The 71,724-nt window shown below is 45.3% G+C and overlaps 3 protein-coding genes across 5 annotated transcripts in view; 2 read left to right on the top strand and 1 right to left on the bottom strand.

The window, feature by feature from the left end:
* Positions 1 to 30,471: 30,471 nt before the first annotated feature.
* xpnpep2 (X-prolyl aminopeptidase (aminopeptidase P) 2, membrane-bound) lies at positions 30,472 to 44,931 on the top strand. 3 transcript variants are annotated; one of them, XM_056286603.1, is made up of 21 exons: positions 30,482 to 30,676; positions 31,528 to 31,589; positions 31,958 to 32,068; positions 32,250 to 32,313; positions 33,166 to 33,270; positions 33,745 to 33,831; positions 34,005 to 34,148; positions 34,552 to 34,653; positions 35,329 to 35,434; positions 35,669 to 35,870; positions 37,177 to 37,266; positions 39,260 to 39,369; positions 39,778 to 39,855; positions 39,996 to 40,067; positions 40,162 to 40,222; positions 40,484 to 40,553; positions 40,864 to 40,968; positions 42,636 to 42,695; positions 42,873 to 42,949; positions 43,112 to 43,201; positions 44,385 to 44,931. In XM_056286603.1, exons 1-21 carry the CDS (start codon positions 30,628 to 30,630, stop codon positions 44,583 to 44,585), a joined length of 2,046 nt encoding a protein of 681 aa, XP_056142578.1. In that variant the 5' UTR covers positions 30,482 to 30,627; the 3' UTR covers positions 44,586 to 44,931. The 3 variants fall into 3 exon arrangements, 2 of the variants coding, with proteins under 2 accessions (XP_056142578.1, XP_056142585.1); XM_056286610.1 differs by having other exon boundaries at positions 30,484 to 30,676; positions 35,353 to 35,434; XR_008810749.1 differs by lacking the exons at positions 42,873 to 42,949; positions 43,112 to 43,201; positions 44,385 to 44,931 and having other exon boundaries at positions 30,472 to 30,676; positions 40,864 to 41,045; positions 42,636 to 42,666.
* A 2,994-nt stretch (positions 44,932 to 47,925) lies between these two features.
* On the top strand, positions 47,926 to 59,191 carry sash3 (SAM and SH3 domain containing 3). Its single transcript, XM_056274833.1, has 8 exons — positions 47,926 to 48,116; positions 51,294 to 51,389; positions 54,017 to 54,151; positions 55,206 to 55,344; positions 55,565 to 55,722; positions 56,171 to 56,383; positions 56,633 to 56,777; positions 58,157 to 59,191. The coding sequence occupies exons 1-8, from the start codon at positions 48,060 to 48,062 to the stop codon at positions 58,393 to 58,395; spliced, it is 1,182 nt and encodes a 393-aa protein (XP_056130808.1). The 5' UTR covers positions 47,926 to 48,059; the 3' UTR covers positions 58,396 to 59,191.
* Positions 59,192 to 62,071: 2,880 nt separating this feature from the next.
* zdhhc9 (zinc finger DHHC-type palmitoyltransferase 9) overlaps positions 62,072 to 71,724 on the bottom strand; it is a 35,605-nt gene continuing 25,952 nt past the window's right edge. The window contains exons 7-9 of the mRNA XM_056290534.1: positions 63,387 to 63,490; positions 63,019 to 63,118; positions 62,072 to 62,314 (exon numbers count right to left, since the gene is read on the bottom strand). Coding sequence (XP_056146509.1) covers positions 62,111 to 62,314; positions 63,019 to 63,118; positions 63,387 to 63,490 — 408 coding nt within the window. The 3' untranslated portion in view covers positions 62,072 to 62,110. The remainder of the gene's footprint in view (positions 62,315 to 63,018; positions 63,119 to 63,386; positions 63,491 to 71,724) is intronic.

Genomic DNA, 71,724 nt, shown 5'->3' with positions numbered 1-71,724 from the left:
AATATTTATAGATCTAAAAAAAGCTTTTGATACCATTGATCCCAATATATTACTTGATAAATTGGAACGGTATGATATCAGAAAGGTTTTGCTGAATTGGTTGAGAAGCCATTCAAGAAACAGGCAACAATTTGTAAAGATAGGTGAACATCAATCAATATGAATAGATAATAATTGTGGAGTCCCTCAGGGGTCAATATTAGGCCCCTTTTGTATATAAATGCAGAACCGTCGCTGGGCTGTGCAAAATGTGCGACCGCACAGGGCCTCACACCTCTAGGGCCTCCACTCCTGCAAGGTTTATATATATATATATATATGTGTGTGTGTGTGTGTGTTTATGAATATATATATATATATATATATATATATATATATATATATATATATATAATTTGTTTATGAATTATGTCAAGATGGAGCTGAAGATGGAGCTGCCAGGTAAGAGGAAAAAAGGAAGGCCAAAGAAAAGGTTTATCGATGTGATGAGGGAGGACATGTAGGTGGTTGGTGTGACAGGGGAAGATGCAGAGGACAGGAAGAGATGGAAATGAGTGATCTACTGACCCCTAACGGAATGGGGACAGTCGTAAGTAGTACTAGTAGTAGTAGATCGTTTTTGTTTTTGCTTTTTTATAAATGTTCTTGGCCCAACATGCTTCTAAAATGGAATTCCTATGTGTTAATTCCATTATTCATTGTCAAGATCACATGTCAAAAAAATCTAACAAATTTTTCAGTTTTTTTTTTCATTTTCCACACAGAGGACGACCCAGGACAGCCCCCAAGGTTGAACTACCCTGGGGTTCAAACCCAGGACCTTTTTGCTGTGAGACGACCGCGCTAACCATTGTGCCTGGCTGTCCTTCCTTGATCCTTTAATGAAGGATAAAGGGTGCCATTTATTGTCTTCCAATTATACATAAGGCAAAGCAAGACAGGTTTACTCGTATAATAGCACATTTCATATTCAAAGGAAATGCAAAGTGCGTCACATAAGGCATAAACTTGACATTGGGTGATATAGACCTGAAATATTGAATTGTAAAATACTGTCATACTTCAACTGCTGAAATAAAGTGACCGCTTAGCTGACTTGATAATGTAAAGCCAATAGTTTTACAGTTGACTTTTGAAGACTTAGGCTCAATTTATACTCCAAATGTTGGCTAGCCGACATTTAGAGCATAAATTGGGCTTTAGCCTTTGAAAGACTATCTACTTATACTATTTTCGGCTGCTCCCGTTAGGGGTCGCCACAGCGGATCATTCGTTTCCATTTCTTACAGCCTTTGAAAGACTATAATAACAAAAAGTCACAGCTGAGATTATGTACTGTTCTCATTCAATGTTAGCTTGAGTGTTGAAGTAAACAGCCAGCTAAATTCTCCTCAACGACAAGTCCTCCAAGGAACAGGCTGGTGTTGTATTTGGCAGGAAGTTAATGATGAAAAGTATAGTGAAATGATAACACCACGTTAAGGGCTATGAAAAGAGGAATGAAGAAGATTCTGTTGAACTTGAAACTGTTTTAATCTTATGCTGTCATACACATTGACCACAGGAACTTACATTGTGGTAAGTTTCAGTAGACACACTCGTTTTCTGCACTTTTGATGATGTGCTCTGCTTTTATGACTGGTCAAACCTCTCTTGCAGATGTGCCACCCTGTGCAACTATGTCTGGCTGGTGACTTACTGTGCATGATGATGCTGTATTATTCCATCCATCCATCCATCTATTATTCAATTGGGGGCGCGGGGATGCTGGAGCCTATCCCCACAGTCACTGGGCGGCAGTCGGGAGCCACCCTGGACAGGCCCGTCACGGGACCGACACATTCACATCAATTTAGTATGGCCGATTCACCTGACCTACATGTCCTTGGACTGTGGGAGGAAACCGGCGCACACCACGCAGACAGGGGGAGAATATGCAAACTCCACACAGTAGACGCCCCGAGATGACCCCCAAGGTTGGACAACCCCGGGGTTCGAACCCAGAACCTTCTTGCTGTGAGGGGATCGCGCTAACCACTGCGCCATCATACCGCCGCTTATTGTTCTATTTGTTAAAAAATGTATTACGCCGAGATTAACCGCGAAGTAGCACTAGAATAGCTATATGCGTGTGACTATGATTCATGCGCATACATGTCAACGAGCAGGGCTTCACCCTCCTCTGCGACGACCTTGCATAAACGATATATGCAGAGTTTCAAAATGTTGATATTTGTCTTATTCGCGGACGACACCAATATTTTCTGTTCTGGGGGAGAACATTTGGAAGCGATCACAACAGAAATTATTCAATTAAAAAGGTGGTTTGATATAAACAAAGTATTATGAAATTTGAGCAAAACAAAGATTATGTTGTTTGGAAATTGTAAAATAAACATTCAAGTACAAAATATGATAGACCATGTCAACATAGAAAGTGTATACAAAAGTACATTTCTAGGTTGCATAACAGACCACAAAATCAGCCGGAAACCTCATATAAAATACTATGTGTAGCAAAGCTGGCAGGGAGCATTGCAGTCCTGGGAAAAACAAGGCACATTCTGGATCATAAAGCATTGTACACACTATATTGTTCACTTGTATTGCCATATCTGAATGACTGTGGATGTATGTGGTAACGCCTACAAAAGCAAACTACGTCTATTATGCATGCTGCAAAAAAAAGGTCATAAGGACAATTAACACTGTAGGATTTCGCGAACACACTAACACGCTGTTTTAAAAGTCACGTACCTTAAAGTTCACGGGTCTCGTAGAATTTAACACAGCCCAAATAATGTATTGTAACGTGCATGGATTAGTAGACACGCTGGCCGCTGGCTGGCGGGTAGGATCCTTTGGTCGAGCGGTTAGCGATGCCTCCTGCGGTGCGGGCGAAACGGTTTCGCTTCCCGGCCGCGGCAGTTCCTGTGGTTACGTTGTCCCCCGAATTCGCTACATTGGTGTCAGAAGTGGGATGGAGCCATCGGAGGCGTATGCGCCCAGAGGCGTGAAGGAGCTGATATGCTTAAGCGCGGGGACGCGCTTCCCGAAGGAGGGGGGATAGTGTAACGTCCATGGATTAGTAAACCTGCAGGCGGGTCGGACCGTTTAGTCGAGCGGTTAGCGATGCCTCCTGCGGTGCGGGCGACACAGGTTCGCTTCCCGGCCACGGCTGTTCCTATAGTTGCGTTGTCCCCCGAATTCGCTACAGTATAAAGCAAGAAATAATTTACCACCGGGTAATATACAGCAATGCTCTTTGACAGAGAGGGGGGTGATAATTTGAGAAGAAAGTTCAATTTAAAGAAATGAACCGTATGTGTATTTCGATCTGTGGGGTGAATTTGTGGAATAGTTTGAATGTGAAACTCAAGCTGTACAAACAATATTCAGTTCAAGAAGAGGCACAATATATATATTGTAACGTGCATGGATAAGTAGAGATGTTGGCTGCCAGCTGATGAGTCGGACTCTTTGGTCGAGCGGTTAGCGATGATTCCCGCGGTGCAGACAATAAGTGTTCGCTTCCCAGCCGCGGCAGTTCCTCTGGTTGCCCCTCGAATTCGCTACAATATGTGTATATATAATATTTTTAAGAGGTATAGGGATGAGGAAGGGCTGTGATATCTGTTTAGTTTTATATTATTGACACCGTGTGATATTTTGGTTGTACGTAGAGTCGGGATAATTTCTTTATAAATTGTATACAAGATAAAGATTACGGGTTAATTTATGAGTAGTGGAGAAGGGGTAGGAATGTAGGAATAGATAAGCGTATACTTCCTCCTGCACAGTAAAAAAAACTGGGTGTTAAGATCCATTTGTACACTCTCGGAGTTAAACACTCGGGAAGTTAAATTAACACTCAGGATTTTACTGTGTACTCCTTTTTGAACATGTACTTGTGTCGTTCATGAGAAATTGCTTTTTGAGTTTGTTGTATAGGTTTATCGTTCATTTCGTTTTATTATTATCCTTGTTTTGTGTTTATATGGTTTTTTTTACATGTTCAAAATAAAAATATATCATCATCATCATCATCATCATCACAACCACCATCCTTGTGAATATTCGCCTCAGGGTTGTCGTAATTTGAGTGCTCCATGGAGCAGCCAGCTAACAGGGATGGAGCAAACACACCATCGTCTGGTGGAATGCTGGTACTGACTGGTGTGCTGACAGCCCTGAACACCCATCCATCCACCCATTATTCGAACCGATTATCCTGCTCTCAGGTGTAGTGAGCAGGTTTTGATATGTAATGAGCGCGCATGCGCGAGTGTTGAGACTTGAAGATATGCCCAGTAAAAGGTCAACGTTATGTCTTGGTCTCCTGTCCATTCATTTACTAATATAAGTACTATAAAGTACAAGACATGGTGTCAGAAGTGGGATGTGAAATGTGTGTCTAGATATGAGATGTGAAATGTGAAGTTCATTTGACCAGTTTACATATGCTCATGTTTACAGAGATGTTTAAGGTGCCAGCTGTTCCCCTGCCTTGTTGGTAAAATCAGCATTAGGCTTTATTAACTTATGATTTAATTTTTCTGTAAAGATCCTGAAAGTATCAGTTTAAAAGGGGGAGATGTAGTGAGCAGGTTTTGATATGTAATGAGCGTGCATGCGCAAGTGTTGAGATGTGACGATATGGCCAGTAAAAGGTCAACGTTATGCCTTGGTCTCCAGTCCATTCATTACTAATATAAGTACTATAAAGTACAAGACATCAGGGTCGCGGGGATGCTGGAGCCTATTCCAGCAGTCATTGGGCGGCAGGTGGGGAGACACCCTGGACAGGCCGCCAGGCCATTACACACACACACACACACACACACACACACACACACACACACACACACACACACACACACACACACACACACACACACACACACACACACACACACACACACACATACATACATTCATACCTATGGACAATTCAGTACGGGCGATTCATCTGACCTACACGTGTTTGTGGCTGTGGGAGGAAACCGGACCTCTGGATGAAACCAACACAGACACGGGGAGAGCATGCAAACTCCAACCCTGAACATGTTCATCGCCATTTTGAAAGAACTGGCCAAAAGTAAACATGAAAAGCTGGGTCTATAAACCCTGAATAAATTAAGTTATCATCATAAGGTTATGTAATCATTCTTTTTTATCACCGTGCCCTCGTAATCTTTCTGTTTGACTGTGGATATATGCAAACAAAAAGCTCAAAGGCCCATAATGTGCTTTTATTGACCCATACGGACCTCCCCATGCAACACATGGCAAAACATTAACAGCTGCATATCACAACTTCCTCTTCTGTATGCAATAAAGACCACTTAGGTCCAAGGTTAAAGTACAACCAATGTTAATGTTGCCAATTAAAAATTAAAAAATCAATTAAAAAATCCTCTCTCAGCTATAATTTATCTTGATCATGTCCAAGGAGTATAAGGGCACAATGGGCTATGGCCTTTGGGTTTCTTACTACTAGTTGCATGCAATAAGAGCTGATTTTGAATTTAAGTGTGTTATACTGCTTTGTCCTCGTTACTTATACAGGACAAAAACATTAGCTGCACATGGGGAAGAATTAAATGCAGAACCCAGCCTGTTGAACACATGAGTGATGCTTCTGATATTTTGCTTTACCTTTGTCATTGAGGAGGGAGTATAAATTGTATTGTAAATTCAAGAACAATTCTGTGAGTCCTCTTAAACATTAGCTGTGTCCAGCTCGACACTATACCCTCATTTGACAAAGTAAAGCGCTGAGGCAACACATGGACATGTTTGCCGCCCTGTAGGTAGTGCTACCTAACCGAAGTCCTTGGGCAATATTTGACAAGTCTTGTCACTATTCACAGGATTATTTGGGTTTTCCCTTAAAAAGAAATGTAGACACATGCGCCCTTGATTTAACTTTATAGGGCATTACTAAAAGGGTTGTGGATGCAAGACGTACTCTCCAACCAGTCCTATCGTGAAATAAAGACAGGGCTCGAATGGGGGGGGGGGGTCTGGACCTCCCATAACAAACAAGGGACCTCCCATAAGAAAGGAAAAATTAAGCTTGGGGGTTCCCCCATAGTATTGGAGAAAATTCGGGGGGCAACCACAGAACCTGCCGCGGCCGGGACGCGAACCCGTGTTGCCCGCACCGCGGGAGACATCCCTGACCGCACGCCTAAAGGGTCAGAAGCGTCAGCCGGCGGCCAACGTGTCTACTGATCCATGCACGTTACACTATTCCCCTACTTCGGGAAGCGCGTCCCCGCGCTTAAGCATATCAGCGCCTTCACGTCTCTGTGCGCATACGCTTGCGATGGCCAGCATCCCACTTCTGACACCAATGTAACGAATTCGGGGGGCAACCACAGGAACTGCCGCGGCGCGAACCCGTATCGCCCGCACCGCGGGAGACATCGCTGACCGCTCGACTAAAGGGTCAAATCCCTAGACAATACACAGAGTAAACACAATACAATTACATAAATTGAACAAGTCAGTGTGTTAAAAGAAGGCAGCTATACCAGTGGTCCCATAGCCGGGATTGGTAGCGTGTGGCACTGAATCTTATATTAGTCAAACTGTTGATAATTACATTATCAGAGTCATTAAGCCGGCAAATAAATTTATACATAAGATTTCTTAGAAGAGCCTGAAAGGTACTGACTCCTGCAGCCACAAACATTTCACTTACACTACACCATCTAGGTCTTTTTAGCTGTATTCTCATAGCATCATTATAAGCCACTCGCAGCCTCTGTGAGCTTGCTTTTTTATAGTTTGACCACAGGTGTGCAGTATAGAGTGTTGTACAATATGCTCTGAACAGAGAGATCTTCACTAACTGAACACATACCAAACTTGCGTGACAGAGTGTTTGCTTGTGCATACATCATGCAGCATTGCCTATAAATATCATCATCGTCTGTCATTTGTTCAGTAATATAGTGCCCAAGATATTTCACCTTATTACATACCACACGATTATTATCAGACAATTTAAAATCAGGAAATTTTAGATGATTGACCTCTTTGGTTCTGCAGATCATGACAACACTCTTACTAGCATTGTATTTGATATCATGCTCCACACCATACACAGAACATATATCAAGGAGCTGCTGAAGACCAGCGCTACAGGGACTAAGAATGACAAGGTCATCTGCATACATAATATGGTTCACCAAGGTATTGCCAGTCATGCACCCAGTGTTACAGGCTTTCAGCTGCTTGGACAAATCATCAATATATAAATTGTAGAGAACCGGAGACAGAATTCCCCCTTGTCTGACACCATTGCTAACCCCAAATGGGGCTGAAACACTATTACCCCATTTCACTGGCATAGTCTGGTGGGCATACCAATAAGCCAGAATTCTCACAATGTATTTAGGGACCCCTCTTTGACTCAATTTAACAAACAACTTTCTATGATTAACACTATCAAAAGCTTTAGAAGCATCAATAAAACACATAAGAACTGATGAGTTTTGGCCTCTGTATTTGTTTACAATTTCCTTTAAGGCATATATACATAAGTCAGTGCCATGTCTAGCTTTAAAACCAAACTGGTTATCTGTGGAGTTGATAAATTCATGTACTCTATCCAGCAGTATTCGTTCTAGGACTTTTGACAGTATGCTGGCTAGAGCTATAGGCCTGTAGTTCTCTAGGCCAGTGGTTCTCAACCTTTTTGGGGTCCTGGACCCCCTGCGTATTTTTGATCTACCCTGAGGACCTCTCCACCTGATCTTGGGGGAGGGGGGTTGCAATTTGATAGAAACAGTAGAAACTGCATTTTAAATTGCATTATAGCATTTATTCACTCTTTGGGGCAAAAATAAGAGCTTTCAGTTGTAACTTAGATATAGTTAACAAAACAGAATTCTTATGCAGTAACTTTCAGATATATGTAACAAAACAGAATATGTATTCAGTAACTTTCAGATATATGTAACAACAGAATTTTTATGCAGTAACTTTTAACAATGCAAACGGGAGTGAGATCTCTTATTAAATTACAATAAATTACACTTGTGAAACAGATGTAATTAGAGAAAAAAGTCCTGTTACCCTTTATAGTTTAGGTAGATAAAGGTCTCAGTCACATATGAGTAAAATAATCCTATTTCTATAAATGTCATAGGATATTTTTTTAAAGATATTTTATTTTCACGGACCCCTTGCAATTACACCACGGACCACTAGGGGTCCGCGGACCCCCGGTTGAGAAACACTGCTCAAGGCTGCATACTTTACCAACTTTGTCCTTAATGACTGGTACTAACAGTACAGACAACACTGAGTCTGGTAACAAGCCATGGACCATAAAGTCAGTAAAACAGATAGCAAGGAGAGGAGCTAACCTCGGACTGGCATATTTAAGGTGTTCAGCAGTAATGTGATCTAAGCCACTTGCCTTGTTAACAGACAGCTTGTTTGTAGCTTGGTACACCTCGTGTGACATGATCACTATTGAATCATCACTCTCAATCAGGCACGGCGTTATGGGTGGGCCTGATGGTCCTAGGCTCGCCCACTTTTCACCAGGCCCACCCTACAATTTTCCTACCCCAAAAAAATATATTATATTATTTTTTACAAATTTTCATTTAGTCATAAATGATTCGAAATCAGCCAATAATCGCATGATTTTGTGCTAAAAATAGTTTTTATAAACATAATTTTATATGTTGATGTTCATGCGCAAGCAAGTTCACGGGACACGCATGTCTTTACATGACAGATAACGTTATGAGCGAGTTCTGAATACTGGCTCGCTGCTCTGCTCGCGTTACTCAGGCGTTCCAATTCAATTCATTTAAACCTCCTTCCCAAAGGGGACTTTGCATGCCCCACGCAACGCTGTAATACCAAACTGCACCACTCTAGGTAGCGCGTAGGATGGGTATTGGGACAGGGCCTTTGATTGGGCTGTGGTTGCTTGGTCACAGACCTGTTGTGTTGCGCCCTCTATTGGTCGGTCAGTGATAGAATTATAGTTCAAAATGGTCACTCACTGGCTTTCAACGTTGGCAAGTGATGGTACTGCTGCTGTTCAAGCAATATATATTTTGCACTGAGTAATTTTTAACATTTTGGCTCATTTTGTCAATGTTGCATGAATTATGAGGGTTTTTTGTGATTACATTTGTTATTCTATCTAGCTCGATTTTGGTCTCAAAATGCACCAAATTGATGCATTTAAAATATCAATATTGAAAAATGTTCTTCTGGGGGAGCATGCCCCCGGACCCCCCTAGGGAATTCCAGGCCCATCCATAACTGGCCTGGCCCACCCAAAACTGAAATCCTGGAGCCGTGCCTGCTCTCAATATTGCCCACCTTGTACAGATCGCTGTGGACACAATTGAATAAGGTTACAGTATTATGGTTGTAATAAGAATAATGAAAATAAATTATCAATTTTTTTAGGGCATATTGTAGCGGTTCTTATTTGGCATGTAGCAGTAAATCTGTGAACCATGCCTGTCTTTATGTTGCACCGGTACCTCTGTTCTACCTGCGTGGTCACAGTCAGATCGGGCCCTCTGGACCGCAAAATATGCTGACCAATCAGAATCCTTCTAGGCAGCACAGTCACGTCACGAGCGGGTACAGATACAGCTCTCTGCTCTGTCTCCCGCTCCACAGTTACAGGTAATGACTAAAGTTAGCTAATAAAACATGTGAATTGTGAAAATAGCTCTGGTAAATTGATGTCACATATTGTAAAAATAATTATTTCTCCCCAATATTGCTGCCACGTTAACTACGATGAACAGAGTTGTGATCTTAGTCAATGGTTTTTTCCCTTTGGGGGGGGCTCTGTTATGTATGCACACATCGACAGTGCTGTATTTGATTTGGTGCTGTTCTATTGTGCTGGCATCATTGAACCGGTGGACGCGTCACCTTGGGTCTCAAACCTCGTGGTGGCTAAGAAGAAGTCGGGGGGCCTGCGTGTCTGCGTCGATCTACGTGCAGTAAATAAGGCAGTGGTCCCTGATAAGTATCCACTGCCCACCTCAGAAGAACTCACTGCTCAGTTCTATGGCTCTGAGGTGTTCTCCAAGCTCGACCTCAGACAGGGGTACTTACAGGTGCCCCTCCACCCCAGCAGCCGAAACCTCACAGCCTTTGTGACACATGCAGGAGTGTTTCGCTACACCAGGATGCCTTTCGGTCTCAGCTCCGCCCCTAGCTGCTTCCAGAAAATCATGGTCTCCGTGCTGGCTGGCATACTGGGCGTGGCCATTTATCTGGACGATATAGTGGTGCACGGGCCCACCAGTGAAATCCACGACAAGCGCCTTAACATGGTCTTCGCAGCCCTGTCCAAGCACAAGCTAACTCTCAATGCTGAGAAATGTGTCCTCTCTGTGCCAGCCATCGACTTCGTGGGGTTCCGGCTGTCAGCGAGCGGTGTAACTCCACTACAATCCAACGTGGACGCCATTCAGGCCATCCCTGAGCCCAGCTCGGCCGCCCATGTCGCCTCCTTCCTGGGTATGACAAGTTACTACCTGAGGTTTCTTCCCCAGTACTCTGCGACCACAGCCCCCCTGCGCCAGCTGCTGCGTAAGGACGAGCCATGGGTGTGGTCAAAGGCATGCAGTGATGCTGTGCGTGATCTCAAGACTCAACTGACTTCACCACCAGTGTTGGCTCACTTCGACATCTCCAGCTCCACCTTTGTGACCTGTGACGCATCAGCCACAGCGATAGGGGCCGTGCTGTCTCAAACCCAGAACGGTGTGGAGAAGCCCATCGCCTTCGCCTCCCATGCCCTCAACCTGACCGAGCAGTGGTACTCCGTGGGTGAGCGTGAGGCGTTAGCCTGTATCTGGGCTTGTGAAAGGTGGCACCTCTACCTCTATGGCCGCTCCTTCACCCTCAGGACAGATCACCAGGCCCTGACAGCGCTGCTGTCCACATCTGGGGCAGGCCACAAACCCCTGAGGCTGCACCGCTGGTCTGACCGCCTCCGCCAGTACAACTTCAGCCTGCAGTTCACCCCAGGCAGAGACAATGTTGTCGCCGACCTGCTCTCTCGCTCTGTCTCCACCCCAGCTCCACAGACGGACTCTGACTGTGTGGAAAAGGACATTGTCCAAATGCTACACACACCCCTCCAGGCCACTGTCTCTCTGCAGGAGCTGAGGGAAGCCTCCGAACAGGACCCTGTCCTCTCCCAGCTCTGCACCTACATCCAGAACGGCTGGCCTCACAAGGTCCCAGAGGAGCTGGCTGCGTTCGCCCGAGTCAGACAGGAGCTCTCCTGCTGGAACGACACCTGCGTGGCACGTGGGTTTTGCACAGTGGTCCCAGCTGCTCTCCGTGCACGTGTTTTGAATACGGCGCATGAAGGCCACCTGGGCATTGTGAAACTGAAACAGCGCTGCCGAGACCTGGTGTGGTGGCCGGGGATAGACAGAGATATTGAGGCTCTGGTGAAGGACTGTTCTGCCTGCCTTGTGAGTGGCAAGACTGGCCACCAGGCTCCCCCACCCCTGCAACCTCTCGCCTGGCCCTCTCAGCCCTGGGAACACCTGCAGTTGGACATTTGTGGTGAGATCCATGGAGTTCCCCACCACCAACGCTTCATGGTGGTCACCTACGATCTACACTCAAAATGGCCTGAACTCACCACTTCCGGCACTGTGACCTCACAGATCATCATCGACTTCCTGGACTCTCTTTTCTCTCGCTGGGGCCTCCCAAAGGCCATCACCACTGACAACGGCCCTCAGCTGGTCTCTGCTGAGTTCACTGCTTATCTCGAAAGCAAGGGCATCCGTCATATACGCACTGCGTACTACCACCCCCAGGCCAATGGCGGCGTTGAACGTTTTCACCAGTCACTGAAGAACGGCCTCAGAGCACACATGGCCCAAGGGTGCTCTTTCACGCAGGCCATCCGTCACACTCTGCTGCACTATCGGGCCACACAGCACTCGACCACAGGCGTCTCCCCAGCCTCTCTCATGCTAGGCCGGGAACTGTGCATGCCCCTTGACAGGCTCCGCCCCTCCACACCTCAGGCACCTCCCTCTGGGGTCAGAGCCTCAGTCACTCGTCAGCAGACGCGGATGAAGCAACGGTTTGACCAGTCAAAACGAACCAGGGTGCCAGACATCAATGTGTCAGACTGGGTCAGGGTCCGCAGGCCCCACAGGGACAATAAAATGGCTTCATACTGGTCCTCTCCTCTCCAAGTCACCCATCGGCTGGGCCCAGCCACTTACCTCCTCAGCGATGGCACTCGGTGGCACTCCAGTCGTCTACGGAAGGTGTCAGCTCCGCCACACACAGCTGGTGACACAACCATAGCCATTCCCTCAGCATGGCGAGACGCCCCGGGGCTTCATGCAGCTCCTACAAGGGCCCCAGACATTTCTGGGCCTCAGCTTCCCCTGCCATCTCCCTCCCCACCTCGGCCTGCCCAGCCTCAGGCCGCCCCGCGACCTGTTCGCACACGTTTACGCCCTGGCCACCTAGAGGACTTTGTGTCAACCTTTCAAGTTTGAAATCCTGCCGGGGGGGGGAAATGTTATGTATGCACACATCGACAGTGCTGCATTTGATTTGGTGCTGTTCTATTGTGCTGGGATCGATTGGTGATGCCTGCGGGCTCTGGGTTGTTTGATCGGGTCTGCCTTTGATGCTGTGTCAGTCTAAATAAAGAATGCCACGGAGAGGTTGTGTCGAGCGACAGCGCTGTGTCCTGACGTGATTTAAAAATACAATAGGCTCTAAACTAGCTAAAGTTATCTAGCTAGCTGATGCTGTTTGACAGTGGCTATATCATTATGCGAACGTTACTTGTCATACAATGTTCAGAAACCTCCAGAACCGCGTTAGCTAGCTAGCTAATGCTGCTAGTGTCGTGTGTGCCTAACATCATCATAGACATTCTATTTACTAATGATACAAGAAACAATTGAGAAACTAATGATCTATTGCAGCTAGCTAGCTGTGCATCTGTGTGATCAGAAATTAGAGGTATCTATCGATAATTTTAACTAGTTAACTAGCCAGGTAACGTTAACTAGCACAGTCACGTCACGTCACGAGCGGGTACCGATACAGCCCTCTGTCTCCCGCTCCACAATTAATGTTACAGGTAACGTTAGCTAACAAACCATGTGAATTGTAAAAGAAGCTCCGGTAAATAGCGTAACCGGTTATTTTCTTGCCCGGTGCGGGATTCGACACGGGGTGTACTGCACCACAAGGCGACATCACTAACCGCTCGGCTAAAGGGTCAGACCCGTTAGCTAGAAACTAATGTGTCTCATTTATAGTTTACACAAGCATGACACAAAATTAAAGAATTCAACGAAAACTGCAAATGGCTATTACTGTATGTCAACTGACACCTTGTGAGTTGCTCCACATTTATATAAACCATCTAAAAAATATAAAATACAACTGTTGATCCAGAGTCATTATTTATGGACTTCTTCCCCTGATTGTGATCTTAGGTATGTAGATAATCTCATGCAAACATTCTTAGATACTGTCTGTTTTGTTCGTCCTATAGGTTCCTTTATAAAGTCCCTCATTTGTGCAAACTTTCTGAGGTGAAAACTTGAAAATGAAACCAGAGATGATAATGCTGCACCTTTTTTTGTAATGTGGATCTTTCTGTTGGTAAAATAAACAATGCACACTGTATATGCTAATGCCTGAAAGGAAAAATGCGGAAAAAAAGCACTACTACTACTACTACTACTTTCAGCTGCTCCCATTAGGGGTCGCCCCAGCGGATCATCCGTTTCCATTTCTTCCCGTCCTCTGCATCTTCCTCTGTCACACCAGCCACCTGCATGTTCTCCCTCACCACATCCATAAACCTCCTCTTTGGCCTTCCTCTTTTCCTCTTCCCTGGCAGCTCCATATTCATCATCCTTCTCCCAATATACCCAGCATCTCTCCTCCACACATGTCCAAGCCATCTCAATCTTACCTCTCTTGCTTTGTCTCCAAACCATCCAACTTGAGCATTCCCTCTATTATAATCATTCCTAATCCTGTCCATCACTCTCAGCACAAATCTTAGCATCTTCAACTCTGCCACCTCCAGCTCCGCCTCCTGTCTTTTCATCAGTGCCACTGTCTCCAAACCATAGCTGGTCTCACAACCATCTTGTAAACCTTCCCTTTAACTCTCGCTGGTACCCTTCTGTCGCAAATCACTCCTGACACTCTTCTCCACCCACTCCACCCTGCCTGCACCCTCTTCTTCACCTCTCTCCTGCACTCCCCGTTACTTTAGACAGTTGACCCCAAGTATTTAAACTCATATGCCTTCGTCACCTCCACTCCTTGCATCCTAACCATTCCGCTGTCCTCCCTCTCATTCACACATAGGTATTCCGTCTTGCTCCTACTGACTTTCATTCCTCTTCTCTCCAGTGCATACCTCTACCTCTCCAGGCTCTCAACCTGCACCCTACTCTCGCTACAGATCACAATGTCATCTGCGAACATCTTCGTCCATGGAGACTTCTGCCTGATCTTGTCCGTCAACCTGTCCATCACCATTGCAAACAAGAAAGGGCTCAGGGCCGATCCTTGATGTAAGCCCACCTCGAACCCATCTGTCATTCCTCACCATTGTCACACTGCCCTCATACATATCCTACATACTTCTCTGCAACTCCCGACATCCTCATACAATACCACACCTCCATTCTTGGCACCCTGTCATATGCCTTCTCTAAATCTACAGACACAATGTAACTCCTTCTGGCCTTCTCTATAGTTCTCGATCAACATTCTCAAAGCAAACGTCGCATCTGTGGTGCTCTTTCGTGGCATGAAACCATACTGCTGCTCGCTAATCGTCACCTCTCCTCTTAACCTAGCTTCTATTACTCTTTCCCATATCTTCATGTGTCGCGACCGAGGGCTACTACCCACACCACAATAACCAGATCCACAGGCAACACGCAAAAACACTAATAAATTATTACAAAGAGTTTATTCACAAGGCACAAATAACACAGGGCACATCTTACATCAATCTGGAATCGCCGCTTTTAGAGCAGCGACTACAACATTAAGTAGATGGGAATGCAGCGCCAACGTTCCTGAATTAAATACTTAGCTCGCGTTGCAATCGCTCTCTCAGCGCCGGTCCCACTGTTATGTATGCACACATCGACAGTGCTGCATTTGATTTGGTGCTGTTCTATTGTGCTGGGATCGATTGGTGATGCCTGCGGGCTCTGGGTTGTTTGATCGGGGTCTGCCTTTGATGTTGTGTCAGTCTAAATAAAGAATGCCACGGAGAGGTTGTGTCGAGCGACAGTGCTGTGTCCTGACGTGATTTCAAAATACAATATTGGCGACGAGGATGGCTGATATCTCTCTCCCACCACCTGCCCCCTTCCTGGCATTACCTGGCGAGCCTCCGGTACCATGGACTCGCTGGCTACATAGTTTTGAAAATTACATCATCGCCTCAGGGCTCGACGACGTGAGCCAGACTAGGAAGACGGCTCTGTTGCTTCACTGCTTGGGAGCAGAGGGTCATCGTGTGCTCGGGACTCTGGGGAACGTCACAAGCTTTGCCGAAGCTGTGGGACTTATGAGCACCCATTTCGCTGCTCCACAGAGTGCCCTCCTTCGGCGATTTATATTCCGTCAGCGACACCAACTGCCTGGTGAGTCTGTGCGGCAGTACGTAGCTAATTTGCGAGGGCTAGCTAGCTCATGCAAGTTTGGCCCGCTTCAGGACGAGATGGTTCGCGACCAGCTAATCGAACACACCAACAACGCAAAGGTGCGTGAGACTCTCCTGCTGGAAAAAGATGATCTGCTGCTGTCCAGAGCAATTACCATCGCACTACAGGTTGAGGGAGCAGCTGAGTATGCTGCTATGCTAAATACACAGCAAGTGGCCACCTCCAGTCAAGCTGCCAACGACTCCTCCCTCTACTCACGGCTGCCCCTCGGGACGCAACCCAGCCAGAGCGAGGCGGGCGCCGACTCCACTGGGGACGTCTTGCAACTGCAACGACGGCGTTCTCGGCCCCGCCCTCAACAGTCCTGTGGTAACTGTGGGTCTCGGTCTCATGTTTCAAGGGCTCAGAACTGCCCTGCCCGTGGCCAGACATGCCGTAGCTGCGGTAAGCACAATCACTTTGCCAACGTCTGTCGATCTTCCCCGGCTGGGTCAGAGGGCCACATCCCCCAGTCTTCAACCGCCGTCATTCACAAGGTGAGCTCTGCGCCAGTGTCATTCAAATCACGCACAGTCAACAAAAATGATGTGTGCATTCCCCTGCTGTTGGACACCGGTGCAAGTGTGTCGCTCCTGAATGTTGATACCTACAGTCAATTTTTCGGTTCACTGCCACTGTCCGCACCCTCAGCTGTCCTCTGTGGGTATGGTGACTCCAAAATCGATCTGGTTGGCTCTCTCCAACTGACTGTCCGCTATGGAACCAAGCTGGTGCCTAATGCAGTTTTTCATGTGGCACGCCGTGGGGCCAACCTGATGGGCCTGGACCTGTTCTCCGCTCTGGGGTTCTCCCTCTTAGACACAAGGGGGGCAGCAATCCTGACTGTCGCCACACCTTGGCAGCAGAAGTGGCCATCGCTGTTTATGGGGCTGGGCTGCCTCTCCGCCTTCACCCATCAACCTCTCCTCAACCCTGCTGTGAAATCTGTCATCCAACCACTGCGCCGCATCCCGTTGGCTCTCCGTGATGGGGTCTCCGCCGAGCTGCAACAACTGCTGGAAGCTGGCATCATTGAACCGGTGGACGCGTCACCTTGGGTCTCAAACCTCGTGGTGGCTAAGAAGAAGTCGGGGGGCCTGCGTGTCTGCGTCGATCTACGTGCAGTAAATAAGGCAGTGGTCCCTGATAAGTATCCACTGCCCACCTCAGAAGAACTCACTGCTCAGTTCTATGGCTCTGAGGTGTTCTCCAAGCTCGACCTCAGACAGGGGTACTTACAGGTGCCCCTCCACCCCAGCAGCCGAAACCTCACAGCCTTTGTGACACATGCAGGAGTGTTTCGCTACACCAGTATGCCTTCCGGTCTCAGCTCCGCCCCTAGCTGCTTCCAGAAAATCATGGTCTCCGTGCTGGCTGGCATACTGGGCGTGGCCATTTATCTGGACGATATAGTGGTACACGGGCCCACCAGTGAAATCCACGACAAGCGCCTTAACATGGTCTTCGCAGCCCTGTCCAAGCACAAGCTAACTCTCAATGCTGAGAAATGTGTCCTCTCTGTGCCAGCCATCGACTTCGTGGGGTTCCGGCTGTCAGCGAGCGGTGTAACTCCACTACAATCCAACGTGGACACCATTCAGGCCATCCCTGAGCCCAGCTCGGCCGCCCAGGTCGCCTCCTTCCTGGGTATGACAAGTTACTACCTGAGGTTTCTTCCCCAGTACTCTGCGACCACAGCTCCCCTGCGCCAGCTGCTGCGTAAGGACGAGCCATGGGTGTGGTCAAAGGCATGCAGTGACGCTGTGCGTGATCTCAAGACTCAACTGACTTCACCACCAGTGTTGGCTCACTTCAACATCTCCAGCTCCACCTTTGTGACCTGTGACGCATCAGCCACAGCGATAGGGGCCGTGCTGTCTCAAACCCAGAACGGTGTGGAGAAGCCCATTGCCTTCGCCTCCCGTGCCCTCAACCTGACCGAGCAGCGGTACTCCGTGGGTGAGCGTGAGGCATTAGCCTGTATCTGGGCTTGTGAAAGGTGGCACCTCTACCTCTATGGCCGCTCCTTCACCCTCAGGACAGATCACCAGGCCCTGACAGCGCTGCTGTCCACATCTGGGACAGGCCACAAACCCCTGAGGCTGCACCGCTGGTCTGACCGCCTCCGCCAGTACAACTTCAGCCTGCAGTTCACCCCAGGCAGAGACAATGTTGTCGCCGACCTGCTCTCTCGCTGTCTCCACCCCAGCTCCACAGACGGACACTGACTGTGTGGAAAAGGACATTGTCCAAATGCTACACACACCCCTCCAGGCCACTGTCTCTCTGCAGGAGCTGAGGGAAGCCTCCGAACAGGACCCTGTCCTCTCCCAGCTCCGCACCTACATCCAGAACGGCTGGCCTCACAAGGTCCCAGAGGAGCTGGCTGCGTTCGCCCGAGTCAGACAGGAGCTCTCCTGCTGGAACGACACCTGCGTGGCACGTGGGTTTTGCACAGTGGTCCCAGCTGCTCTCCGTGCACGTGTTTTGAATACGGCGCATGAAGGCCACCTGGGCATTGTGAAACTGAAACAGCGCTGCCGAGACCTGGTGTGGTGGCCGGGGATAGACAGAGATATTGAGGCTCTGGTGAAGGACTGTTCTGCCTGCCTTGTGAGTGGCAAGACTGGCCACCAGGCTCCCCCACCCCTGCAACCTCTCGCCTGGCCCTCTCAGCCCTGGGAACACCTGCAGTTGGACATTTGTGGTGAGATCCATGGAGTTCCCCACCACCAACGCTTCATGGTGGTCGCCTACGATCTACACTCAAAATGGCCTGAACTCACCACTTCCGGCACTGTGACCTCACAGATCATCATCGACTTCCTGGACTCTCTTTTCTCTCGCTGGGGCCTCCCAAAGGCCATCACCACTGACAACGGCCCTCAGCTGGTCTCTGCTGAGTTCACTGCTTATCTCGAAAGCAAGGGCATCCGTCATATACGCACTGCGTACTACCACCCCCAGGCCAATGGCGGCGTTGAACGTTTTCACCAGTCACTGAAGAACGGCCTCAGAGCACACATGGCCCAAGGGTGCTCTTTCACGCAGGCCATCCGTCACACTCTGCTACACTATCGGGCCACACAGCACTCGACCACAGGCGTCTCCCCAGCCTCTCTCATGCTAGGCCGGGAACTGTGCATGCCCCTTGACAGGCTCCGCCCCTCCACACCTCAGGCACCTCCCTCTGGGGTCAGAGCCTCAGTCACTCGTCAGCAGACGCGGATGAAGCAACGGTTTGACCAGTCAAAACGAACCAGGGTGCCAGACATCAATGTGTCAGACTGGGTCAGGGTCCGCAGGCCCCACAGGGACAATAAAATGGCTTCATACTGGTCCTCTCCTCTCCAAGTGACCCGTCAGCTGGGCCCAGCCACTTACCTCCTCAGCGATGGCACTCGGTGGCACTCCAGTCGTCTACGGAAGGTGTCAGCTCCGCCACACACAGCTGGTGACACAACCATAGCCATTCCCTCAGCATGGCGAGACGCCCCGGGGCTTCATGCAGCTCCTACACGGGCCCCAGACATTTCTGGGCCTCAGCTCCCCCTGCCATCTCCCTCCCCACCTCGGCCTGCCCAGCCTCAGGCCGCCCCGCGACCTGTTCGCACACGTTTACGCCCTGGCCACCTAGAGGACTTGGTGTCAACCTTTCGTGTTTGAAATCCTGCCGGGGGGGGGGGGAATGTTATGTATGCACACATCGACAGTGCTGCATTTGATTTGGTGCTGTTCTATTGTGCTGGGATCGATTGGTGATGCCTGCGGGCTCTGGGTTGTTTGATCGGGTCTGCCTTTGATGCTGTGTCAGTCTAAATAAAGAATGCCACGGAGAGGTTGTGTCGAGCGACAGCGCTGTGTCCTGACGTGATTTCTAAATACAATACCCACCACTGTCGGCCGTCCGGCTTCCGCATCACAGCTCCCCGCCGGTATGCTCCTCCCCCTCGTTCATCATACTGCTCCTTTTATGAAGGGAAGCAACCTATCCCGGTCCAGTGTTCACTCTCAGTTACAAGAAAGTCTCTCACAGCGAATCCACATACAGTCCATAAGCACAGATAGACCCCGCAACATATAAAACCTACTCTTAAGAGTCACATTACAATAATAACTTATATTCACATAATTGACTATGAGCCAGGACACTTGACATTTCCCTCCCCCCTTTAACAATGGTCGTCCCGACCCTCATACTAGTGCCCAAACCTTACAGAAAGCACCCCGAAGGTTACTCTTTGAGCGCCTGGGTCCCAGTACAAAACCCTCAACTTCTGCCTCATCTGCGGATTCTGCTAAAGACTCTTCTCCTCCCCGCCCCACTAGGTCAGTTTCAGGTCCACCTGGTCTTGGAGATTTTGGGTGCCTTGGGCTACATTGGAGATTGACAGGCCAAAACCCCACCTCCCCCTGTCGAGTCTTCCTCCCCTGGTCTTCCTTTTCCCAGCTCATGGTCCAGACCCCTGGACATGGATGCAAATTGTTGCGGTGGATTGTACATGTGGGCCCGTCCTTGCCTTCAGGGCGAATCACATAAACAGGCTGCTCTGGGAGACCACCACGAAAGGCTTTGGCACCCAGTAAGGCCCCAACTTCCCCCTGGCCCTCCGCCTAAAGTTCTTGCAGAGCACCCTTTCCCGAGGGGACAGGGGAAGGGCCTTGGCCCTCCGGTTGTAGCGACGCTGATCCCACTCCTGCTGCTCATCTGGTATGTCCTTGTACCTGTCGGTAGGCTGCCACTAGCTGCTTCTGGTGATGAGTCACCCAATCCCCCACAGGGCCCTGTCATTGAGGTGGGGAGATACCCAGGGCCATGTCAACCTGGCATGCCTCCCATAGAGGACATAGAAGGGGGCGAGGCCTGTCGAGCTGTGTTGTTGTATGCCTGCAACAAATATGGCAGCTGGTCAACCCAATGCGCTTGGCCCTCCTGGTCTAAAAGGTATTCAACAGCCCCAGGAGGGTCTAACTAAACCGTTCACAGGCCCCGTTGCCCGGTGGGTGGTATGGGGGTCATGCGGCTCTTGGTGCATCCATACACTTGGCAGAGTTCTTTCATGAGCTCAGATTCAAACGCACCCCCACCCCGATCTGTCAGGATGTGTTCAGGGCAGCCAAACAGTTGGATGACATGCCGCCAAAGTGCCTTCACGGTGGTCTGGGCTGTCTGGTCCCTTGTGGGGATGGCCACTGCGTATCTCGAAAACAGGTCTGTTACTACCAGTACATATGGATATGCATCATTGCCCTACCCCAATGACAGATAGTCCAAAGTCAACATTTCAAAAGGGTATTGACTCACCACCGGTTGTAGGGGGGCCCCAACCTCCTGTCCTGCACGTCCCAGCACGCAGTGCTGGCACTCGGCTGACCATTTCCCAGAGTCTGCAGCCATGCCATCCCAGACCCGTCCTCTGAGAGCCTGCACCATTCTCTGGCCCCGTGCATGGCCAAAGGCCCGGTGGTAGGACACCCACACCTTCTGCTGTTCTCTTGCTGGCACCACAGGTGGCATCCAGAGTTGTCCAGTTATGGGGTTCCGGCTTGCCCGGACAAGGATGCCCTCACGCAGTTGTAGGCGCTCCCGCAGTAGCTTCCGCCCACCTGCTGAAAGGGACTGCGGGTCCACCTGTTGCTGCCGCTTGCCTTCCACTGATGTATCAATCCCAGGTCTGCGTCGCCTTCCTGAAGGGTCAACCAATCAGCCTGAGGATCGTGTCCCTCTGAGGGAACCCTGGAGCCATCTGTGCCTGAGGGTTGTGGTAGGCCACCTGCTCCCACCAGGTTGCTAGCCACCTCTACGGATATCCGAGACAAGGCATCAGCATTTTGGTTGGAGGACCCCGGCCTATAGCAGATTTCAAAATTGAAATTAGCCAACTGGGCAACCCAACGCTGCTCGGTTGCCCCCAGATTCGCCGTCTGAAGATGGGTTAGTGGGCGGTTATTGGTGAATACCTTGAAGGACGCCCCCCATAGGTAGTCTTTGAATTTCTCTGTGACCACCCATTTTAATGCCAGCAGCTCCAGCTTGAAAGAACTATAGTTCCGGTCATTCCTTTCTGCCGGATGGAGGCTGCGGCTTGCATAGGCAATCACCCGCTCCTTTCCCTCTGTACCTGTGCCAACACTGCACCCAAGCCTTGGAAGCTAGCATCCGTGTAGAGGCGAAAAGGGGCTTTGAAATCGGCATACGCTAGGACTGGTGCCTGGAGGAGAGCCTATTATGGCCCTCGGTCTGGAGAGGGTGCAACAATTAGTGTACTGAGGTGAGGGGGCAACACAGTGGGACATAAACGTTTAAATATAATAAAATATCAATATTTATTAACACAATGACAGGACAAAGGAACCGAACGGTTGCCAAAACAAACTATTAACAAAAGTAACCCACCCTTGACAGTGCTAAAAAGCACCAAACCTAAAGACAAAAAGTGGCAACCGCCGCTAACCTAGTGTCTAACAAAGATAAGCTACGTGATGAGGTGTTTGCCCATGGGCATCTTACCTTGATCCCCTTACCCAAAAGAGCTAAACAACTGAACATAACTCAAAATAGTCAAAATGCAAACTTAACCAAAAACGGGCCAGACATTACAAAGTAGCTATAACACACAAACTAAACTAGCTGGCCCTGAACTGAACACATGTGGGGGTTTAAATGGGAGACTGCACAGCTGATGAAGATTGGATTCGTTGACCGGTTGATTAGGTGATGAGGAGCACCTGGCGGATACCTGAATGTAGAGTCAGAGTTAAATACAGGAGGCAACAACAGAGCCCCTTTGAGTCTTTCAAAAGCAGCTTGGCAGGCTGGTGTCCAGGTGATGGCTGCCATCTTCTTGCCCCCGGTCCCCTGGAGCATGTTGTTCAGTGGCAGCGCAATCTTGGAGAACCCTGGGATGAAGCGCCTATAATATCCTGCAAAGCCTAAGAAAGCGCGTGTGTCTCTTACGGTGGTGGGGACAGGCCACTCCCGCAATGCTGATGTCTTCTCTGGATCCACTGCCACTCCCTCCTGACTCACGACATGGCCAAGATACGTCACCTGCCGTCGAAAGAGCCAGCACTTCTGGGGCTGCAATTTAAGGCCATGGTGGTGGAGCCGTTCAAACACTTGTTCAAGGTGAGCCAGGTGGCTATTGAAATCAGGGGAGTAGATAATTACATCGTCTAAATGGATTAAAAGAAAGTCAGGGACCTGCCCCCCCAGACACCTCTGCATAAGGCGCTGGAAGGTAGCAGATGCATTACAAAGTCTGAATGGCATCCGCTCCCACTGGTAAAGGCCCATAGGTGTTACAAAGGCAGGCTTCTCTTTATCCAGTGGGTCGACCTCAACCTGCCAATAGCCACTGGCCAGGTCAAGGGTCGAATACCACATGGCTCTCGTTAATCCAGTGAGCGATTCCCCAATACGAGGGAGGGGAAACGCGTCTTTGTGAGTTACAGCATTAAGTTTTCTGTAATCAACACAAAACTGCCAAGCACCATCTTTCTTCTTCACCAGAACCACGGGGGGCAGCCCAGGGGCTGGAACTCGCAATGACAACTCCGCTTGCCAACATCCCCTGAAGCAGGATGCGCAGTTCTGCATACAGGTTAGGGGGGATTGGCCTGTAGCGTTCCCGTATTGGGTGAGCGTCACCTGTCGGGATCTGATGCATCACCACGCTGGTCTGTCCATAGTCCTCCTCATGGGTGGCAAAGACGCAGGTCCATCTCTGGAGCAGCTTGGTCAGTTGTTCTTGCTGGTCCGTGGTCAGTCCCTCTCCCTGGAGGGAAACAGCAGGGTGGCCGCAATCACTCTCAGTGCCCACTGGACGTACGTCAACCTCAACTTCGGAGCCACTTATAGGCCGCAATACCAGATGCTTCTGGTCCTGGACATCGGAGGGATTTATCTTTGTAACTTGGGCCAGTGGCTTGCGGGAGGGCAATTCCACAGGATAGGGGTGTGGGTTGCAAACACGGAGAGGCAGCTTACCTGCTTTCATCTGCACTACAGCCCGACCTACCCTCCACTCTCTTGTCTCGCTCCCCAGGTCTTCCACCACCACACAGTAGTTAGGGTGGCCAGCGGCTTGTGGTACGGGTGCCCACAACATCATCTCTGTCTGGGGGGGTAGCAGGATGGACTCTGGTGGGTACAGCCGGGCAGTCCTCTGGAACTCCATTATAGGACTGACCACTTGCACACCTGGAAGGCCTTCTCCCATGCCAGGCCGGCTCGTTGTGGGATGGTGGATTTGAATGCCACCAGACCAGGGTGGCCATCCTGGAAGAGGGCCTCCCAGCAATGGTTGATCACGTTCATGCCGAGGATGTCATAATCTGACTGGAGACAGCCATCCTCCACTACAATGACCCCCTTTGCAGGCACCATGACTCCCCCTATCTGAAAGCCCAAAATGGCATAACCAATGTAGGGTAGGCTCAACCCATTGGCAGCTTTTAAGGTCAGCCAGGGTATCTCCCCGGCTTCATGGACTGGCTCTTTCTGCACATAGTGGCGATACAAAAACTGGCTAAATAAGGTCACCTGTGAGCCTGTGTCGAGGATGCAGGGGATGTTTTTCCCTTGCACCGTGACTTCAACTTTGGGGCACGGTCCAATCAATGCAGGTTTAAGGGGGGCTTCTGTCTGGGTTCCCTCCTCGGCCACCTGCCCGACAGTGGCCGAGGGGTCAAAAATCCTGGGGTGGGGCCTGCCGTTGTGAGCACTCTCATTGCATGTGTCCCAGACGGTTGCAACACAGGCATATGGGTCGCCCCTGGTCATCCCATCTCGGTGCGCGCTGTCGCCGTCGTTGGGATGGCAGGTCCCTGGCCTCCCACTGGCCACGATTCCTTGCACCGCACGGCTCCATCTGCAATTGGGAAGGCTGGTGTTCCTGAAACTGTTGCCGGATTTCCCCTAGGATGCTCTCCTTGAGTGTAGACATCTGTTCCTTCACCTCAGACAGTACCTCCGCCTTCAGAGTCTCTCGGATCTGTTGCCATTCCTCTGTGGTTTTGGCTGGTGGGGGCGCTGGGGGATGCACATAAGTCCGTCTTGAGCTGGCCTCCTCGGCTGGGTGACACTGCTCTTGTTCCACAGCCTCGGCCTCCTTGCAAACCTCTGCAAACGTCATGGTGGCACTCCTTCGCAATAACTTCTGGAGCTCAGTCTGCAGGGGCCCTGGACGAAGCCCTGCCACCAACTGGAACTGCAACATCTCGTCGTCGTAATCACCTTGCTCCTTACTACACCACCTGGAAAGACACTCACGAAGTCGCAAGATAAATGCCCCCACCTCCTCCCCAGCCTGTTGCCTACAGGTGAAAAAACGGGCCCGCAGCTGAGCCACAGAGACTTGTTCCCCATAAACACCATCTAAGGCCTTAAATATCTTTGATGGGCTGTCGCGGTCTCCAGCAGTGAACAATAAGATCTCCCTCCTGGCTTCTCCTTCAAGAGCACTCAGCACAAAATCTACTTGTTGGGCTTGGTTGAGATTTTGGGCATGGATGAATGTTTCCATTTGGTTTCGCCAATCTGTTAAGCCTGTTTGTTTGTCTTTGTCTCCAAATTTAGGCACCCAAGGCCCACCCAAAAACCACGGCATCATAAGTACATTATGGGCTTCTCTAGCGCCCGCATCACCCCGTGGTGCCTCACCTTCCATGTTGTCTGTGTTAAGGTAGATCCTGCCGACAACGCCAAAATAATGTCGCGACCGAGGGCTACTTCCCACACCACAATAACCAGATCCACCCAATACACGTGCAACACGCAAGAACACTAATAAATTATTACAAAGAGTTTATTCACACAAGGCACAAATAACACAGGGCACATCTTAAGTTAAAACACATCAATCTGGAAACCGCAAATTCATCCCACTTATACAGCAGTGCATCTACTCCACACCACAAGGGGTGGGGGGGGGGTAATCAGTCCAATGTACTGGCCACAACAAAAAGGAGGAGAGTCAACCCACTGTCCAGAAGACTAATAGCAGCCACAGAGTCCACAGTCACCCAATCTAGACTGGGGACGTCACGTTCCAGGGCGTAAAAGGAATGGTGCCGTCTCGATCAGGCCGAACGCACCCAGTCGCCACTTCAGTGTGAGTGTAGTCGCTCGAGTCTCCGCCCCCAGCTACAGAGGAAGCACAACAACAGGGCCCAGTTTCACGGCCTCACCGAGCTGAGGATGAAAACTAGCAATGGGACAACACCAACAGAATGGAAATACAACTTCCCTTCATCTGGACGATTTGAGAGCGTTGTTCACAGAAAGGTCACCCGTCGCTCGTCTCCTCGTTCCACTTCCCGGATGTAGCGCACGTCTGAGGAACACCGGTCTCCTCGGCAGTAGGCTACGGTCAACACACAGCAATCAGGACGACAATCGGCCGCTTTTAGAGCAGCGATTACAACATTAAGTAGATGGGAATGCAGCACCAACGTACCTGACCGGCGCTCTCTCGGTGCCGGTCCCACCACTGTCGTCCGTCCGGCTTCCGCATTACAGCCCCCCGCCGGTATGCTCCTCCCCCTCGTTCATCATACTGCTCCTTTTATAAAGGGAAGCAACCTATCCCGGTCCAGTGTTCACTCTCAGTTACAAGAAAGTCTCTCACAGCGAATCCACATACAGTCCATAAGCACAGATAGACCCCCCGCAACATATGAAACCCACTCTTAAGAGTCACATTACAATAATAACCACAACTTATATTCACATAATTGACTATGAGCCAGGACACTTGACACATGCTGTGGCTGATCAACTTTATACCTCTGTAGTTGCTACAGTTCTGCACATTGCCCTTGTTCTTGAAAATCGGGACCAGTATGCTTCTTCTCCACTCCTCAGGCATCCCCTCACTTTCCAAGATTTTGTTAAACAAGCTAGTTAAAAAACCCACTGCCATCTCTCCTAAATATCTCCATACCTCCACAGGTATGTCATCAGGACCAACTGCCTTTCCACTCTTCATCCTCTTCGTAGCTGCCCTCACTTCCTCTTTGCCAATCCACTGAAATTCCTGATTCACTATCCCTAGTCCCTACATCATCCAACCTTCTCTTGCTCTCATTTTCTTCATTCATTAACCCCTCAAAGTACTCCTCCCACCTTCTCAGCACACTCTCCTCGCTTGTCAGCACATTTCCATCTCTATCCTTGATCGCCCTTACCTGCTGTACATCCTTCACAGCTCGGTCCCTCTATCTAGCCAGTCGGTACAAGTCCTTTCCACCTTCCCTAGTGTCTAACTTGTCATAAAACTCACCATATGCCTTTTCCTTTTCCTTTGCCACCTCTCTCTTCACTTTATGCTGCATCTCCTTGTACTCCTGTATACTTTCTTCATCTCTCTGACTATCCCACTTCTTTGCCAAAATCTTCCTCTATAATTTGCTGTACTTCCTCATTCCACCACCAAGTCTCCTTGTCTTCCTTCCTCTGCCCTGATGACATCCCAAGTACCTTCCTAGCTGTCTCCCTCACTATTTCTGCAGTGGTTGCCCAGCCATCCAGCAACTCTTCACTACCATCCAGTGCCTGTCTTAACTCCTGCCAGAACTCCACACAACAGTCTTCCTTCTTCAACTTCCACCATTTGATCTTCGGCTCTGCCGTCACTCGCTTCCTCTTCTTGGTCTCCAAAGTCATCCTACAGACCACCATCCGATGCTGCCTAGCTACATTCTCCCCTGTCACCACCTTGCAGTCTCCAATCCCTTTCAGATCACACCTTCTACATAAGATATAGTCCACCTGTGTGCACTTTCCTCCACTCTTGTACGTCACCCTGTGTTCCTCCCTCTTCTTGAAATATGTATTCACCACAGCCGTTTCCCTCCTTTTTACAAAATCCACCACCATCTATCCTTCCACATTTCTCCCCTTGACACCATACCTACCCATCACCTCTGTTCCCTTCACCAACATGTCCATTGAAATCCGCTCCAATCACCACTCTCTCCTCCTTGGATACCCTCTCCACCACGTCATCCAACTCACTCCAGAATTCTTCTTTCTCTTCCATCTCACACCCAACTTGCGGGGCATATGCACTGATAACATTCAGCAATACACCTTCGATTTCCAGCTTCATACTCATCACTCTGTCAGACACTCTCTTCACCTCCAGCACACTCTTGACATACTCTTCCTTCAGAATTACCCCTACCCCATTTCTCCTCCCATTCGCACCATGGTAGAAGAGTTTGAACCCACCTCTGATACTCCTGGCCTTACTCCCCCTCCACCTGGTCTCTTGCACACACAGTATTCCTACCTTTCTTCTTTCCATCATATCAGCCAGCTCTCTCCCTTTACCAGTCATAGTGCCAACATTCAAAGTTCCAACTCTCTCCTCCTACCCTTCCTCCTCTTTCACTGCCTCTGGACTTGCCTTCCCCCTCTACTTCTCCTTCGCCCAACAGTAGCATAGTTTCCACTGGCACCATGCTGGTTAACAGTACTAGTGGCGGTCATTGGTAACCTGAGCCTTGACCGATTTGGTATGGAAATCTTATTTATGATCCGCATATTTGATTTGGTAAAGATTTTACACCGGGTGCCCTTCCTGACGCAACCCTCCCTATTTATCCGGGCTTGGGACTGGCACTAAGAATGCACTGGCTTGTGCATCCTCAGTGGCTGGGTTTTAGCTGTCCCTCTAATATAATTGTTCCTAATCCTGTCCTTCCTCGTCACTCCCAATGAAACACAAGTATAAACAGTGCAGAAGAAAAAAAGGTTTTGCCATCACATATGGACATTGCATATACCCTCATATATCCCCTGTCCTCTTCGTTTGTCCACATGACCTCATCAGTGTCCAACCAACTGTGTTTTCATGCTGCACAATAAGGGAGAAAAAAATCTTTTGGCACATCTAATCAAGCACTGTCAATTATGTGCTGATATGTTGCAGCATTTTGCATTCATTGAATCAAGGGACCTCTGATCACATGAATTGTGGTTGAACTTTTATTCTTCTATGTTCAGGAGTGGTGCCCCATATAATGACAAAAGTGGGCCTATATGGCCTCAACTGCCCTTTCTTAACCCCTCTTTTTTTACTTAATTAACATGCATCATGATGCATCAAGACTTTAAGACATGTCTACATAAATTTAACAGTCCAGCAAACAGTTTAACAGTCATTGCAGTCATTCCTTTTGAATTTGACCTTTCTAAATGTTTTTTGAAAACTGCGTATGCAAAATGAAATGTTGCCCTTCATGCACATCTCAGACTCACCAGACACAGACCAACAAAAGCAGATCCCTCCTCATTCTCTGCGGAGTTGTTGCTGTTGCTATGCAGTAATTGGCCCGGCGATCTGAAGGTTATACAGAATCCAATCTTTTTCATACGGTGGAAGGCAAACAGACAGTATTTCTGCTCTGTTAAGTCACACCATTCTTCTCTGTCCCTCCTCCTTAACTTCCTTGTCCTCCTCCTCACTGGCTGAGCACAGTGTCGGCATAGATGCAAGGGTGTGAAAATACAGTGAGCAAACATCTTCAATGAAAAATTAACTCCAGAGGATTAAATGAGGTTGCCAAATATATCTGAATTTGTACAACTCCATCAACTTTTTATTGTCTTTTACTTTGTATAGCAATGTTTTAGGGCCACCAAAGGTCATCCAAAGGAGTTGAATCAAGTGCAATAACCATGACCTGGATGAATGAGAACGTTCACAGACAGGCCACCGAAGGGTAGTGGTTGGATTGGGTCTGGGGCTTGATTTGAATGCTTGCAGATGATGGAATGCATCTGACATGCATGTGCTTGGACTGTGGGAGTCCAAACATGGAAGCACGCCAAAACCCCACAGTGAGGGGCTGGGATTGAATCCAGTCCATTAATGCCTCTTGCTGTGCACTGACAGTGCTAATGACCTAGCTACTGTTATGACCCTCTGTGCATATAGGTAGTCATATGTCTATACATATATGCAGAAACTGGTAGATGCTGTTGATCAGAATTCTTATGCAGAAGACAAACACCATAGACTTACAAACATTGATACATTAGTTATCGCACTTAATTTAAACGCATTCATGAACACAAAACAGTGTACATACACATGCACATCTGCACAGATTAGTAGTCACACAAAAAAAACAAACACCTGGAGCACACCGCTACCATACACACACTGCCCAGTCCATATGTTTTCAAAGCATGTTCTGGCTTCATGCCTAGAATCTTGGCAAAACGCATCATATATATAGGATATTTACTGGTAATAAAACCAGTGAGATGAGCTTGTATTAAAACTGAAGCCTGAATCCGGGATGACTGTAGGACAATGTGCTGTAGCGGGGCAGCGGAAGTCCTGTATCCTCATCATAGATTCCAGCAAAAGCCATAAAGGTGACCAGGAAAGGGGAAAAAATTGATGTGCACGGAGTGTTGGAAAAACTCTTCAGATTGTTATTTATGGCAAGGAGCTGAAAGATTGTTCTCAGAGCCTCCCCTAAAGCTACTGCACATGATTCTTATCAGTGGGACACTGTGAGTGGAGATAGTGAGTGGTGGCAGAGAGCGAGAGGGGGAGGGATGGGACAAGAGAGAGAGCGAGCGAGCGAGCGAGAGAGAGAGAGAGAGAGAGAGAGAGAGAGAGAGAGAGAGAGAGAGACAGAGAGAGAGAGAGAGTGAGCATGAGAGAGGAGAGAGAGATAGAGAGAGAGAAAAGAAGGAAGACACCATCACACACACATACACACACACTCACTCACTCACTCACTCACTAACAGACACCCACATATAAAGCCTCACATATACTGCATACACATTGGAGCACCTGCCTCTTTGCCAGTCTGTGTTTGGATTCACTTGTGGCAGGCTGGTAGTGCCAAGATGCCTTCTTGTGTCTGGCACTTGGCTCTGTGTCTAGCAGCTGTAGCAGGTATTGTAAAAGTTCATTTTTTTATGCTGTGTATGTAATAATCTGTCAGTGCTAGTAAGTCTTAGCTGTCGGCTCTCCGAATAAGGACTCTTATGTACCACTGGTGTTTATTATGATTTGTACGGGTGGAACATTCGAGAAAATGCTGCAATCAGTGCTTGGAATAAAAAAAATTAAATCAAATTGAAAAAAAACTACAAAACAGAACACATGACATGTTCTCTCTAATTTAATTTGTATGTATGTTGCTTGATAAATGTAACTCATGTCTGCAATGGGAGCATAAGAAATTGCCATATGTGTTTCCTGTCAATCCCTGTTTTTATTTGTAGTGATTTGTATAAATTTTGGAGGTGAGGGAGTCTGATTGAATGAAAGGCAGCTATACACAATTTCAATACCTATTTTTATTTTGGAGGGGGCATGCATTAACATAAATATGACTGAATTACTGTAACTTCATTGATTGTGCTGCCTTTATGGGACTGGATGCGAGTGATATGGTTGACATTATCTTTGAGATTGTGTTGTTGTTTTTTTGGGGTTTTTTTACATGGCTCCTTCAATAGGTCTCTGCTGACAAAGCGTGTTTATTGTCCTTCATTTTGAGTGAGCACTGACATTTATCTGCAGATGGCTGGAGCTTCACGTCCATTGATTATTTATATTTTTTTTAAGGGAAAAAAATCCATTGCTGGCTCACAGTCTCAACAGAGATATTACTAGACAAATCACAGAATTAGAAAGGCATTTACAGTAACTCTGATCTCAGAATGTGTTGACACAGCTCAGCCCAGCCAATTTCTTTGGTCACTTCCTAAACTCTCGTTCCTGTGCTTTTCTGATTACAGGAAACAGCTGGGCTGCTATCAGAGAGGGGCAAGCTGAGAGGAACTGCTCTGCGGTCCCACCGGTAGGATGGCGTGAACAAAATGATGAATAACTCTTTACTAACATCATTTGCATGATACTATTGTCTCAAAACCAAAAGGCGGCTCTACAGCACACCTTTCCAGTGGTGCTTTATTGTAAAGGCGAATGCAACAAATTCTTAGCCAGAAGTCCCGCGTAGTTTGCCAATGGAAACACGCTGTTGTTTTCAAAACCATGAAACCTTGTCTTACAGTTAATGATTACAGCGGCAGAAACACAAAGGGATGATTCAGCAGATCTCAGGGACTTGATTAAATCTCAGGACTCTTTCCAATGTGTGTGTGTGTGTGTGTGTGTGTGTGTGTGTGTGTGTGTGTGTGTGTGTGTGTGTGTGTGTGTGTGTTGCAGTACCTCCCCAGCACAGTGGTCAATACCGCACAAAGGCTGAAGGCCCTCAGAGAAGCAATAGTTTCCTTGGAAATCAATGCCTACATCATCCCTGGCACTGACGCTCACCTGGTATGTCTGCTCCTCTGTCCATAAGTAATTCATCTTGGTTTTGATCTTGCATTTTTTTGCGTGTGCTCGCTTATATTTGAGTGTGTATGTGTCTGTTTGCATGCGTCCATGCGTGTGTTTATGTGCTTGTATGTGTGTGTGAGTGTGTGCGCAGTGCTGAATCCATCTTTGTCTCTGACAGAGCGAGTACATTGCACCGCGTGACGCAAGAATGGCTTTCATGTCCGGCTTCACGGGCTCCGCAGGTACTGTTCATTTTCTTTCTGCATCCCGCCTCCTGCCCCTTCCACTCATCCCTTCCTCCTCCTCATTACTCAACTGTCATACAGCTCCTCTGCTCCTTCTCCCACTTCTTCATTGTCCATACCGCTCCTCTGTCCTGCTCCGAGCTCACTGTCACTGACTCATATTGTGCTCTCATTCATCAGTCCCCCCTTAGAAAAAGGGTGATTGATGAGTGACTGATGTCTGGTGGATCAACACGTGCCACAAACCATTCCTTTTCATCTGGGCAGTACTGTTGCCCAGGTGAAATGTATATGGTGAAAAAAGGGATGATCCCAGTTCCTGCTGTACTACACTATAACCCAGATGAAAGGCTTATCAAGACAGCTCACTCCCCAAAGGACTTTTATTCGATGGAGAATCTGTAGGACAGCTTCTACTCAACCTGCCAAAGCATTACTACAAAGGCACCACAGCTACGATAAACCCTGTGGAGAAAAGAGAGCAATTTCTTCCCCCTGTCATAGAAAAACCATGTTCGTTATTTTCCAGTCCTGCTGAGAGTCTGACATTTTAGCTTTGGATTCAAGCTTTGGATTTCACCCATCAATTTTAGACCGTCCTTCTCGCCTTAGGATACAGTTGCAGAATGATAATGTTATACAAAGTGAGAAGCTCATGTTTTACACATGTCTGCTTCCTCAGTATTTATTCTCTTAACCTTGTTTGTTCCACGCACCCATACATGTTTCAAACATTTGACGGCTTGTCACACTTTTGCCATAAGTAAACTCTGACATTCAGAGAGATTTGAAATTTGCTGCCATCACCATCGTCCCTTTCATGACGCAGCTGTTATCCCTCCTCTGCAGGCACGGCTGTAGTTACGCCGAACAAGGCCGTGCTGTGGACAGACAGCCGCTACTGGGTTCAAGCTGAGCGACAAATGGACTGCAATTGGATGTTGGAAAAAGATGGTGGGATGTTAACATTGTTATTCGTAAAGACGATGTGATACACATGGGCAGATATCAGATAGTAACAGTGTCATGACCTTGCCTAAATTTATCCTGTAAAAAAAAAAATGTTATGATGGTGTTAACCTTTTCTGAGGCAAATTGAGACTATTTTGAGGTGTATTTTGAATTGCAGAACACAATTGTGCACATATAAGATATTGTGCATAAAGCAACACACATATAAGATATTGTGCATAAAGCAACACCCACTTTGACTTTGAATTAGTTTTTGCATTGACAACTGTGCTGTATATTGAACTGTATAGTAGATGTGCTATGTTAAAGCGAAGCTGGGAGCACTGTGGTTACAGCCTCTTTCTCTGTAGCAATACTATGATGTTGATATTCAATAGCAGTGCCAGTGAGACATGATCGCATACTCTAAACTCAGCTGTAGCTTGACCACAAGTTGACATGTGTGATTTTCCAAAGTGTCTATCAGCAGCGTGGCAGACTGGCTACTGTCTGAAGTACCAGAGGGCGGAATGATCGGCTTTGATCCCTTCCTTTTCTCAATCGGTAAGCCGTGCCCAGCCCCTGTTCACCATTCTCAGTCCAATTGCACTTCAATTACGGGCTCAGCCAAGTAGATGGAAGAGTATTGATGCCGGCCTCTGGCAGCCATGCACATATTTGATTTGTGATCGATTCAGTCCGGCGTGCGTAATCGTCTGCAAATTTCTTCCCTCAAGAAACTCAGAGGGGCTACAGCATCAATCTGACACCAGGCAACCGCATCCTCAAGTCCATCCCTGAGAACTTGGTGGACAAAGTGTGGAAGGACAGAGCTCCCATCCTCCCTGACAACCTCACAGCCCTGCCAGACCGAGTCGTTGGTGAGCTTGTGTGCATGTGCGTGCATGTGTGTGTGTGTGTGCGTGCGTGCGTGCGTGAGTGTGTGTGTGTGTGTGTGTGTGTGCTGGTCTGCCACTGTGGTGCCCCTTATCTGTGAACTAATAGATAAGCGTAAAGTGAACATCGAGCACTAACTTTATTACAAACACAGTCATAAACAACCAATTCAATGTGTTGTGTTTCTTTTATCGTTAGTTTCTCATATCAAGTAATGACTTCAAGAGAATGGAAATGGCCCCAGATAAGAAGGAGGCTTAGAGGCCTTTTAACCTTTGATTTTGTCAAAGAGCAGGTAAATAGGATAATAAAACTAATGATATGTGTGTGCATATACATGCATATGTGCATGTGTGTATACGTGTGTGTGTGTGTGTGTGTTCTTAGAAAGGACCTGGCAGAGGAGGGTGGAAGACATAAGGTATCAGATGGAGGAAAATCCCTACCAGCCCACAGCCCTTTTACTGTCAGCGCTGGATGAGACTGCATGTAAGAAGCACAACTCAGCATTTCATACAAAACTCATATCAACTTTGTTCATGTGTTCGTGCATCGACCATATGGTGCTCGTAATGTGTCTGTAAGCCAGTATTCAATCCAATTCTGTTGTTAAGCCCACAAGACACCTTAGTTGACAGTGTTTATCAAATGCCTGGAAAGTAAATATCCATGCAGTCCATCCGATCATTCATAGCTCTAATCACTGGAGAAAACCGTGTTCGTACCTTACCTAGCGTTCAGTGTTCTGCTTTAGTTTAATTAGTACATAATGTGATGAGAGAAGGATCCGGTTGCATAACTGAGTTTGACGGAGACGTTGTTGCATTTGAGTGAATCACCTCAAGGGTGAAAATTGGAGTTGTGGTTGAATGCTGTACGTCGGATTAGCCATTCCCAGTCTTAAGGACTGCTGAGTCCTTGAAAAGCAAACCGCTGCGTGAGCGAGATAGTGGTGTTTGCAGGCTAGACTCACACGGCGCCCTATCAACTACATCATGCACCCGTGCTGACTTTTGATTCCCCCGCCAGTATCTCCCCTTAAAACGAGCGAAGGACGCAGGAGGTCACGTACAGCAGACGCATCCGGTCCCCCGGGAGCGCGTCTCGTTTCAGTGGGATTTGGTAGATGGCGTAAATGAATGTGTGGTCTGCTGCTGGATGCAGACGTTGTTTGTCTTTTTGTTTCAGGGTTATTTAATCTCCGTGGTAATGACATCCCATACAATCCCTTCTTCTACTCCTACACCCTGCTGACAATGGACGAGATCTGGTGAGTCCTTTCCAAAGTAATTTCATGCCCGTATTGTTAAGTGCTGACGAGTACATCAGTCATCTTTGATAGGACTGGATTCTAACTCCAGCCCACATTCCCACCCCCAGCCAATGTGTTTTTCTTTTTTTACTTGTCTTGAATGTGTTATTTATTTATGTGTTGCTGTTTTTTGTTTTGTGTTTTTTTGGGGGGGGGGCGCTGTTTCCCTCTCTCTTCCTCTTCCTTTCTCAGGCTTTTTGTACACACAGAGAGAGTGACAGATGAGATGAGGGTTTACCTCAATTCCTCTTGCAACCAGACCCTCTGTGTCCAGTTGAACCCCTATGACAGTGTCCGAGCCTCCCTCAAGGAGTATGTGGCCAAGTCTGGAATAAAAGTGTGGATTGGCACGGAATACACTAACTATGCTCTGTATGAGCTTATCACCCCACAGGTAACAAGGGGAGTTTCACTAAATCCACCTGACTTGATATCTATAGCTGTGTGTGTGTGTGTGTGTGTGTGTGTGTGTGTGTGTGTGTGTGTGTGTGTGTGTGTGTGTGTGTGTGTGTGTGTGTGTGTGTGTGTGTGTGTGTGTGTGTGTGTGCATTGTCAGATTGTGAGACAATGGGCCCCTGTGCACGGATGCATAAAAGCCCCCCCAACCCCACCCCACCCAGCAGGGCAGGTACACTGACTTGCAGCCAAAAGCACATTAACCAAATTCACCTGTACCTCAACATGATTTACAGCACACATACAGACAATTAATGCCAACAACATATTAACCAAGAGAAACATTTGTCAGCAGCTTCCTTCAGTTGTTCAGCAGGACTTTTGGGGCTGTTATTGACATGAATGACTAAGCCGTTTGACTAAGTGACAATAAACGCAAAGTTAATAACAGTGACTTCACACAGAAGTTCTGGCTTAGGGGTCCCCTTGAACACTTTGGACCCTGGGTCCGGTACGCCCAATCGGCTAGTGTGTGTGTGTGTGTGTGTGTGTGTGTGCGTGCGTGCGTGCGTGCGTGCGTGCGCGCGCGCATGTGTGTGTGTGTGTGTGTGTTTCTATAGATATGGGAATATAACGCATATATACACACACACGATAAATGTGTCTGTGTGTTACTATATATGAAAACATAAGACAAACCAATCATTTCTGAAAAGTGATACTCAAAAACGGAAAATAAGCTTTATTAGAACTTCATCTTGTAGTTTATCCTCGTATCTAAAGCATGAGGGGGGGGGCATTAGAAACAAATGCAGTGGTGAGTTTCCAGTGTTTGTCCACTGGCTGGCCTCAAACAGACGACTAGTTTTAGACTGATCATCAGTCTGCGCTTTACAATTAGACGGCCTTTTATTTCTCTCTGTGGATGAAATCACATACAGTGATGAAGGGCAAAGGAACAGAGTGGACTTTATTCTAAATGTAATAAGAATATGTTTAGCCATTCAGGAGATACTTCATGGGGTAATTTCCTCCCAGGATAAAACATGGGTGAGGATGGGTGCAGCAGGTTAGTGAAAGAATCAGAGATAATGTCCCTCAGCCGCAAGGCCTAAATGTAAGCTGCTGTAAATAAACAGCCCTTAAGAGAATTTCCCACAAGGATAAATAAGGTCACATTATTGCTATAAATTATCATTATTACCCTTAGTAGTAGTAATAGTAGCAGCAGCGATAGCAGTAGTAGTGTTAATAGTTGAAGTAGTAGTTGTATAATTAATTTTCTCTCTTTCGTCTCCATGTAGGATAAACTACTGACCAGCGCCTACTCTCCTGTGTTGATCACCAAAGCAGTGAAAGATGAGACAGAACAACGAATCCTGAGGGATGCTCATGTACGTCACACCCACACTTAGCACCATGCAGACACACAAGGACACGCACATACAAAACCCACAGCTGACCACAGATGCAAAATATAGGGAACATTTTCAGCTGAGATTTATGAAGCCATAAAGTTGGTCTGACCAGACGCCAGCACCTTCAGCATCTCTGTCTGAAAGCATTGTTATCCACCACCTTATCAGTCCCTCCATTGATTTTCATTTACAATGCCGGGACTATGAATAGTGGATGCATGTCGTGTAAATATTTAGTGACTCTTGGCACAGCTCAACAAACTCTGTAATACATTCACCACCCCTCCAACTACCAGAGGATCTCTGGCTGGTGAGATCAGCGTCGCCTTTTAAGTCATTTTTGGAAACTTAAAACATGATTAATGCTACAAACAGTCAATAATGTCAATACAATTTGTGTTGTTTTGGTTGAACAGAGATGCGTTCACCCACTATGTCAAACACATGCTTGTCTTTGACATAATGGGTTTCCGGTTTCAGATTTGTTTTTAATTTTTTTTTTTATGATCCACCCTTTTCTCCCCAATTGTATCTGGCCAAGTATCCCACTCTTCCGAACTGTCCCGGTCACTGCTCCACCTCCTCTGCTGATCCGGGGAGGGCTGCAGACTACCACATGCCTCCTCCGATACATGTGGAGGCACCAGCCGCTTCTTTTCACCTGACAGTGAGGAGTTTCGCCAAGGGGACGTAGCGCGTGGGAGGATCACACTGTTCCCCCTAGTTCCCCCTCCGCCCCTGAACAGACACCCCAACCAACCAGAGGAGGTGCTAGTACAGTGAGCAGGACACATACCCACATCTGGCTTCCCACCTGCAGACATGGCCAATTGTGTCTGTAGGGACGCCCAAGCCGGAGGTAACACTGGGATTCGAACCGGTGATCCCCGTGTTGGTAGGCAATGGAATAGACCGCTACACCACCCGGACACCCTGGTTTCAGATTTTGCATCGATTCATTGTTTTCAAATCACCATCCAACTCCATTAAGTTTTGGGTTTCTGATGGCTAGGCTGAAAATAAGAGCCAGCTGGGGGACCAACCGACCTGAGGTGTTTAGGATGGCTAAATCTGTATCATTCATTGTATTATACAGAATTTCTATTACCTAGTGACTGCCTATGCATTGTTTTTGACTTCTTATTTGTTGATGTTTTATTTTCATGTTTCCTGCTATGTACATCATTGTTTTCATCATTTTTGTTTGAATTTACCACATTGTTAACGTGGTAATGGGTAGGTAAGGTGTGATAAAGGGTAAAGTTACTTAATTGGTGGTGAAACGTATCTGTCAATAAATGTTGTATCCAGATGAATGGATTCAACCTGCTTTGAATGTGGTAATGGGTAATATCAATAAGTTTCGGAGAGGTCAAACAAAGATGATCTTCTTTTTGAGGTTATTCCTTCCTTTTATTATTGTCTCGGTGTAGAAACCTCAGAAAAGCTGAATCAGTTCATCTGGACTGGACTCACTTAAACTTTGTGTCCAGATGAACTGATTCAACTTTTCTGGGATCATTTTATCTTCATTATTATTATCATCATTGTTGAGCATGGTGGCCCAGTGGTTAGCACTGTTGCCTCACAGCAAAAAGGTCCTGGGTTTGAACCCCTGGCCGTACCAGGCCTTTTCCGTGTGGAGTTTGCATGTTCTCCCCATGTCTGCATGAGTTTCCTCTGGGTCCTCCGGTTTCCTCCTACCATCAAAAAGACATGCATGTTAGGGTTAATACTCCTGCCTGTGCCCCTGACCAAGAGAATGGAAAGAAGAACTGGAGTTGGTTCCTGGGCGCTGCAGCTGCCCACTGCTGCTATACAATATGATGGGTTAAATGCAGAGAATTGATTCATTGTAACCTGTACAATGACAAAAATCAAGTGGCTTTCTTCTTTCTTGTTATTTCCTAAAAAGGACCAGTACTGGCACTATAATCATTATGTGTCCTTTCTGCTCTGCATCCTGCAGGTGAGGGATGCGGTTGCGGTCATGCAGCTTCTAATGTGGCTGGAGAAGGCTGTTCCTAAGGGACAGGAAACAGAGCTGACTGCAGCACACTTTGTCAACGAGTGTCGCAGGTAAGGGCAGATACAGATACATGTATTCATGCTGAAGATGAAAGAAGAACTGAGACGTTTCACCGAGTAGATTCCGCTTCCTCTGTAAAGGCAAAGAGTTCAGCACTCATGCTGAATAAACTCAAGAACAAAACAGAAGAGCAAACCACTAAACCAATGCTCAAGCCCTCCTGCCAGAACTATTATTTTCAATCCACATTGGGACGTTTGACAGTAAATAATGTATCTCAATTTTATGCATTACTCCGATGTTCAGAAAATTAAATAAATCTACCCATTAGGCAAATATAGAGATGTTTGAAAATACTCAAGAGGAATTAAAAACTCTCCCCTGTACGATGGAAGGGTTGTGACTCATTGTGCTCAGTTCATAACAGAAATCTACAGTGAATATAACAATTGTTATAGGAAACAGAAGGACAACAGAGGCCAAAGCTTTGAGACAATCTCTGCAAGTGGACCCAATGCTGCTCTGGCCCATTATGGGTAAGCAAATATTCCTCCCTTTCTTCCTGTCCTAATTTTTACATTTTATCCTGCATATCCATCTCATATCAGTCTGATATGGGTTACGGCCACCTCAAAAGGGGCTATACTACAGTTTTGACATGATGTCTGTGTTGCAGCCCTACAGATGAAACCAGCAGGAAGTTGACAGTTGATGAGATGTACCTGGTTGACTCTGGAGGCCAGTATCTGTGCGTAAATATACTCTAGTAACACACCATGTCTGGTTTCATCTTAATGTCACTGGGATTCAAAATGAGTCAATCTTTCTCTCCTCGCCACTAGAGATGGCACCACCGACATCACGCGGACAGTTCATTGGGGAATGCCCACAGCAATGCAGAGGGTATTTTCAATTAAATTTGCTTTTCTTCCCCCTTACATGATCAAGGCCTACAGATGGCTAATCATGTAGCATATCAATTGGCAGATTGTGTTTGTCTTCCTAGATAGAAAGAGTGTCATGATTAAATTTGGATTATTCTGTTTTATCATTGTGGCATAACTTTAGAAACTGCTGTTTTCTCAAAACAAGGGTTTGCCCCAAATTCTCATTAATCTTTAAAATGCTATTTCCTTATCATTAACCATGCTTCTTGCAATGCAGGAGGCCTTCACTCGAGTGCTCATGGGAAACATTGAGATATCTCGAACCATCTTTCCTTCAGGGACAAGAGGTGGGTAGAAAATAAATTCATTGCCATCCACTCTCTTAATGTGCCCAATACTTTTCAGGGTCACAAGGGCCTGGAGCCTAGTCCACTGTACTTTGGACAGAAATGCATCCATCACAATGAGCCATATGGTCAATACAAAAAGTATTAAATGCAAAGTCAGACTCTTAAGCTTTCTGAATTTCACCACTAGAGAGCCCTATTTCTCCACATGCAATCATTTCATTTCAGCTCCTATCAAAGTGGGAATGGGTGTTTACCAGTCTGTGGCAGGATGTCTCAAATAGCTCTCTGTATAATCATTTTTCAACAGGTATAAACATGGAGATGCTGGGCCGCCGGGCATTATGGGAGGTGGGCTTGAACTACGGCCACGGTACCGGTCACGGTATCGGAAACTACTTCGGAGTTCATGAGTGTAGGAGCCCCCCTTTTTTTTTTTAGCCATCTCTAACATCTCATACCAAAAGTCAACTTTCTGTGCTACTTTTAAATGTGAGTCTGTTATCTCGTGCACAAATAAACACAAAAATCTGCTTCATCAACAATAGTCACATAACATTTTCTGGACTCTCAAAAGGTTTATTGGCGATTTTATATGTGAGTACTGAACTGCCAGAAAGAGAGAAACAAGGGTGTCTAATCTGCAATTTCCTTTCAAACAACCCCGAATTCCCCGTTTTGTTATAGCAGTGAAACACAACCTAGTAAATCAAAATTGAAAGAAAATTGAAAGAAAAAAGTCACAGACAGCCTCAGCGTTACAGTATATATGTATGTTTGTGTATATATATGTGTGTGTGTGTGTACATATATATAGATATATAGATATATGTATGCATGTATGTATGTATGTATGTGTGTATGTGTGTGTGTGTGTGTGTTTATATATACATACATACACACACACACATACACACACACACACACATATATATATATATATATATATATATATATATATATATATATATATATACTTAGCACAAAAAATAAGTAAATTTGTGTTTGGTAGATTATTACTTTGTTGTAACAATGCTTCTTGGCAATAAATCTTATACCGTTGGAAAGCGTGTTTATTTCCCTTTTAAATGGTGCCACATTTGTAAGGAACATGCATTTGAGGGATGAGCAGCAGAGCTGAGTATGCGGGTTGCACCCATGAAAAATTTGCCAAATCTTCTCTGCCAATGCCAAACAGCTTATTTTGCTGTTGCTATTCACTAATGTTTTGAGCTTCTGGTACCCCAGGTGCTGACAATCAGGTGCCTGATATAAGATTTATTGCCTAGAAGCATTGTTATGACAAAGAAATAATCTACCAAACACAAATTTCCTTACTTTTTGTGCTAAGTTTATATATATATATATATATATATATATATATATATATATATATATATATATGTGTGTGTGTGTGTGTGTGTGTGTGTGTGTAGGAAAAAAAACTTTTAATACATAGCAGTACAAGCTTTTCATGTGTCATGCACTCATCGGCTGCCAATGTGATTCAACAAAGAAAAACACCTGTCAAAACAAAAAGAAAAACAGTGTGTGTATGTATGTGTATATGTATATATATATATATATATATATATATATAAATATATAATCCAATGAGTAAAGTAAAATCTTTATGAGACAGTTCAAGCCTGTTTCATGCCATAAGCAATCATCAGCTGTCAAGTCAATAAAGCTACTCGGGAAAGAACATACCATTTACTGCCTCGTCATGCACATCACGTGCACAACATCCAATGGGGAAGGGGGAGGTGCGACATTCAAAAGTTTGAAAACACGTGATCGCTAACGGTCCAATGGAGGGGGGGAGGGGGTATTTGTCCTTTGGCATGATTTATTTATAATTACAAAATAGGTGCTTATATCTATGTCTGCAAATGCTAGCCAATTCATTCCTGTTATTCAATGTGGACATTTCTGGTTTATCTAAAATAAGACAACATAGAAATAAAGCCTTTCTTCTGTATTTTGGCAGGTGCTCAGTTTTATGTTATTGTTGCAGACTTCTCTGTAATGTGCATCAGCATTAATGTGTGTTTCATTTTATCATTTTATATCCTCCAGGGCCTGTTGGCTTTCAGGGCAACAATCTTCCATTCATAGCAGGCATGTTCACCTCTATAGGTACGGTTTATTCATACCTCCATAAAAAAAATTCTCATTCATTTACACTTTAATCACTTTATTCAACCCAAGCAAAATGAATGTTACATTTTTCCCCCATTTAACGGATTTTTGTGAGGTTTGTTCTATGTTCCACCCAAATAAAACTGTCAGTAAATGATGCTTTGCCTCTCTTAGAGCCAGGATATTACAAGGAAAATGATTTTGGGATCCGAATTGAGGATATTGCCGTGACTGTACCTGCTCACACAAAGGTAAATAAAAGCCATTCAGACAGAGTAGATAGATGAATCTGACAAGTCTGGCTCATAATTGATTATAAGGGGCCAAACAAGTAAAGTTTTTTTATGGCATGTTGGTAAAGTCATGTTAACACACCTGGACTGAGCTCTCATGTTTTTTTCTCATCCTTTCAGTATGGAAATAACTACTTAACCTTTGAAACTGTGTCCCTGGTTCCATATGACAGAAAGCTGATTGACACCTCTCTCCTTAGCCCGCAACAGGTAGGAAAAAATGTCTTGTGCATTTCGACATAATGCAGAGATTTTTTTTTCATCTTATGAAAGCGGCACCAGGTAAATTTTGGGATTTCGGCAACTTCTATTACATCACTGTCACAGAGACACCCGGAGGCTTTTCTTTTTTCTTTTTTTTCCCCTTTCTTTATGGTGTTGCAACAAGACACATGCGTCAGAAGTCTATCAGGTCAGAAGGTCGGGAGCTGTGTTCACAGAGGAGCTTTAGAACATTGTTATACGTCAATATTCATTTATTGAACACGGAACAGGAAAAAGCTGTGAAGCAATCCCCATATTTCCTGTAAGGTTTTTCAAGCAAGGCTTCTACAAAACTGATCTGTGTCCATTTTCCCATAGCCATATCACTATGCGACCAAAAGTCAAGTCAAGTCAAGTCAGTTTTATTTGTATAGCCCAATATCACAAATTACAAACTTGCCTCAAGGGGCTTTACAGCAACACAACATCCTGTCCTTAGACCCTTGCATCAGATAAGGAAAAACTCCCTAAAAAAACAAAACAAAAAAAAGACCAAAATTAATCTAACTTTAGGCTAAAAAAAATTTTAAAAATTACCCGATGCCGCTTTCAACTCTCTTGCAATTCCAACTTTGCTTTCTTGGAATAAAATGTTTTCAAAGGAAATAATGCAAAGTACATGAGATTACATTATGTAAACCCAGTAAGGTATCTACATTAAGTGAAGTAAATGACCCGTTAAAACAGATGTTCAGTTTCCTATTTCATTTGTGAATACACCTGGAAATAGAATATTTGACAGGTTGCTTCATCGTCCAGACTGACAAAGGAGCAGCTTCCTCTTAAAATCCCCTCCATAAGGCTCCGCCTGCCACTCCCCTCCCACACACCTCCCCCACCCCCCTGGTTAACATTCTCTGCATCTGAAAATACACTTTGAGAAAAGAAAACCACATGTGAAATCTTCTGTTGCTGCTGTGTTGCAGCTGATCATTTGAAGAACTTTCATGTTGTCATGCCACACGCCACTGTTCAGTCATTTCAAAACTAGATGATGTGTCATATTGCAGGTGGGCACCCTTGTGGCCTACAAAAGAGTTGTATGTATGTGTGTGTGTGTGTGTGGTCTCAGACCCGTGTGTGGGCATTTAAGAGTGTAACAATCTCTGAACCTGCTCTCCCCCTGCAGCTGCAGTGGCTCAACAACTACTATGAGACCATCCGAAAGGTGATGGGCCCAGAGCTGGAGAGGCAGGGGCTGAAGGAGGAGCAGGAGTGGATGCACAAAAACACGGAGCCCTTCCAGAGTTCTGGGTCCTCCTCGGTCATCTCTTCCTTCTCTGTGTTGCTTGCGTCCCTGGCTGGCATGCTCCTCCAGTACGCCATGTAAGGGAGGTCGTTCCTTTCCCTCATCTCTGTCGGTGCGTACTTCATATGGCCCCCGACGTGGTTTCCTGTGACCACAATCAAACACAGCCAGGATGAGGAATGCACTGGACTTGTTTTTATCTGCTTTTGTTGTTTTTCTTGCAATTTTGATTAATATTTTGGTTTGATCTTTCAGTTTGATTGGTATTTGCTCGCTCTTACTATGTTGGCCGCTAGCCGATTATCTTTTTCTGTAATTTCAATGTCTCTGTTTTTGAGGTTTTTATTGGGATATTTGTATGGTCTCTTGACAGGCTCTTTCATCATTTGTCAATATAATATAATTTCTATTTTATTAAAGTAATGCTCCTTTGAAGCCACCGACTCAGCTTGGTTTTGTACTGTAGTGTGTCTGTTTACGTATTATAATTCTATTTCATACGGGGAAAGAAAAATCAAAACCCACATTGAATGATGACTATGTGATATTTCCCCTACCCTTCTCCAGCTGCTTAGCCTTGGTATTGTCTTACTGCCAAAATTACACCTGACCTTTTCTTGTAATTGGGGTTATCATCACATTGTGAGACTAAACAGTGATTTTCTCACCAACTGAAGGAACAGCCTCGAGTAGCGTATGTGAGTAACTCTTGAGGCTTAGCATTGCCCGATGTGAGGGCTTCAAAGTGTCACTCACGTGACACTTACCAGCAGACAGTCAGTTGCCTGGCAACTATTCAGTCAGAGCTATATGGAGGCGTGAATGTGCACTCCAGTGCCACAAACCACAGTGAGCCATAAAAAAAAAAAACACATGCAAATGCATACACACAAACAGGACTGTTATTAAATTCGTGATGATTTTGTAAAGACAGTTATTTAGAATTGGCACATTTATTCACACCCAGTCTGCATGGTTGGAAAGGTGATAAAGAGGCCCCTAAAAAGAGGAACAATGGCCCGAGTGCGGATGTGGAAAATATGAGATCATTGTTTAAAACTGACTCTTGCACGTTGCACTTTTTTTCTTTCTTTTTTTTATGCTTTGTAACATTCGTCTTTGCAGGATGTCAAAGCCACATGTCTTTCACAAACTGTGTATTATCTCCAATTGGTTAGCCCATGTTTCAGCACCCCTTCAGTTAGTCCAAAATTCTTAGCAGCTTTTTTTTTGTCTTGTATTTTAAGCTGTTTAAGTTGTTGCTACCCATCAGAAGGAAGACAGGAAACTTAAATAGGGCACCGTCTTCTCACATGGCTTGTCACAACACTAAAATAACAGGCTAAATTGATCTTACTTCATACTTCCCTCTCTACTCCTACTAATACTGCTCTTGTCTACCAGCCTATGAGTACCTAAGGCTAAGCGGTTTGGATAATGGGTAGATGGATGGACACCCCTGTTAAAATGGCAGGTTTTTGTGATGTAAAAAAAATGAAAGCAAGCTAAATCATGTCAGAGGTGTTTCTATCTTTAATGTGAAATTGCAACCTATAAAAATAAAGTGAAAAACAACCAGATACCATCCATCCATCCATTATCCAAACCACTTATCCTGCTCTCAGGGTCGTGGAGATGCTGGAACCTATCCCAGCAGTCATTGGGCGGCAGGCAGGGAGACACCCTGGATATGCCGCCAGTCCATCACAGGGCAGAGACACACACATTCACACCTAGGGACAATTTAGTATGGCCGATTCGCCTGACCTACATGTCTTTGGACTGTGGAAGGAAACTGGAGCACCCACAGGAAACCCACGCAGACAAGGGGAGAACATGCAAACTCCACACAGAGGACGACCCGGGACAACCTCGAAGGTTGGACTACCCCAGGGCTTGAACCCAGGACCCTCTTGCTATGAGGTGACCGCGTTAACCACTGTGCCACCGTGCTGCCCACAATCAGATAGATTTTAGGAAGGAAAAAAAACGTACAATAACTTGGTTGCATACATATGCACACCCCTAAACTTTATTACAGCGCTCAGTCTTTTTGGGTTGAATCTATCAGCTTGGCACACCCTGACTTGGCAATATTTTCCCACTCTTCCCTGCAAAAACATTCTAGAGCCATCAAACTAAGAGGGCATGTCCTGTGTACGGTCCTCTTCAGGTCACCCCACAGATTTTCAGTTGATCTTTTGATGAAGTCGTTCCTTTGTTGATTTGGATGTATGCTTTGGGTGGTTGTGTTGAAAGATTACATTCCTCTTCATCTTTCTAGCAGACACCTGAAGGTTTTGCAAAAAAAACAACCGGTGTTTGGGGCTATTCATGATCCCCTCCACCTTGACTAAAGCCCAAATTCCAGCTGAAGAAAGGTAGCCCCAAAGTGTGATGCTGCCACCACCATGCTTCACCGTGTGTATAGTGATCTTTTGGTGATGTGATGTGTTGGGTTTTTTTTTTTTGGTTTTTTTTACCAAACATACCTTTTGGAATTATGGCCAAAAAAATTCAACCTTGGTCTTATCAGACCATAACATATTTTTGGGAGACTGGATGTATCTTTTTGCAAAATTTAGCCAGGCTTGGATGTTTTTTTTGTTGTTTTTTTTTTCTTGTGAAAAGGCTTCTGTCTTGCCATCTTACCTAGGGACAACTTAGTATGGACATGACATGCCCTCACATGGGACAAAGCTAAGCCTCAAGAGTTACTCGCATATGCTACTTGAGGCTCGTTCTTCAGTTGGTGAGAAAAATCACTGTTAAGTCTCACAATGTGATGATAACCCCAATTACAATTTAGCCCAGACATGAAGAATAGGGAGGTTGTTGTCACATGTAGGGAGCAACCAGTACTTGCCAGAAGGTCCTGCAGCTCCTTTAATGTTGCCATAGGCCTCTTGGCAGCCTCCCTGGCCAGTTTTCTCCTTGTCTTCTCATTATTTTGATATAAATATATATATATATAGATAGATAGATAGATAGATAGATAGATAGATAGATAGATAGATAGATAGATAGATAGATAGATAGATAGATAGATAGATAGATAGATAGATAGATAGATAGATAGATAGATAGATAGATAGATAGATAGATAGATAGATAGATAGATAGATAGATAGATATTGATATAAAATGACTATAAATGGAAATTATGAGTTTTAATCAGTGCTAATAAATGTTGATGATCACACATCTGATGCACTTGACGTACCCTTTGTCAAATGTATTGTGGAGAATAAGAGCCACAGCACTTGGCACAGACAAGCTGGACTAAAAAAACAAATGCTGTTAGAGAGTAAACCCAAACCGTAGTAACCAAAGGAGGAAAAAAACAGCTTGACTCTTTAGTTCCAGTGTGGTCATGTGACTTCCTCTCAGTTTCTATGCTGCACTCGTTTGCAAAGGAAGGCAGTTCTTTGTCTTCCTTTTTCTTAGTAGTCTGGCTGTTGCACCAGTGACAGAAATTATCATCTACTGAACTTGAATTAGTGTCAATCTTGCTGCCGTTTGGCCACAGGGATCTCAAGATTGCTCAGGAATAAGATGCTGAGGCGAAAACCCTCCAATGCCTCGGAGAAGGAACAGGTGCAGAAGAAGAAGGTGAGCAGTTTGGCTTTTCTTGTCAAGGGTCAGTGGTGCTCATAAGATGTCATTGTGATAAGTGTGTATGATGTGGATTGTCATTGGGAAGAGTGCTTTTTAACCTCTCCAACACACTGTGGCCCCAAAACACTCAAGTGATGAGCCTCACACTACAACAAACATACAGGATGTCTGCACGGCTCTCTCTGTATCAGGTTGTGCTGCTCAGACTTTTTTGGAGACTACAGACAACAATAAGATGTAAGGAAATTCACTGCACAGCTATCAGGACGTAGATAGGGTGATGTGATGTGATGAGAGTTTCTTAACAAGTTTGTCTTATATGCCTGGTGTACTAACTCCCAAATAATTACAAGACTTTCCCCTTTAAAACATTTGCTCTTATAGAAAAGTTAAGTTCCTCTGATGTGGCAGTGTGAGTCATTGCTGCAGATGTAATCTGAGTAAGAATTTGCATTGTGGCTTTTTTGCGTCTTTGGCTGCCAGGGAAAAAGCAAGCCTCCTACGTCTTGTTTTCCATCTTCATCTCTTTTTCTGTGGCCTAACCCAGACATTATCATCACATGTCTTCTTACTTCATTCCTCCGCCATCATTACTATCATGCAATAGTCAGCAGCTATGACTGGCAAAAGTCATGTTCTGTGGTCTATTACTATAAGCATCATAACTTATTTAAAACCTCTATAGGTTTGTTTTTTTTTCTGGGAGGGAATGTTGAGAAGAGAAAAAAAAAAAGCAAGATCCCCTGATACTAGAAGTCGTTGCTCCCTCAGCAGCATCGGCGGTTTAAGTCTTTGACACAGATAAAAATGCTGACCGGATGTCTGCAATGATTGGTTGCCAGCAGTTACTCAAGTCATGTCTGCTTCCTGAGTTGTCAACCATCAGTCAAGAAGGATGAGTTGAGATAAGGTGACATACAATAACCCCTGGCTATATGGAAAATTACATCATATGTGTCTGCATCAATTTCTGCTAGCTTACATAGCCGCTGTTTTGACTTGAGGGGTAATTTGCCTGAATACAGACCAAAACTTTGACTCAGACTATATTTATATATATAAATAGAACAAAACTTTGCTTCCATCCCAAAATAAGCCTTAGCGTGAGCCTTTATGCAAGGGACACCTTTACATCAGTGCAGGCTAACTAGAGAGTTTCAAACCAGTTTCAGACGTCTCATTCTCTCTTCTTATGACTCCAGACTGAAACCACACCGGCTCATGCTGCCATTCAGTGTGACTGAGATCTCATTTTTTCTCATGTTGTCTTTTTTTTAACTATCATATTTTAAAATTAAACTTGTCTGTATACTTGTCAGTATAAGCCAAGTATATTTAAGTGTAATTTTATTTGGCAGATCTCTGATAAGTACATAAAAAGTAAACTGAAAGCATACTCACTTATTTTTAGTTTAAAATAAATATAATAGTAGCACGCTTGAATAAACTTTGTTGTAAGGGCGGCTTTTCTGTCCAAGACAGCTAGTTAAATGGATTGACTTAATCTAATAAGTGTACTTCTCCCGGAAGGAGAGAAAAGAGAGACAAAACCTTCCAAAATAATAAAAAAAATTAAAAATTAGATACCTTGACTAAGTTTGCCCTGTGATGGCCTGGCAGCCTGTCCAGGGTGTCTCCCCGCCAGCCACCCAATGACTGCTGGGATAGGCTCCAGCATCCCGCGAACCCAATTGGGGTGAGCGGCTTGGATAATGGATGGATGGATATTCTAAAATGTACCTCTTTTCACGTGTCCCCACCTTTTTTTAAGACACTCGATATTGAATCCTGCCAAAATGATGGTGTTTACCTTATTGTCTGAACACAAACAACTGGTTGGATTCCTATCCTGTATCTTTACCTCCGGGTTGAACCACATGGTTAAGTAATTAATTCCTGAGAAAGGAAATGACGAAAGGGCCTTTCGAAACAACTGCATGTTGACACGTATGACCTATATATCGTTACTGTTAATCTAGATTGTGACTGTTTATTTTCTGGAAACTCTGTGCTGAGTAGACAAGGTGGTTCTTAAAGTGATACTTACGTCAATATCTGAAAAGTCCTATCGATAGGCTGTGTTCCGAGTTGGACGCATCTGCGGCCACGCGAGAGAGATCTGTGATTGGCTGTAGATGGTGTCCAATGACAAATTGTGCCAGTGGATACGTAACACCAGTCAATTTGCATAAACGTCACCGCGCTACCGCTCATGTTTAAAACCCTAAAATAAAAACTTTATATTCACGTACCTGTGTGTTATTGTTGTTTGTAACAGATTTTGAGTTATGAAGTCAAAATACTCACCGAATTGTGATATTAATCGACGTTTATCGGTCAGTTACCATGTCGGCGGACATGAGCGGTATGAGCGGGAGCGGTAGCGGTAGCGCGGTGACGTCAGGAAGACGGTAGCCAATAGCTTTGCCTATTTTTTATGATTCAAACTACCAACGTTAAAAAATGTGTTCAGAAAGGGCATGTCAGTCTCTCTTTAATAAAAAACCATTCTATCAACAAGGTTAAGGATGTATGGATAGGTGGCCAAAAGATCATCTCAAAATGTCTGACAAAACACTGAACAACCAATTAGACATTGGCACGGTGGCCCAGTGGTTAGCCCTGTCGCCTCACAGCACGAGGGTCTTGGGTTTGAACCCCTGGGTTGTCCAACCCTGGGGGTCATCCCAGGTTGTCCTCTGTGTAGAGTTTGCATGCTCTCCCCGTGTCTGCGGTGAGTTTTCTGAGGATGCTCCGGTTTCCCCCACCATCAAAAAGACATGCATATGTTAGGGTTAATATTCCTGTCTGTGCCCCTGACTGAGACATGGCAAGAAGAACTGGAGTTGGTCCCCTGGGCGCTGCATGGCGGTTGCCTACTGCTCCTAGCTACACATCTAGGATGGGTTAAATGCAGACCATAATTTCCCCATGGGGATTAATAAGGTATATATCAAAAAAAATTTCAAAAAACTTCTACGAAATTACTTAACCGACATGGCTTCATGTTTACGTTGCATTCTCTGTGATGAAACCGGCTTGTAGAAGATTTCTTGTGACCCTTTACTCTCACAGTATGTGTCATTATTCCACTATGCTGCTAGTATATGCTTCAATGGGCTTCTCCACACAAGTGCAAAAAAAAAAAACGACTTAAAATGTTGTTTACAGCTCAGCCTGCAAAGGTCCAGCAGCTTCAAGGACTTCATGAAGCCCAAGACCCCGTCTCCTGTTGTGACAGATAAGGAGTTCACCTTGGACGAGACGGTACGTTGGACTGTTGTGCTGTGTACACTCACTCACTGACTCACACTCACATGGAAACATCTGCAATATGTGCATGCACGCACACGAGCACGCACACACACACACACAGTGCTGGAAAAAAGAAGCAGCTTTTTTTATTTCTTCTGCTAGTGTGTGCCAATTTGTAGATAGATGGCAGTTTCCATAGACATTTTATTACAATGGGGGGCACACAGGTCAGATCATATCACCGAGCTCCTAAATCACATCGCGGTGTATCCAGAAGTGAAGTGAACAGTAACAAAGGGCAAGCAGAATTACTTTTAAATCATTACAGAAGTGGTTCGTTAATGCTTCCTAAAAATAACGGAAAAACAAAAAAGGACAATTGGTCAGGTTTGTCTTGTACCGTCATATTAAAACTGACACGCCTTGAACTTCTCCACAACACTGCACACATTGACTAGAAGGTAAAAGATATAGATAAATCCTGCTTCAGGAGACAAATAAGGATTGGGGAAGATAAAAGGGGTTTTATTAGAGGTCAGTGAAGACATCATTTTTTCTAACGGCTTACGTCATGTGATTGTATTGCATGCACACACTATATGTGCCACCATGCTCACACAGAAACATACACACAGCAAACACACACACAGCTTCCAACAACAACAACAACTTAAAACTATATAGCACCTTCCAAGGGACCCAAGGATGCTTTACACATAGTGGAGCACACAAAACAAATAATACAAGAACAGAAAACAGAAATAGCTAGGCAAGACATTTCCTTCATTAGCATTCTTGTACAATTTGTTAAGATTTTTTCTATTATTATTATTATTATTATTATTATTATTATCGTAACGTGCACGGATAAATAGACTCGCTAGCCCTTGGCTAACGGGCCAAACCCTTTAGTCGACTGGTTAACATTGGAAATCAGGGGTTGCGTCCAGGCTGCGGCGGATCCCGGGCTGCCCCCAGAATTCTCTATATTACTATTATTATTATTCTGTGCGACACGGTGGCACAGTGGTTAGCGTGGTCGCCTCACAGCAAGAAGGGTCCTCGAGCCCTGGGGTAGTCCAATCTTGGGGGTCGTCCTCTGTGTGGAGTTTGCATGTTCTCCCCGTGTCTGCATGGGTTTCCTCCGGGGGCTCCGGTTTCCTCCCACTGTCCAAAGACATGTAGGTCAGGTGAATTGGCCGTACTAAATTGTCCCTGGGTATGGATGTGTGTATGTCGGCCCTGTGATGGCCTGGAGGCCTGTCCAGGGTGTCTCTCCGCCTGCCAGGGAGACACCCTGGACAGCACCCCCATGACCCTGAGAGCAGGATAAGCAGTTCGGATAACGGATGGAACGGATTATTATTCCGTTGCCCACCGGTTCGAATCCCCTTGTTACCTCCGGCTTGGTCGGCGTCCCTACAGACACATTTGGCCGTGTCTGCGGGTGAGAAGCCGGATGTGGGTATGTGTCCTGGTCACTCACTGCACTAGCGCCTCCTCTGGTCAGTTGAGGCACCTGTTCGGGGTGGGGGGACTGGGGGGAATAGCGTGATCCTCCCATGCGCTACATCCCCCTGGCGAAACTCCCCACTGTCAGGTGAAAAGAAGCGGCTGGCAGAGGGGGTGGAGCAGTGACCAGTACGGTTCGGTAGCGTGGTCTAATTGGACGGGTACAATTGAGGAGAAAAGGGGGGGGATCCAGTATTTGCAGAGCAGTGCCTTTCTTCCTTTCTTTTAAATGGATGATTACTGATGTATACACAAATGCAATGTATTAGAATGCTTGCTGACTCATATTCTCTCTTGCATCCCTATGCAAAATTACTTTGACTGTCCACTTCAAGTCATATGAAATCAACATTCAAAGGAAAAAAATTTGATGAGTCAAATTCATTTAAGTATTTTCGAGGACGATATTCTGACATGAAATCAAAAGAGGTTAAATTCTATTTATAAAATATACTAGGCCTGTATACACACAATGTAATGATAATTATTAGCAAAAAAAAAGTTGGTAGAGACATTAAAGGAGGCCTTGAAATTTGGAAGGGACTTACCATCCTCAAGTAAACATACACCTATGAGAGGAAGTACCAGAGAAGATGAACGTAAGCACGGTATGTAAAGCTCATGCTGAAGCCAGATGAAACAGCTACGCAGACAGGATGTCCTCTGCTGACAGCAAGTCAAGCAGAGAACCTCTATCTCAGACACACAAGAAGTCTGACAGGCTAAAGCTGTTCATTCGATGGAATTAATTTGCCCCATAAAAAAAAAACTAACTAACTAACTGTACCATTAGCTTACCATTAGCTAAGGTCCATATACTCATTTGACATTTCTCTGACAAATACTGTGTGGGAGGTTGTTTGTGCGCTGTGTGTGTGTGTGTGTGTGTGTGTGTGTGTGTGTGTGTGTGTGTGTGTGTGTGTGTGCAGACATCGTTTGCATTTGTGTGTGAGTGTATGCTTGTGTGTAAAATGTGTATGTGTGCACATACATCAAGAATGCAATGTCCACTTCTTAAGTTACATTCTTTGTAGATGGCATTTCAATCTGGAGACCATCTGCCAGGTGCTATTGAATGCTGCTGTTGCATAAAAACATAGATTATAACAAAAAAACTATCTTCCCAGGTGGCAGATGGGTTTCCACCAGAGGAGACTGGGAAAAGTGGCAGCAAGCTGGGAAAGAAATGGCGAAATGTCATCTCGCGTACCATGACCCGCAAAACATCCAAGATGGTACAGAAGGCCCTGGCTGAGGAGGGGGTATGCACGTTTTCCACCCAATACTTTGTTCTACAGTGACATAACTATAATGTCTATACCAATAAATAAGATTTGATCAATTCCACGGCATATGGATGCATGAATCGTTGAGAGTTGAACTTTAAAATATCTATAAAGACAGCATTTACAGAAGCACACAACATGATGGCCCGGGGGTAAGCAAGGTCGGCCCCCTTGCCCCAAACGCCCATTTTATTTTATTTCTCTGATGTGTCTTTAAGCGTGTGTTAAAGAAATGTCCTTGGCCAGGATATTTTGCTTTGGGGTTTTTGTACCAGCTGACTAATCCTGTGTCCCGGCCACAGATGGAGGGGAGAATTCGCCCCTTAATAACTTTAATTTTATTATTTTTAGAGCTCTGTACGAAATGGCTTATTGATAAAGTATGTTGAATAGATTAGATCAAAACAGAGACAGAGAGAGAGGGAGAGAGAGAGAGACAGACAGACAGACAGACAGACAGACAGACAGACAGACAGACAGACAGACAGACAGACAGACAGACAGAGACAGAGCGAGAGAGACAGAGCGAGAGAGACAGAGACAGAGAGCTTCTGCACAAAAGGATGAAAATGCTCCCATCTAGTGGACGTTTCATACAAAAGCAGGAGGAAATTCAGGTAGCTGACGCTGAAGTTCTAAAAAACATCGGGGGTCAAGTCCCTTCTGGGTTTAATCATTTTGAAAATGACAAAAGCTGTAAATATTTCAACTTTAATGATATTAAGATTAATCTCGGTGAAAATGATGGACACGGGATCAAGCCAACAAGCAAGGCAGACCTGCCAAAGTGTCATTTGGTAAAAGCAATAAATCTCCAACTGCAGCGGGGCTGCTACTCAGCAACTGGTTTCTTCGCTGTGATCTCCTTGTGGAGGATGGAGAGGGAAAAGGCAATTAACGCACGGGGATCAATAATGTGTTGTTGTAAATATGGATAATTGAGAATGAAAGCTCAATTGTTGTCATGCAAATGTGAAATTTTCAAATCAAGCTGTCTGACATGCACCATTGTCCATTAATGTGAATCAAGGGGGAGAGCGGTGAGGACAGCTCCCTTTCCCCCATCAGTGACTGGCTTCCAGACCTGACTGCAGGACAGAGGACTTCTGTCTGCTCCACCGGGTCAGAGGACATCGTCCCCAGCCCTGTAACCCGACAACTTTCTGGTAGTAAGTCAGCCCTCGTCATCTTACCTGACTGAATATAATGGTTCCACCATGGATCTTAACGCACGATTAAGGTTTATTCTGATTTGAAACGCTCCACATCAGTGTGTGAAAGTAAAAGTGATCTAAGTCAGACACCTAGCTGTACAGTAAACAGAGAGGCCCCAAAAATCTGAAGCCTCTGGAGATACTCTGTGATTATAAGTGGTCATAACTTGGTCAGGTGGTGATCGACAAAGCATGGACAGCGGCTACAGCCAGAGGGACAGCATGAAACTGGAGGAGAATGGTCTCTCCTACAGCGGACCCTTTTGTGGTCGCGCACTAGTCCACACCGACTTCACCCCAAGCCCCTACGACGTGGAGTCTCTGAAACTGCAAGTGAGTCCCCCAGGAAGTGTTTGGTTTCTCTGCCGTAGCTCACAGTCACATCTACTTTTGTTGTCAGGTCTCTCTCCCCATGGACCTTGTTAAGTGTGAAACATGATGGCCATTTGATGTGTTATACATGAAAGCACAAGCTGCGAGGCCCATGGTGACTTTGTGATGCTTTAAGATTTAATGCGATTCCTGCACAGATCGTATCACTGAAGTCGAAATTATATGATGCATAGCTGAGGAATTTCTGTCGTGGCACAATTTTGGAGTTGTAATGTATAACTGGACATAACTTTATGCAAAAATGTACAGTTAGCGGATCACTGGTGCTGACAAGGCGAGTGCTCTATCATTCCCCATGAATAATTCCTATGGTTTTTGGCTAACTGGGTTTTGGTTGACGTGATCCTAACATCTGAGTTGAGTCATTCATGCATCATTCGTCTTACAGAAAGGTGACATCATCCATATTATTGAGAAACCCCCAGTGGGGACCTGGACTGGGAAGCTCAACAACAAGGTGGGCTCCTTTAAGTTCATCTATGTCAACATCCTGCCTGACGAGAGCCCACCAGTTAGGAGGAAACGCTGCAACAGTAAGCTCTGCAAGGCCAAAGACAGACCCAACACCCTGGAGGAGGTGCTGGACAGCATCGGCTTGACCGTAAGATAATAGTGTGTGTGCGTGTGTGTGTGTGAGTGTATGTGTGTGTGTGTGTGTGTGTGTGTGTGTGTGTGTGTGTGTGTGTGTGTGTGTGTGTGTGTGTGTAATGCAGTAGACCACGTTGTAATAATAAAAGTCCGACTGAATCTGAGCACTTAATCAATTCAATTCTAAGTTGCATTATCAGCGTGAAATACATGTTCCAACATCAACATCTTTGGTAAATGAGGTCCACTTTTTGTTTTCCAGGAGCTCAGCTCTTTGCTGTCCATGCACGGCTTCCAGAGCCTGGAGGATTTTGGAGGGCTGAAGGAGTCTCACCTGAATGAGCTGAACATCACTGACCCAGAACAGCGAGATAAGATCCTGAATGCTTGCGAGCTGCTGAGAGACTGTACGTTCCTACCTGACTGTGAAAGGGTTCAGGCTCTCTAGTAGAAGGACACACTGTGGAGATCGTGTTCTGCAGTCCCGCAAAATTTATTAATTCTAATATCTAATCAACACCTGGCACTCCACAAATTCAAATGCCCTCTTCAGGCGAGGTCCACAGTTTTGTTTTTGTTTTTGTTCTATTGTTTTGTTATGCCTCTGCAGGGCTGCACATTTCAAAATATTCCTTAGACTCAACTTGCAACACAAATGTGCATGGTCAAGAGTGTCAGCTCTCTTTGACTCTGACATGCAGCATAGCACTGTACTGCCCACAATTTATCATAATTATCCTGACAATCAGTAAATAATACCCCTTTGATTACATGTTGAAAACTAGAGCTGACGAAAATGTCATAAAAAAGTGTGCTGGTCACTTCTTGCTATTGAACCCACAGGTCATTTTACGGCCCTAGTATGTCAGGCTCTCGCAACACAAAACCTTTTATATTCCTTACTATGGGAGCTGTTCTCTGCTGTCATCGGTTCCTTTCTTGCTCAGAATAAGCTTGTGGGCATCCGGGTAGTGTAGTGGTCTATTCCGTTGCCTACTAACACGGGGATCGCTGGTTCGAATCCCCCTGTTATCTCCAGCTTGGTCGGGCGTGCCTATGGGTGGGAAGCTGGATGTAGGTATGTGTCCTGGTTGCTGCACTAGCGCCTCCTCTGGTCGGTCGGGGTGCCTGTTCGGGGGGGGGCAGCCCTCCCCAGATCGGCAAAGGAGGTGAAGCAACGAACAGGATGGCTCGGAAGAGTGGGGTCATTGGCCAGCTACAATTATGGCGGAAAAGGGGGGGGAATATGAGCTCGTTACACACATTTCACATGGTTCAATTGTGTGACACTGCTCGCTGATTGCAGCTATGCTCAGGGGCCTATAGGAAATCCTGTTTGTCCTCAGTAAAGCTTTGACATCTGAGCTCCTCTGCCCTCCAGACGGCTCATTAGCTGTGATTTTAACACCTGTCACATGGCAATAGCTATACTAGGAGTGCAGTTTATGGATACCCATAAGCCTTCGGGTTACGGGGCTGCAGCAACACATTTCTCTGTATTAATTATGCCAGAAATTACTTTGAACACATCACCACTACAAGATGGTCATGGAGGGAGACTTCAGAGAATATTGATGGTTTATGAGATTAGATAAAGTCATTAAACAGAGCGACTTGAAATGTTTCTCTCCTCTGTTTAGACTGTATGAAAGTCTTGTCTACCATCCGACAAGACTGAGAAGGCCAATCATTGCTTAGATGAAATAAACAACATATATAAATCAGTTTAAATAACAATTGATTTGAAAAAAAAATGTTTAATCACATTTATCTTCAACCCATTCAGCTGAAGATGAATCAGACCCAGACGAGCAGGAAAGACCTGAGGACAAGAGCGAGAACCCAAGAGATTCAGGCTGTTTCGAGAGCTTGGAGAACATGGAGAACGGCCGCGAGGAGCCCAAGCAGGAGAACTTGCAAGAGCAGAACCAGCAGACCTCCGAGGAGCAGGACAAGGAACAAACAGATCAGGCGGATTCCCTCCAGGAGCAGCTGCAGGAGCTGGCTCTGGGCGAGGGCTCTTGAGAAGTGCGGAAAATAAAAAAACAAAAACAAAAAACAAAAAAACCCCACTGAGAGTGTATGAATTCCCGGTCCTTAAGACCACAGCTGGTGGATGTGTGGTTAACTGAGAACTTTGGCGCTTCATTGTCAGGGAGTGAAGTGATGACGGAAGTACGATACAAGAATAAGTCATGATGAATACAAGCACAGTGTCTTTGCAGCTGTATTTTCCCCCAATTTCCTAATTTGCAGAGTGGATTTGCAATGTACCGTCTTTGACCTTATGACTGCAGGGTGATTTGCCTATTGTGGCTAGGAATCGAGCCATGGGTTTTGCAAGCAGCACCATATCTCTTCACATCTGTGTAGTGTTTTGAATGAATTGTGTATTATGTTGTATGAAATATCATTGGCTGTCATTTCTTACAAAGCTGGGACGGTGGTAGATAAGTCAGTGTTTGTGCTTGTGATGTTTTAATATGTCTTTAATACGAAAAGATTTCCTTGTGAAATGACGAAATGTTATCAGCTTCATGCAAGTGCAGGCCCATTTTAAAAATTAATGCGACAGCATCCCGTAGAACTACGAACATATAACGCACTGAAGATGTGTCATATTTAGACAAAGTCCTCTGTTTGAATTTAAATGCTTTGATTGTCAACAGATGTAAGAGACCGGCTCTGCAGTTCTGACTTTTTACACTGTAGTCTATTTGCATTTCTTTTTTTATTACTGCCAGGTATTTTTATGCCTACGAAAGTTATGAAGGTGTTGACTTTGCTGTAAATAGAACTGAAATAAAAGTTTTGTTCCATTTTGATGGCATCATGGCTGTCAGAGCCAATGTCCCAAACAAAATAAGGCAGGCGGCGGAAAGACACAAGATATATTAAATAATAATAACACAATTGTTTATTTACCAGACACATCGATCATGTAAAAAGTGAGGAAAATTGAACAAAACACATATAATCACAGTGTTATTACTAAACGAAGTGAACATAAATAAGACTTCCATCAATGGTATAGTACTGTATCTGTATACATGATGCAATAATATAATAGATGGATCAGAGCATTCAGATCTGAGCCTGTCATGTCATTTTAACATCGAAATCATAAATACAAATGTTAAGCAAATGTTGAGATTCACTGAGCTCAACTTGGTAACATACCATAGATTTTAGTTAGACGCATAAACCCACAGAGCTAGTATCCAAGGTCCAGTAGTCCCGGTAAAATTTGAAACCATCATACACTTGCACTTAAAAAAAACAAAAAAAAACAAAAAACACTCCATCTCTTATGGACAATCAATCACATACATTCTCGCTCCACAGAGACAATAATGCAAAGCAATGAAATTGAACCAAATGTTTTGAGAATACTTTTCTGAATTAAAAACTCCCCCAAAACAAGCTTAAAGCCTTATTTTGGGTCATGATGAGCCTCCAAGTGGAAAATAAACACATCGAGAAGGGCCTTTAAATAAGTATTCCACAAAAACTCTTCCACACTTCATAGAAACAATACTGTCAGCAAGTATACGTCATATTTCCAGGGAAATCTGTCACTTTTCACTCCAGCTCTCCAACTGATTATCACAGTATAATTAAAGTAAATGTGGATATGGGTTTAATCTTTCATGTATGAAATTAACCAGTATAACTCTATACTGTCTACCAAATTGTTTCCGCTGAAACTTAACAAATTAAAATAATAATATCACAGCTACCAAACAGAAATGACCTTTCAGTTCTCTTCTTTACTGTAGTTATATAGTCAAATTTCCAAATCTGAATTTCGTATTTTTGGAGTTACAACAAAAGCAAAAATCGATTGCACCTTCAACAAAACTGGGTTGAGCAGATCTCATGGTCTAATCCACAACGAAACTGTCGTTATACTAGTTTTTCAATACAAGCATATGTCACAAACATTAACTCTGTCTTGCATACAACACAATACTAATACAAACTTTCCCAGCAACCGAGCATTGCCTTCTACATCTAAAATGGTCCTGACTGTCTCTCCTTTTCTGTTTAAATCCTCAAGAAATGCTGAGTTGCGTTTGGGAGCAAAATAAAAGGGAATTCTCGTGCAAAATGCACGGATGTGAGGGAAGTAGGAGAGGCGCACGCATCCTGCCGTCTTGGCCTTATTCTTTATGGTAACGAGTTTGCCCCTGAGGCTAGTTGCTGCCTAGCCTCAGGCATGGAATAACTATGACGGCGAAAACCCAGGAAAATGAGAGAAAGAAGATAATTTCCTAATGTATCTGTGAGATTTTATCGAACGTAGTGATTTTACTGCAAGAGGGGGACAGGGACAGTAGGAAAAGAAAAGACTCCTGGGATAAATATTTCTGTCATGGCTTGCAGAAAGTCTTAAAGCTCACAAGCAGGATTATGAACACTGGCCACGCATACCCCCTTCATAAACAACCTGGCTGCCACCTTGTCTTTTCACCAAGAGCTTTTAGTGCATTGACACCTACTTGAACTATATACAATTCAACAATGGCTTTGCTTCTTTTTTTGCTTCTCAAAGTCTAATTGGTAGTGTTAAAAAAAAGAAGTGACAGTTTTCATTGAACACTGTGTATGTACCTGTGGGGTTCGAATGGGTTCAAGGGGCTTCTTTTTGGCTGACCTTAGATGCATGTGATAGCACAACTGTTTATGATAAGGCACTGTTACTAGTGTCTACTATCAACAGCAATCAGGCCTTCTCTCTCATACACACCAAGACACTGGGAACGTTTCTCCTTCAAGATACAGGACAGTACTGTCTGTACATAATCTACAAACTTGTCTCTGAAACAATTTCAATTGTTTTGGAGCCCCAAACCTACATATTTGACAGTATAAAAATGGAAGGACTGTCGATGGTCTTGATCAAATCATTTTGAAGATGCAAAAAGCAAAAGTACTGAATGCAGCAATATTAGAATAGAAGAAGGTAGACTGACCAGACTGGAGGGGACCTCTGAGATATTGGTTTTCTATCTCAGTTGAAGACTTGCATGTCCTCGCCCCCTACCTAGACATCATAGTGTACTTCAAAAAATATGCTTACTAGATGTATCCCTTGTATTCACACCAATCAAAAAGTTGCTTAGCCAGCCTTTACATGAATTGCATAGGGCGTATAATGTTTGCACTCAAGTAACCAAAAACTGACCACGTGTATGATTAGAGATTTACACATTTCCAGAGGAAAATTCATCTTTGTCAAACATTTGCAATTCTAAGAGTATATTTGAACTGGCCTCTTACGTTAAAAGCCATTACAGCAATATTGAATAAAGACAAAGTAGCATTGACAATCAGAGCAAAACCACAGGTACCCCTGTGGGGATGTTGTATACTTGGAGTGTTTGCTTGTTTGTTTGTTTGTTTGTTTGTTTTTTTGCAGTTCTTCTGGAACTTCCCCCCTTGTGTGTCTTTCCATGCAATGTTCAAGGGATGAAGGAAGCTGCTCAGTTTTCCATTAGATAACACCCACCTCTTGACTGAGTGAGTGTCAATTAAATGGCTCTTCAGCCAGAGATCGGGGCAATTAGGGAGGAGGAGGGGCTGCAGGAGACTCTCCGCACATCTGGTGGAATGATGTGCAGCGGTTGGAGAATAACCGAGTCTCTTATTAATGTTTCACCCCCTGGCAAAGCACGGGGCAAGAAAAGCAGCTGTCAGAGAGGCCAAGAGGGAGACTGCCCCCCCTCCCATCACGCAGCTAGTGGGCCTTGTCCTTGGTGAGGGATGCTTCTGCATCAGTCTCAGGTGAGGCCAGAGGTGGTACCTTGCATGTAGGCGGTTCCTCTTCCTTGGGGGATGGGCTCTTCTCTGCTGAGGCAGCAATGCTTGGTTTGGCATCATCAGGGGTGTGCTCGTTGGAGATGAGTGGAGCTGTGGTTTTCTGTAGGCAGAGAAGTGCAAGCTGAAAGAAGCAAATGCAAAAAAATAAGAATAGAAAAGAGAGCCATTAATGACTATATGAACCTCAGCAAAGACCGCAAACAAATTAATACAGTACATACATAAATATTTTAGCAAGTCTTGTAATACCCAGGTGGGTTTGCCTCATAAATTGTTTTTAAATGGAACAATGTGACGCTTTGATGCCAACATGATTTGATCGGTGGACAAAAGCGAAGTAATCCTGACCCACGAATTACCTTGAGACATGAAAAGGATAAAATCACCTTGGTTAATTTGCAGAATTTGATCAATACAAAAAAAAGTTAATTTATTCATGGCTTATACACAAATACACAATGTCAACTGTGTAAAGAGAGGCACAAAGGAGCTCCATCTCCCTTGAGTTTTAAAGGTGGATTATCAATGTCACTGCGCTAAGAAAAGTGCTTCCTACCTAACACCACATTGTTCTCTTCACATATCTCCGTTGCCACCCCCCTTTCTCCCTGGTGCTCTTTATAATCGGTTTAGGTTCCCTTTTATGCCTACTCACTGTATGCTACTCGGTGTCTGGCAGACAGAAAGCATTTTAGCGCCAGACATACAAAAATTGTGTGAAATGTTGAAGGAGGGAGGAGGGATGAGAGGGAGAGAGAGCAAGAGAGACGGGGGGGGGGGTTGTATGAGTAGGGTGGATTTGTGTGTGTGTGTTTCTTGGCTCACTGTGGTTTGTGGCACTGGGCTGCTACTGTTGGAGGAGGGTGTGGCAGGGGCTGCAGGAACTGGCGAATCTTCTTGCATCAGCCCTCTCCTGTCCAAGACACTGGGGAGTATGGTAAGATTATCAGTCGCAAATGACATCCTGTCCGTTATTCATCAGAGTAAGGGCTGAGGGGGCACATTTAGGAATGGAAAAATGCTAAAAGGCTTTCACATATTAGGTACACATGCCATACAGCAGTTGGGAGGTCAACATAGTACCTGAAATAGCTAATAACAATTCATAAAAGAAATAATGTTTCGATTATGTTTGCACTCATTTTTCGGCTTCGCCCTGTCACATGGCTGAAGAGGAACCCTGGCTGTCTTACCTGGGGTATGCAGGTCCACACAGTACTTCACAGCAGTTCTTCATAATGTTTTTGTGGCTATAGGGGTTCTGTACTCGGTTCTTTCCTGACCAGGAGCCTTTAATCTGGGAAAGATAAAATAAAATACACCTCATTCATTATTGGATCAAATCCGCTGACGGGCCTAGCAAAAACCTCTCCAAGCAATCAGACCTTTTTAAACCAGGTCATAAACTGAAAAGATGAAGACCACTCCCAGAGGGGCTTCAATTCTTGCTAAACAGAGCGAACTCCTCGCCTCGCTTTCTGAGAAACTTTGCTTGTGCTTATTCCTTATTCAAAAGCACAGCTCCATTTTTAGATATCTTTCCCAAAGGCTTGGGCTTGACCTACAAAGAGGATCGTGTCGGGATTTTAATGATTCCTGGTTTAAGGCATACAGTATGAGCTAGGTGTGCCAAATGGCAACCAGTGATTAAAACACTTAATGATAATAATAATAATGATGCATTTTATCTATGGGTGCCTTTCAGAGCACTCAAGGACAGCTTACAAAACACAGTTAAAAACAAGCAACACTGTATCAGACAGCATAAAATCAAACAAAGCAGGGGTACACAATGATTGGTTAATACAACAGATAGGTATAAAATTATCATCTGTGCAAAACTCAATGTGGGTGTAACCATTAAAGTCTGGATCAGACTGAATATGCCGGTTTGAAAAGGTGTGTTTTGAGACGGGATTTGAAGATTGAAAGAGAGTTGCGAATGTCTTGTGGGAGAGTTCCAGGGGGGGGGGGTGCAGGAGGGTGTGGGGATATGAAGGAGTTCGGAAAGATATGAAGGAGCTAGGTTATTAAGGATCTTGAAGGTGAGAAGCAGAATCTTGAAGTCAATACGGTATTTAACATGGAGCCAATGGAGTTGCTGAAGAACAGGAGTGATATGATCTACTATGGAAGGAGTTCTGGTAATAATATGGGCAGCTGAATTCTGGACCAACTGAAGTTTATGAAAACACTTGATGGGAAGACCAAAGAGGATAGAACTGCAGTAGTCAATATGGGATGTAACCAGGGTGTGAATGAGAAGGGCGGTGCTGTTTGGTGTAAGCGACAGGCGAAGACGATTATATGGAGGTGGAAGTATGCAGACGGAGTAACATTGTTGATGTGTGCTTCAAAAGATAATGTGCTGTCCAAGACTTCAAATAATTAATTTAATAATTATGAGAAATCACATTGCGGATTAAATGAATAGTTCTTCCTACATTCTGTACATAATCCTATGCATTGCCTGCCTTGTTGCAGAAAGCACCTAAACTGTTACCATGGATTGAAAAAAGAACAATTTTAAAATCAGACACTGTAGATATAGGTTAGTGATTTGCCCATAAAGCCTAATGATAAATTAGTGAGAAAGACAGTGTAAGCGGCTGTGTGTTTGTGGGGGGGGGGGGACAGGGCTTACAGAGCATGTGTCTTCCCCAGGAGAGACCACATGAGCCATAGCTCTCAAGGTGCCCTCTCTCTTTTTAACTCATTTTCTCTCCGACCATCTTTCTCACCCCCCCCCCCCACACATCAGCATGCTTGGCAACTGACCAAGCCCCTGCAGGTATCGATGCTCCTATTATTAGGCCAATCCCAGCTATAGATAGGACCAGGCTGACAGCCATTGCTCCAATTTGTAGAGCCGCATTACTGGTGCATTTTGCACAGCTTATTACTAGTTTTGAACGAAAAGAAAAAGGCCTGTCTGCTGCTGGAGAAGAATAGGAGATTAATAAATTAAACAGTATGATAAAGTATGAGAGGAATTCTGCAGCTTTCCACAGTCATCTAAACTCTCCCAGTACTTAACAACTCTCCCTGCTTTCTGCCAGCATCTCTGCAGTCAAATCCGGGCTTACAAAGCCTCAGATAAAGTGTATACCCACTTACACCAATTCACACACATACAATACAATTAATTACTCCCTCTGTGGTTTCATCCAGTTGCTGTGTGTGTGTGTGTGTGTGTGTGTGTGTGTGTGTGTGTGTGTGTGTGTGTGTTAGTGAAAGAGGGATTGTAAATGGGTGTAGATTGGTCGGTCCCACAACGCGAACAGTGAATTACATTTATGATTTAATAGTGAATTTATTAACACATCATGAGTCCAAACTGGTGTTTCTGTCAAGTCCCCTGTCACTGAACTTACATGGGGGGGATAACCAAGCTCCTTTCGCAAGAGCCAGGGAAGCATCTTTAAGGACAATTTAGAGTCAGTTAAGAAGTGATCAGTTATGTCAGTTATGTAAACCCAATAGCTGATTCAATAACTGACCAGGAGCTATTCATGTATTCTCTTACATATCATTAGGCAGTGTAAGACCCACTTATCAGCAGATGGCACACCAAACCTCAAGTAATACTGTAGCGACTATCCTGACCAGCAATTAGCCACTTGGCTGGGTGCGGGAGAGGACCTTGTTTTTGACGCACTTTAATGAGTAGTTGTCTGGCAGTATTCACTGTTGGGTGAGGTTCCTGTTTAATGAAAAGGAGTCACAAAAAAGTCTGATCATCCTCTTTTTCCTTTCTTCTTTCTTCTGAGTCAGAGGTTACTAGCACATGACTCAACGTTGGGTCATGACCTTTACCGCCAGACCTTTACACTGCTTCTTGGAGCAGAATGAGCTTGGATATGGGCCACTCCAACTGCCCTGTCTTCGTCTTTAACTGTACTGCATGTACAAGTTCTTTCTGGTCCATCCTTTCTTATCTGGGTAAGTCTTTGTCACTCTTCCCATGATCCTTGATCCATGAAGAGCAGTTTGATCTACGACAATGACAATGTCCCATCGTGTAACTTCTCTGAGGCTTTGTCCACCTTTGTCGTTCCTGCAGTAGTGGCAAGAACTCCCTTGTCCACCTCTTCCAGAAAAGACGCAACAGGTACTGAAACTGTCTCCTTTGTCTCCTGATGTAAAGACCGTTTTCCTGGAAGAGGCCAGGGGCAAGAATAGGATTCCATTTGAGCAAAAGGATATAATTTGGACTGAGAGCTTCCAAGTCATTGACATCACCAGAAACCTTGGTTATTAGGTGATAATTGAGAATGGCCTCTACTTCACACAGAATAGTATGAAGGCTTTCATTGTCTAAAGATTGTTGTTGTAGAACAGAAAACAAGACCTTTCTGACATTCTGATGAGTCACTCCCAGACTCCACTGTCATGGGATGCAGCAGGGGGGTTGAAAGTCCAATCAATGCCTTTTTGCCTGAGAGCACTTTGAAGCTTCCTAATTTTTCCTCCTTTTTCTCCCCAATTGCATCTAGCCAATTACCCCACTCTTTTTGAGCCATCCTGGTCGCTGCTCCACCCCCTCTCTGCCGATCCAGGGGGCGCCCCAACCAACCAGAAGAGGCACTAGTGAAGCGACCAGGACAAATACCCACATCCGACTTCCCACCCGCAGACACGACCAATTGTGTCTGTAGGGATGCCCAACCAAGCCGGAGGTAGCACGCGGATTCGACTCGGCGATCCCGTGTTGGTAGGAAACGGAATAGACTGCTACGCCACCCGGATGCCTGCACTTTGAATCTTGCTGTGGTCTATTGCAGCTAAGGCTTCTCTTAACTTTTGTTTTGCTCCACAATTGAAAACCACTCTCGGGATTTTCTTCTTACCTCATGATGAGGGAGATACACACACTACCATCTCTGCAGTCCAACTGGTCTTGAGGCACCACTTCTACATATCCGCTGTCAATCATTTCAGTAAGAAATATTTTATACTCCTCCTGGTAGGTTTTATTCCTTTCAAATTTTCTTTTGAGATGATGAATATGCTGTTCAACTATACACTGGTTGTTCGGCATGGTGATCTCATCAGCTTTAAAGAGTAAATCCATGCAGTAATGACTTTCCTAGATCCAAGTAGACTTCTCTAAGAGCTCAATGAACCTCAGGTTCTCCCTTGACATCTTCTGCTTTTTCTCCAGTGACTTCTCATTGAAATCTTGGTTACACTGAGAGACCAACAGTTCCTCCAGTCTGAGGTGATGCATATCCTATTGGCATATATGGTTGAGCAGCTTCTCTGGCAAAAAACCGCCATTGCCCCTTCAAAGGACCATTGACAACCCACCCCAATAGGATCCTCACAGCATAAGGTCAATTACCTGGGCTGTTGATTATCTCCCAGGGGTCCATGAGTTTTGGTGCATCAGTCCCAATCAAAATTTCAACATCAGCATCCAATTCTGGGATACTGATATCTTTCAGCTTGCGGTTTTTTTGGGGGGGGGGGTTCCCCTTTTTCTCCACAATTGTACTTGGCCAATTACCCCACTCTTCTGAGCCATCCCAGTCACTGCTCCAAAACCTCTGCCGAGCTGGGGAAGGCTGCAGACTCCCCTCCAGCCCCCCCCCCCAACAGGCACCCCGACTGACCAGAGGACACGCTAGTGCAGTGACCAGGACACATACCCACATCCAGCTTCCCACCCACAGACATGGCCAATTATGTCTATATGGATGCCCAACCAAGTCGCAGGTAACACGGAGATTCGAACAGCTGATCCTCGTGTTGGTAGGTAATGGAATAGACTGCCACACCACCCAGATGCCTGGGATGTTGATCTTTGGGACAGGAATTGTTTCCAGTGTAAACATCTCTTGGAGCTCCTCAAGTTAATGTCCAATTTGGACACCTTACATCCTTACATCCTGTAAGGATTTGGCTTTCAAAAACCTTTTCTTGGCCCATAGTGCACAACAGAATGTTGGTCTTTGTACCCTGTAGATTCAGCTTCTTCCTGAAATGGTTGGTTGCTGAACTTCCAGAGTTCAGCAACCTTTTGTACCAAAGTAGGCAAAGGCCTGCAGCAGCTTCCATTGTTCTAGTACAGATACAATCTGTACTAGAACAATGGAAAGGGTACAGTCTTAGTCTCCAGCCCAATACAACCACATGCCTGAAGAGAGACAAGTGCACTATTGACTGATGTTTCCTGTGGTTTATTCACTATGTCTTTGTTGTGGACATGCAGAATAATCAGGTGTTTTAGATTGCATTTGTCACAGGTCAGATGACTTCCGTATTCCTTGCTCAAGTGGCCAGCCTTCGAGCATCGAAAACAGATTCCTTTTCCTCTCAGGAATTCAACTTTCTCCCTTTGAGAAATGTCATTCAGCTCTGACCACTAAACTAATGGATGTGACTCTACACAGTAAAGGAAGCATTCTGAGGACAACGCCTTAGATGTTATGGGATGCTTTGGCATCTTGTGCACTGTGGGCTTAGGAGTTACTAGGTTGGTAGCTGCCATGGTTGTTCCAAAACTTTTTCCCTGGGTAGCAGTTAGCTCCTATTAACAGCCTTTATTACGGTGCTTGGTTGTGCATCTGAAATCTCACCAAAAAGTAGATGCAACAAGATTTTGACTTGCTTCTCCAGAAAGCTCACCATATCTGAGAACACATCCCTGTAGACGCATGGTTCTTGTATCTCGCAAGCTGTAGATGTCCATCTTTCCCGCAGCTTGTATAGCTACTTCAATATGACATGCCTCATGTTTGATGGAATGTTCATCTCCTCCATTCAATCTCTGCCATAGCTTTGCAGCACCCTTTTAGGAACAGTGTGAATTCCTGCAACACCAGAACATCCTCTGCTTTAATAACAGGCCATCCAAATGCTTCGTCCATATAGGCTGTTGCTAGTCTATATTCATTGCCAGTGTTCTTTCAAAAGACCTTTTGCTCTTTGATATCCTTGTTGCGGTGTCACATGTAGGCAGCGTCACACCAGCTCTCTGGGCTGCCCCCTGGTGTGTAGTTCCAGAAAATACAAACTGTCTTGATAACTGCTGGGTCTCTCTTCAACACAATGTTCCAAAGTCCTAATAAAGGAAATACACTGCAATGGGTCACCATCAAATACGGTTACATCTCTTTGTGGTAAAGTAGCTGAAATTCTGTTGAACGAGCGTTGTGGTGATTTCATTCTATTATTGCATGATTCCACAAATAGCATCCTGGACAACTGCATTTTGTCTGTAAATAGACCGCATTTATATAGTGCTTTTCTAGTCTACCAACCACTCAAAGCACTTTGCAATGTATGCCTCACATTCATATACTGATGGCAGAGCCTGCCATTGCAAGGTGCCAAGCCGCTCATCAGGAGCAGTTGGGGGTTCAGTGACTTGCTCAAGGACACTTCGACATACTCTCTGAAGGAGTCGGGGTTTGAAACAGGAACCTTCCATTTACTGGACGACCTGCTCTACCCGCTAAGCCATACCATCCTACTCTGTAAAATTCAAAATGATGCCCAAGTGTTTCAATGATGTCTGGCTTCAACACAAGTTAACCTGTATAACGATAAGATTGAAGCCTGTGTATATGTTGTTCCTGTGTAGCTACAGACCTGAGAGATGCAGCTGTTGAGGCTGTGAAAATGTTTTGAGACTGATGCTTTAGTGTAGCTGTGTGCAATATTCCAGTGTTTGGTTGCAACTGTGGCCTAAGAGTAGTACCCTTTCCTTGTGAGGCTCCATGGTGTTGTACTTGGTCCTGTAGGTGTGTTTGTATATTTACTTTTGGTCGCACATCATGTCTAGATGAAACAGATGGTGCTCTTGAGTCTTGATTCAAAGTCAGGGTGTTCCCTTTCAGCACAAATTCATTTGCCTTTGGGTTGAATTCAAGTTTTTATTGATTGTGTTAACTTTCTATGAATTAATGCAAATTGAAAGAAAGAGAAGACTTTTCAACATGAATGCTGTACTATTTTGAGGGCTTGCACATGGCCTATGCACTTTCACTTTTCCAAACAACACTTACATGACGAGTTGTACAATAATCTCTTCCTTTCAATTTGTTTGAATTCATAGAAAGTCAGCACAACCAATAAAGTTTTGAATGCAATACATTATAATCCACTAAGTAGTGGGAGGTGGCGAGTATTGGGCCAGATGTCCTACTTGCAAAAAGGAAGGCAAAGCGGTGCGGTGGCCTCTCACTTCCTGGTGCAGTGATCACCATGGGTCCATCAGGACCTTAGCATATGGCGCTCCTACGCAAATGTGTCCACAGAAGCACCTTCTCGTGGTACTTCCTGTTTTCACAAAGTCTGCTGTGGGGGCGACCGGGTTCCCGGCGGTATAACCGGGTGGGTCGATTGGACTTGTTAGCCTTGGTTGGCAGCCAATCTAGGGGAAGGACAAGTCTGAGTTCAAACCCGGGTAGATGAAGCTTGTTAGCCTTGTCGGGCAGTTCATCTGGGAGAAAGAAAACTCTGATTTAAAACCTCTGCTGCCTCGCGGGTATACTTGTATACGGGAAAGGTTTTGGGAAGAAACCCTGAGGAAAAATTGCATCCGTCTCCACTGCCATTCGTCTCGCTAGTCTTACCACTGGTAGTAGGTGGTCTTGGATGAGAGAGTGGGGTTGATGATGCACAACTCTTCCTCACTTTAATCATCGCGCAAGCTATCTGTCATCCATCACAGGATGACTAGATGGTCCTTGTCACTGCGACGGATGAATAACAAAAAAATCCACTACGCAGCGTACTGCCGCATAAACAGTGCAACACCATTCCCAACAAACAATTCAAACATTGATACACATTTATGCACTAATCAGATCCCCTTTGGCTTGTTTTATTCGGTGCCCAGAACTTTTCTTTCTGTTCAGCATGATGATGGATTCACCATTATTACAAAGACAAGCAGTATGGCCTTTGCTTGCTGCAACCCAATTCAATTCAATTCAATTTATTGTCATTAAAAACAATGTGCAGGAATGAGAACATTCACAGACAATGTGCAGGTACATGTTAAAAATGAAATAAGGACTGCAGCTTTGCCAAACAGTGCAAGACAGACATAGACAAACATAGCAAACACAGAATAAGATATACACAGATAAAGACCAAAAGCTAAAAATGAGTTAAAAAAAGAGCACGAGTACAAAAATACCCAGGCATTCAGTGGGTAGCCAGGTTCAGGTGGGCAACAGCTTGGGGAAAGCAGCTGTTTTTGAGCCTGGCAGTGCGGATTCTGAGGCTCCTGTAGCACCTCCCAGAGCGCAGGGGGGAGAACAGTCCATGATTGGGGTGGGTGGGATCTCTGCTGATGCTCAGACCCCTTCGAAGGCAGTGTTTATGATACCGGTGTGTGTGTTCGAAATGATTCTAGTTATGTAAAAACTATCCTGACCAGCAATTAGCCACTCAGCTGGGTGCTTATATGATCAGATGTCTAGGCAGTATTCACTGTTGGGTGAGGTTGCTTTTTTTGGTTTTACAGCAACATTACTTGGTTGAATATCATTGAAAAACTGATGTTATATTGCAAAC

The sequence above is a fragment of the Lampris incognitus genome, chromosome 1 (assembly GCF_029633865.1).
Source record: "Lampris incognitus isolate fLamInc1 chromosome 1, fLamInc1.hap2, whole genome shotgun sequence".
NCBI lineage: Eukaryota > Metazoa > Chordata > Actinopteri > Lampriformes > Lampridae > Lampris > Lampris incognitus.
Note: the sequence above shows the minus strand (reverse complement) of the source record. Positions and strands in the feature narration are given on the sequence as shown.

Bases quoted from the DNA above. Each gene is read 5' to 3' on its own strand.
- xpnpep2 (XM_056286603.1), top strand. From the start codon at position 30,628: ATGCCTTCTTGTGTCTGGCACTTGGCTCTGTGTCTAGCAGCTGTAGCA. The intron at 40,223-40,483 runs GTATTTTCAATT...CTTGCAATGCAG, and splicing joins TGCCCACAGCAATGCAGAGG to GAGGCCTTCACTCGAGTGCT. The intron at 40,554-40,863 runs GTGGGTAGAAAA...ATTTTTCAACAG, and splicing joins CTTTCCTTCAGGGACAAGAG to GTATAAACATGGAGATGCTG.
- sash3 (XM_056274833.1), top strand. From the start codon at position 48,060: ATGCTGAGGCGAAAACCCTCCAATGCCTCGGAGAAGGAACAGGTGCAG. The intron at 54,152-55,205 runs GTATGCACGTTT...ATGTGAATCAAG, and splicing joins AGGCCCTGGCTGAGGAGGGG to GGGGAGAGCGGTGAGGACAG. The intron at 56,384-56,632 runs GTAAGATAATAG...TTTGTTTTCCAG, and splicing joins TGGACAGCATCGGCTTGACC to GAGCTCAGCTCTTTGCTGTC.